Raw genomic sequence first — 72,089 nt, 5'->3', positions numbered from 1 at the left:
GGCTGACAGAGTTCAGAAACAGCATGTTGACTTGAAGTGGGAGAACATATGTATTTTTTCATGTTTTTTCAAAAATCATTCTGTTGATTACACTTTAATGGCATGAAAGAAATTCTGCTTTGGGGCTAAGTCGAACATTTTAAAATTAAGAAGTGTAATTTTCGGGTAACTAAAAATGATTTGGACAAAGTGCTGCTTGAGAATTCACCAGTTTGGGGTGGTTACTACCACTTGTTTTTAACCTTATAATTTTTGTTTTCATTCTGTATATTTGAAGTTAGGACAGCTGATCGGGATGTTATCCAACCTGCTGAGTCATGCAAAGTGCCTTAAATGACCAAAAGGCCAAAGGCAGCCCTGGACCAATTTACAAAGTTGACAAATTTGTTTTGCTCCTCCTCATGTCCCCGTTGATCTAGCTATTTCGAAGCAGCCCAAGGACTACAGCCCTCACATCACTGCTTCTGTGGTTCCCCCAAGACCCATGCCATTGTGCCACAAATAGCTTTTGTGTTTTTTTGTTTTGTTTTTTTGTTTTTGTTTTTGAAACAGAGTATTGCTCTGCTGCCCAGGCTAGAGTGCAATGGTGAGATCTGACTCACTGCAACCTCTGCCTCCCGGTTCAAGCAATTCTCCCTACCTTACCCTCCAGAGTAGCTGGGATTACAGGTGCCCACCACCATGCCTGGCTAATTTTTATATCTTTTGTGAAGATGGGGTTTCACCATGTTAATCAGGCTGGTCTTGAACTCCTGACCTCAGGTGATCCACCAGTCTTGGCTTCCCAAAGGGCTGGGATTACAGGCATGAGCCACCATGCCCACCTCAGGTGATCTGCCCTCCTTGACCTCCCAAAGTGCAGGGATTACAGGTATGCGCCACCGCTCCAGGTCACTGTTGTGCTTTTGTCCACAGAAAAGAATGTGCCTTCTTCCTGTTTCATTTAGGTTTTTGTCACGGAACTTGTCTAAAAATACTACTGAGACTTCTAGTCAAGATGGCTTTGTAAGCTCATACATTATTATTCCTCTTTTACTTCAAACACTAAGATATCTGTAAATAAGAATAAAAAGAATTAGCAGTGCTCAGAAACCTGAAAGCATCTCTGTGGCTCTGAAGAGGAATGGGCACACAGAGGAGTAAGCTGAGAATACAGGTACAGGATGAATGGATCTGAGTCCAGAATCAGTGAAATGGGAGACTTCCCTGGCCCACCTCACAGGATGTGTGGCAGGAGTGTGACTCCCGTCACCAGGTGTACTCAGTCCCCTTACAGGAGTGGGAACATGCAGATGGGCAGGTGCAGGAGCCAGGGTGAGTGCTTTTTGGGCTCTGGCACCACAGTAGCATCTAGGAGTGGATGCCTGTGAACCCTAGTGGTCTGCATTTATTTTAAGTGTTAACCAGCTCAGTGCAGTGCTCTCTTGGTACCCAGATCCTTGATCAGCGTCCAGGAGGAATTAGGTTGCACGCAGACTTGAAAGATGGTGAATGCAAGGGTTTTATTGAGTGGCAGAGGCGGCTGTCAGTAACATGGATAGGGAGCTGGAAAGGGGATGAAGTTAGAAATATAATCTTCCCCTGCAGTTTGGCTGCCCAGTAGCAGATCTCCTCTCTGACTGCCCCATCCTAATTCCTCTCCATGTTCAGACACTCCTCTTCTGTCTGCCTGACTATCCTGCCGTTCTTTTGCTCATTCTGTTCATCCCTCATGGAGCCTGGGGTTTGGGGTTTATATGGGCACAGTATAGGGGGTGTGGCAGGCCAAAAAGCAACTTTTGGGCATGAAAACAGGGAGTCCTGTTCCCATTTAGGGTTGTGGGTTTCCAGGCTTGACGATGGGCCTTTGCCTGGGAACCGCCGTCTTCTACTCGGTATTTCCATGTCTCCAGTATGTACCATCAGGAAGATGTGAATTTGAGTCTTCCAAGTTTCTCCACATGAAGAAAATGTTTCAGCCATGTGTAGTGCAAGAATACAGCTGGCAGGAATCACATTTCTAAAGACTGGAAGCCCATCTATATGTTTATATTATTTATGACTACGTTAGTGTTTTTACTCTTTTTTTCGTTTTTTTTTTTTCTGTTTGTTTGTTTGTTTTTTCATACTAAGAAATCTTAGTTTATCCCAAAATTGCAAGAATTTTCCGTTAGGTTTAATCCATAAATTTTATAAGCTTAGCTTTTATGTGTAACTCTATGATCTTTTAGAAATTAATTGTGTTTAGTGTGAACTATGATTTGAAGTTAATCTTATTTCATGTGTTTTTAGCCAATTTATCAAGCATTTGTTGAAAAGGCTGTTCTTTCACCTTTAACCTCAGTGACTTTGTAAAAAATCAACTTAATTGTATATATACAGTTCTATGTCTGGACTTTCTATTCAGATGTAGATGCCTATTTGTCTATCTTTACACAAATACCACTTTTTCTTGATAATGTGGCTTTATTAGGAAACTTAAAATAGGTAGTATAAGTTCTCAAAACACATTTTTTAATATAAAATGATTAGGCTCTTCTAGATCTTTGCATTTCCATATATATTTTAAAACAAATTTGTTCATTTTTACAAAAAAAAAAAGTTTCTGGGATTTTAATTGGACTTTTTAATCTATAGATCAATGTGAGGAAAACTGACAACTTGACAATATTGGGCCATGCAGTGTATGTATCCACTTACATAGGCTTTCTTTAGTTTTGGCAGTAGCTTGTATTTTTGCAGTGTAGAAGTTTTTGATGCTGTTGCAAACTGTATCATTTATTTAAATTTCTTTTTCCAATTGTTTCTTGCTATCATGAAAATAAAATTGAATTGTGTATATTGACTTTGCATCCTGCAGTCTTGCTAAATTCACTTATTAGTTCTAGCAATTTAGTTCTAGTATTATAGATTACTTACAATTTTCTATGGAGACTCATATATCAACTACAAGTAAAGACAACCTTTTATTCTTTTTTTTTTTCCTCTTTTCATCTTGTACAGACTGTGTCATCCAATCTGATGTTAAACAAAAGTGTAAGCTTGAATATGCTGCCTCTTTTCTGATTTTAGAGAGCAAACATTCAATACATCACCACTTAGTATGATGTTATCTGCAGGCTTTCCTTGATGTCGTATTAGTCAGCTTGGGCTGCGTTAACCAAACACTGCAGGCTGAGTGGCTTAAAAACAGTCATTTGTTTCTTCATAGTTCTGGAGGTTTGAAGTCCAAGATCAAGGTCCTGTCAGAATTGGTTTCTGGTAAAGTCTCTGCCTGGCTTGCAGATGGCCATCTTCTCTTTGTATCCTCACATGGCTTTTTCTCTGTGTATAGACAGAGGGAGGGAGAGTTTGCTAATGTCAGTTCTTATTCTTTTTTTTTTTTTTTTTTTTTTTTTTGAGATGGAGTTTCGCTCTTGTTACCCAGGCTGGAGTGCAATGGCGCAATCTCGGCTCACCGCAACCTCCGCCTCCTGGGTTCAGGTAATTCTCCTGCCTCAGCCTCCTGAGTAACTGGGATTACAGGCACGTGCCACCATGCCCAGCTAATTTTTTGTATTTTAGTAGAGACGGGGTTTCACCATGTTGACCAGGTTGGTCTCGATCTCTAATCCTTACAATCTCATTTAACATTAATTATCTCCTTAAAAACCTTGTTTCAAAAAATATATATAGTTATATTGGGAGGTAGGGTTTCAACATATGAACTGTGGCGGGTGGAAGGGACACAGCCCAGTCCACAGAAGATGCCCTTTAATACATTCAGAAAGTTCCCACCAATTTTTATTTAGCTGAGGTATTTTATCATGAAAGGGTTTTGAATGGTGTCAAATAATTTGTCTGCCTCTATTGTCATAAAATTATACTCAGATGGTAAATCACATTATTTTACTTATAAATATTGAAATAACTGTCTTTCTGGGATGAACCCCACTTGCTGATAATTTATTTATTCTTTTATATTTGAGCATTTCTTGCATTTATGTTGCTGAAGAATAATGACTTGTATTGTCATCAGATTTTGATATCATTATATAGGCTGATAAGATTAATAGGAAAACGTTCCTTTCTCCTAAATTTTTTGCGAGGCTTTTGCAAGATTGATGTTACCTATTCCTCAAAGTTTTGACAAGAGTTTATCTGTGAAAGCATCACACCTAGAGTTTTCTTTGTAAGAAGGTTTTGTTAGCAATTCCAACTATATATGTAGCTTTAGATATAGATACTAGATATATTCAGATTTTGTATTTTTTTCTTAAGTAAGCTATAATAAAGCTAGATACTATAAACAAAAAACTCAGAAAAATGCTCACAGGAATATTCAAATAAAATAGCTTAAAATAGTACTGCAGGGAAAAGACTATAAAGAAGCTGGTAAACCTATGTCAGTATCAGTCAGTAAGTTAGAATTAAAGAAGCTACTACTGAAGATAAAAATGTTTCATTTACTAGAAAAATGTAGCAATTTTTAAATGATATGAAGCTAATGTTAAAATGCCAAAATGTATAAAGCAAATATTAACAGATCTACAGGGAGAAATTGACACATTTGTTAAATTTTAAATTTTTGGCACATCTCTCTCAGAAGTTGGTACATTAAATAAACAAACAGGCGATAAACAAACTAGAAAGAATTCTAACAACTAAGTTAACAAGCTTAACCTAATATATATCTGCAGAATGTGATTCCAAAATATAATATTAGAAAATAAACTTTATCAAGCTTTTATAAATTCTTCAAAGCCCTGTTTTTATATTCAGATTCTAAAATAATGAAATATAGTTATATTGTACATTACCCATTATATGAAAGTTATCAACACTCACTATTTTATGTTTCATAATTCTTAAGAAGCAATAAAAACACTATTAAGAACTGTATATAAGTTTAATGGCATATTTATAAGCACAAATTGAGCATTAATATAAGCAAAAGAGTACTCAGACATTAAGACTTCATAGTTTATCTAGATTGTGATGAAATTGTTATCATCAAAATATATTTCTTTAAAAAGGAAATGAAATTCTAATGTACCTTTACAGCAGCATGTAAAAGTAAGGCAGGAGCAAAGTATATGCTATGGCAGTAGAATTATTCAAATTTAGTTAAGAAAATAACAATTTTTATTCTGTAGGAATACTGACTGTGTTTGCAGTCAGTATTCCTACAGAAAACGATTTATACAGCACCATGAAAGTGCATTCTAGCAATAAACAATATGCTCTCTTTGTTTCTAAGCATTTTCCAGAGATGTTAGGAAGATATTGCTTTATATTGATAAAATATTTTCTCTGCTACTGTATCAATAGAAAATGCTTCTGGTAATGTCTTAAATGATGCACAGGACAGCATATTTATTGCTTGTAAAAGTATGTCTGTGGGATTAACTTTACAACCTTAATGGAGCAATAATTTAGAAACTGCTGACACCTGAAAAATAATTCATGGTTTAAGCCAGATTAACTCTACAATTGATACTGAGAACTGCTGGCAAATTCCCCAAGCCATTACTGTTTAGACATCTCAAATGGTTGCTGCCAATATTTATTATAAAGGAGATGCAAAAATATATAGTGCAATGTTAGCTTCCTTTTTCCTTTTTTTTCTTTTTCTTTTTTTTTTTTTTTTTTTTTTTTTTTTTTTTTTGAGATGGAGTCTCACTCTTTCGCCCAAGCTGGAGTGCAATCGCGTGATCTTGGCTTACTGTAACTTCTGATGCTCGGGTTCAAGCGATTCTGCCTCAGCCTCCCGAGTATCAGGGATCACAGTTGCCTGCCACCACGCCCAGCTAATTTTTTTTTTTTTTTTGTATTTTTAGTAGAGATGGGGTTTCACTATTTTAGTCAGGCTGATCTTCAACTCCTGACCCAGGGCAATCCACCCACTTTGGCTTCCCAAAGTGCTGGGATTACAGGCATGAGCCACTGTGCCCAGCTAGCTTTATTTTTCAATATTCATTCTTCGAGCAAATGTTTTGAATATGGGATTTATATATTTAACTTAGCAAAGTATATTAGCTTATATCTTGAGCTTTAAGTAAGATTTAATTAATAAAAAAAGCTTAGACACACCTTTGTGATTTTCTAAATGTTACTCATTTAATATTAGTTCTTTCTATGTAACAGTATAAGACACTGTTTGACTCGGCAGAGTTTAGATCTATATATTTGCTTCTTCACGTTCTCAACTTCTCTCTAACTTTCTAGTCTTGTAGTTGGGAAATTATTTAATTTTGAAACGAGAAGCCAGAGTTACTCTGCTTTAGTATCTGGTGGGCATGAAGGATAAAGGCCCTCTTCCACTTATTTCCCATAAGTTTAGACTGTGTCACATGACCAGCCTAATAGAAAGCGGGGCAGGGAAATGGATTTCTTAAAGCTGTGTAGACAGCCATCTCAAATAGTAATTAGCTTCTAATCATGAAAAGAAGAAAAAATGGATATTGGGTAGGCATCTGGCAATTTCTGTCTCAGTAATAATTAGCTAGAATTATTAATATTTGATTCATTATCTATATGTTCCACAAAGAAAAAGTGCTAAAAGAAAAAAAATCACCAACAATTCAACCTGGAAAAATAATTTAAAAAGCCAATTAAACTTGTCAACAAGAGTTAAGATTTTAAGTTTAAAATATTCATACCGTCAATGTCAACGGGCTCCTTTTCATAGGGAACAATTTGCAAGGGCAGTTTTAGAAATTTTTATGTACATGATGTAATCAGTTACTCAAAGGAACTCCATTAAATAGTTTATGATTTTCTATGAATTTTTCTGAGAATAGAAGTTTTTGTAATATAAAATTTGAATTTATTTATTTAAACTAGATCTGGGTTCTTTGTTAAGAGGCAGGGCTTTATGAGTTCTCAAATTTTGAATTTTGTTCATTTTATTTATTACTGAGCTTTTAGTGGTTTTCATTTGTTTATTTCTGCTTTCCAACTTGCTTTTAAAGAAATTAAACTTCATGGGTAATAAACACTCTTTATTATTTTAAATTCATGTTTGTCTTCATATGTTTTTGTCTAGATATATAAACAAACATGAATTTAGGGTAATTCTAATGGTGAACTATTGTGTTGTTGAACCCCGGCTCTCCAAAGCCTTTCACATAGTTAAAACTCACTTTTCCAGCCTTCTTTGTCCCTAATCTCTGTCAGTCAGAAGTGGTCATATGGGAGTTGGATCAGTAGCATGATGAAACAGGTATAGCAGAGAAAACATTCTGGAAAGGGTGCTTAGCGACATACTCAGGCTTTTTAATAGGTGCTAGCAACAGTGTCTTATTCTCAGATTCAGCAAGTCAGGAACAACGGATTTACACAGTTGTGGTGGCAGTGGGGTCTTTGTTACATGTCTTAGTTGTTATTATTGGCTTCAGATTTCACAGCCAAGTCTGAAAGTCTAGAGCTTTCAGATACTTGGTGAGCTCCCCTACTTTTCCAAAGTTGGATGCTTTTGAGTGAAACAGGCATAAGCAGAACTTATTTCGGACAAACTGACACATATGATCACCTTATACTGAAAGCAGTTGGAGATAAAATGGATCATAGAAGAAAAATCAAAACTGAGAGATATTTTCTGGAATCACTGTTGTAATTATGATATTTAAAGTACCTTAATTTTTTTAAAAAAGAAAAACCCAATAACTAAACAGACTAAAAACAATGGCTGACAGAATCAAAGAAATGAACAAGTTGCAACACAAAGAAAGAAGAAAATTTTTTTAAAAAAGAGCAATATGTAAACACAATAAAGCACAGCCGTAAAAGGAACAAATTAATGATTAAATAAAGCCACTGGAACTGATTCCCTTTTTGAAAACAATTTCATTGTGATTATTGGAGAAATACATAGAAATGTCAAGGAAATTGATTCAATTTTCTGAAAAACATTAGTTAATTTATTAATGTTGTTGTTGTTCACTCTAGCTTTACTGACTCTTTCATAGCCTGAAGTTGGAAAACAAAAGAAGAAATTAAGACACAAGATATATTAAGAAAGTGTCTCTACAAATAACACATCTTGAGTATAGTTAACACCATCACACAAATGTTCCTGATTATCACAAAAGAATAACTGTAGAAATAAATTAATTCCTCTTCTAAATAAACAGATTTTCATGGAAAAGAATGGTTATAAATAATTCTTTTAAAAAGGAAATTGAGGGTGTGGTGTGGTGGCTCATGCCTTTAATCCCAATAGTTTGGGAAGCTGAGGCTGCATGATTGCTTGAAGTAAAAATTTGAGAGGAAGTTGGGCAACATAGAAAGATGCCATATCTATATTTAAAAAATTGTTTTTTAAATTGGGCAGGCAAGGTGGCATGCACCTGCTGTTCTAGCTACTCAGGAGGCTGAGGCAGGAGGATTGCTTGAGCCCAGATATTCAAGGTTAAAAGAAGGCATGATCTTGGCAGTCCACTCTAGCCTGGGGGACAGAGATCATAACCAGGGATTCAGTTCACATAGACGCTTTACCTGTTTCATTTTGTTGTTTTCCAAGAGAGCAATAATTCTGGTTACTGTTCCTCTGGACATTTATTCAATCCTTCAGTCTAGAAGACAAGATTCAATTTAGTAGTTTGATCTACCGCTAACTAAAATATTAATTTCCTTTAAAATATTAAACAACTTGGAAACTATTGGTCTTGTGTGTTGCAAGAGGAAGACCCAAGGGAACTGAGGAATGAAGTGAAGACAAAAGCTACAAGATAACATATCTTTAAGGTTTGTCACTTCACCCTCCCATATGACACAAAGAGTCAAGTGGGGAAAATAGCAACTGCTATTTCTTACAGCTTTAAAAGAGCTGACAAACATTTCTCACTGCCATTCTCCTTTCAGATAATAATTGTTTCACCTTTGTGATCCACATTGAGTATCTGGGGAATTAGATGTCCAAAAGAAAACATCTATATGACAGGGCGAAATTCTGGTGCGTGGCCAAGGTACAACAAGTAATTCAGATTTTTTGAACAGAGTCCTTCAAATTAAGCACTGCTCTGAAATTCCAATTTATTTTCAACCTTAAACTAAGGTGTAGGGGAAAGGAATTCATAACCTAACAAGTGAGGTAAGAGCCGTATTACCAGGAAGAGAATTTTAAATACTAGGCATACAAAGTCTAGGTTGTTGTTTTTTTTTTAATCTCCAGGTAATTTGAGATTGACACTAATCTAGGGGAATATCCAAAGTCCAGTCACTGCTAAAGTTCAAGGTCATTTGCAATAAAGCAAGAGTGAGACATCTAGCATATTCTTCTCTTACCTGTTGACTGTGGCAGAACCCTTGTTTCCTAAATGTCCTATATAATCACTATCTGACTTGGAACTAGATGATCTCTAAGGAACATGGTGTGCATTTAGAACACTTTCATAGTAACTGTCAACTTTGTGCCCTGCCAGGTCATAGAATAATTCATTCTAACCCTTGCATTGAACAAATGGTTGAATTGTGTTCAATTTTTTTCTGCCCACATCAAAGGGTATAATTAGTGAAGTGACATTGTCCTTGACTACAACTCTTGCTTATTTTGTCATAAATTTCCCCTCGTTCATTATTCCGAGCCATGCTGGCTTCTGATCTTCTTTAAGTCACTGTTCTCTAGTGACTTAAACTCCACCTTAGGGACTTTATAAATGTTTCTTGAGCATAGAATATTCTTTCCATCTCTTGCCTACCATCCCTAACCCCAAACCCCATTGTTCTAGACAATATTCAACCAACTTTCAGTTTTTATTATAAAATTAACCTAGTCTCTTTATTATATGTTCATATAACATCCTGTATTCCCCCTTAATACCACTAGTAATAATTATACTCAATATTTTGTATGTGACTTATTGTTTATAGCCTGAATTATTAACAACATTTAGCATCTAAGAATATAGAAAATTGTTTGTCACCATTATCTGTGCCTAAACAGTGCCGTGTTGATAGTAGGTATGCAACAAAAACTCGTTTAAAGTATAAATAATGTGAGAAATATTTTCCCCTAACATATAAGTAAAAACCTATAGAAGGACTTCTGTGTGTACCCCAAAGAACCCTGATGACAATGGTTGTCAGTATGTTAGCTGTATTAGTTTGTTTTTACATTGCTGTAAAGGTATTACTTGAGACAGAGTAATTTATAAAGAAAAGAGGTGTAGTTGATTCACAGTTTCACTTGGCTGGGGAGGCCTCAGGAAACTCACAATTGTGGTGGATCGCAAAAGGAAAGCCGCACCTTCTTCATAAGGTGGCAAGAGACAGAAGTGAGAACACAGGGAAAAACTGCCTCTTTTAAAACCATCAGATCTCATGAGAATTCACTCACTATCATAAGAACAGCATGGAGGAAACTGTCCCCATGATCCAATCACCGCCCTTACTCCACACGTGGCAATTTCATGTTCCTCCCTCAACATGAGGGGATTACAATTCCAGATGAGATTTAGGTGGGGACACAAAGTCAGCTATATCATTAACATACTCAAGAAAAAATTTTAAAAATTAACAATTTGCAGTTCAGTAATGTTCAGTCTCTCTCCGTTTCCTGCTATCAAGGACAACATTGAACGACAAGATGATTAACTAATATCTTATATTTAAAATTAGCTAAAGCCTCTGCTATCATTTGAATGTTTTTGTTTCCCCAAAGTTTATATAATAACATCCTAACTGCCAAGTTTAGATAACACAACACAGCGTTTGTGTTATCTAGTTATAGCAGCCTAAACGGACTAAGAGAGACTGAAGCACCAAACTAAGAATAAGGAGGCTTGAGTTCTAGCGCTGCCACCCAGGAGTCTTGTGACTTAGAACAAATTGTGTTGCTTCTGACCTTATTATAAAATGACTCTCAAGTTATTATTTTCATCTATTAACTAGGGAAATTGTACCTCACAAACCACATATTCTGGAGGTTAATCATTATGAAGGTTACTAATGATAGACATAATACAAATGAGAAGCATTGTTCTGACTGCTTTGATGTCAAACTAATATTTACTTGGAGAGAAAACATATGCACTAATGACTTCTTTGTATTTTGAAAAGTACAGAGTCATATATGTTGCATGCAGTGTAAAGATGTTGCTGATTAAACTGTACTTGTACTTCTTACATGTATACTTCGTATAAATTCATATAGTTATTTTCACCCTGCAAAATAGCTAAGAATATTAATGTGGTATCTTAAAGAGAAGCCAGACTCTAGATGAATACCTGTTTCTACAACATGTGTGTATAACTAATTAGCACTATAAATTTTACGTACATTTAAAGTTTTCAAGCATAATAAATAAATATACAAATATGATTGAGATATACTGATTTAATCAAATCAATTAAAGATAAAGCAAGCTTGTGCTGATTGAGATAAGACTTTCTGTCAAAGGTCTTACTAGTGCCATTTTGCAAATTTTTTAAGTTTGTTACAGCTACAAAGAGTATTTGTTTGTTTCCTAAAGTGAAACATACTACCAACAGGAAAAGCATGACAAATAAATTGTACTGGTTTATTAGCTTCAATAAAAATCAATTTGAATATCAAGGGTAAAGAAAGCAATGTATTTTATTGAGTCAAAATGAAATAATTCAAAATTAACGTTAATTTTAAATTTTATTTGTGATTCATAATTTTTACACTAATAACTTTCATTCTCATTAAAGAAATATAAGAAAAATACAGAAGTTTATTTTTAAAAGTGTGCACATATTATCTTTTTTAAAAATAAAAGGTAGCATTTCCCTTTTTATGAATATATTGTGTGTTTTCACCATTTTTTATTGGGGATGTGATGCTTATTACACAATAATTACATTTTATTTAGAAGGAATTTTAAACTTCTGCTTGATTTATCTAAGCAGATAGTTTTTCCTTTTGATGTTTGAACTTCTGGCTTATTTATGCATACTGATGAAATTACTTCTTAAAACCTTAAGCTGAAGTTACCCCTTCGGTTGTGATTGGTGTTATTTGTGCTTTCTTTCACTGCTTTTATCCTTGGAAAGGCCTCTTGTACTCCAAGATGACAAGATAATGGTCAATATTTTAGAACAAAACTTGTGTGTCTTCAAATTTTACATTTCAGTGTTAATGCCTTTACAGTTTACAACTGCATGTGGAATGAGTTATGGACCTAATATGATTCTTAAAAAACATTTATTATAATTCCTGGCTTCCATTACCATCTAATGCCTTTTTCTCCACTGATGTGATGGCCACCTTCATTCTATGCTCAAGGAAAATGTATTTGTGAATGTGTGTGTGTGTGTGTGTGTGTCAGACATTGATTTTTATTGTAGTCCATTGATTTTGGTTAATTTTTAGTCTTTATTATACTCTAAGTTATTGTAACTTTATAAATACATTTTAATATTTAGTAGCATAAGTGCCCCTCAACACATCTAAAATATTTATACTTCTACATTAACTTTAGTATGTCTTTATCCAACCACCACAAACTTTTATGCAGCTTATGGTTAGAAATATATTAAATATGGATTATTTCAAGAAGATTTGAAATCTTTATAACGATCAAAATTTCCATCCAAGTACTATTTTCCTAACAAGTGTTCATTACATCTCTGAAAAAAGTATGTTCTTTTATCTTTATAGTGCCCATAATGTTTGTTATTGTTACACATTTTGCATAGATTTTTTTTATTTTTGTTGCAGTGAACATTTGGATTTTCACTTTTAAAATCTATAGCTGTTCATGCTATTATTTAATATACTTAGGAATATTTGTCTACATTTGTTTAGTGCCTGGCTGTCTTATTCCATTCATTCTGCCATAACAAAATACCTGAGACCGGGTAATTTATAAATATATTGTCCACAGTTATGCAGGTTTGTTCCCAACACAATAGGTTTGTGCCTACTCTCTGTTTCCAAAATAGCACCTTGAATACTTGTCCTCTGGAGGGGATAAATGCTGCATCCTTACATGGCAGAAGAGAATGAAGGGCAAATGGGGTCCTAGCTAGTTCATTCCAGCCCTTGAATAAGGTTGCTAATCTCATCCATGCAAGTGGAGTCCTTGTGGGTTAGTCCCTTTTTAAATGTGCTACCTTTTAATAGTGTTGCATTGAAAGTACTAAGTTTCTGTGAATTTTGGAAGGGACACAGGTTATTTGTTTTAAGGGGGTTGAATTTCTGTGAATTTTGGAAGGGACACAAACATTCAAACAATAGCACTGTTCATCATGTTGATAATTTATAGTAAATAAAATATTTCTATTTATTCTTTTAAATTTCTTGGTAAAATTGATTTACTTGTATTCCTTCCAAATTTACTTTCCTCTTCTCATTTTATAAAGCACAAATCTAAGATTTCACTCAGTCTTTAAATTCTCATATGAGGTATTTTGTCAAGAAATGTCTCTAGCAATTATAACACAAAAAGTCATTTAGTGTTATACATTTGATTAATATTTTATTGTTATATCAGCTGGAGCTAGCTTGTATCTTATACTGTTTATTACTATAACAATAAGCTAGTGTGTGTAATGATAATAGAAATTATATTTATGACTACTAGATGCATTTCTAGCAATTGTAAAGAATGTAGTTTTTCCAACTTAATGTCTTACTCAGTGAAGAAACTTGATTATAGTTTTCAGTCTAAACTCTCAGACCCTGAGTTCATAAAACTTGTCTTCTAATCAGCAGAGTTCAAGAAAGTAAATTATACATTACAGAGATCAGACGTAGAATTCTAGCTGTGAGACCAGTATTCTTTAATGCTCCTTCCCAACTTCTATTTCTTACTGTCCATACTACATGAAATTTCATGCCTATTAATTTCATGGTTAGTATATACAGTCTGATATGGTTTGGCTGTGTCCCCACCCAAATCTTCACTTGAATTGTATCTCCCAGAACTCCCACATGCTGTGGGAGAAACCCAGAGAGAGGTAAATGAATCATGGGGCCAGCCTTTCCCATGCTATTCCTGTGATAGTGAATAAGTCTCATGAGATCTGATGGGTTCATCAGGAGTTTCCATTTTTGCTTCTTTCTCATTTTTCTCTTGCTGCCACCATGTAAGAAGTGCTTTTCACCTCCCACCATGATTCTGATTCCTCCCCATCCATATAAAACTGTAAATCCAATTAAGCCTCTTTTTCTCCCCAGTCTCAGGTAGGTCTTTATCAGCAGCATGAAAATGAATTAATACAGTAAATTGGTACCAGTAGAGTGGGGCATTGCTGAAAAGATACCTGAAAATGTGGAAGTGACTTTGGAACCTGGTAACAGGCAGAGATTGGAACAGTTTGGAGAGTTCACAAGAAGACAGGAAAATGTGAGAAAGTTTGGAACCTCCTAGAGACTTGGTGAAAGACTTTGACAAAAATGCTGATAGTGATATGAACAATAAGGTCCGGGTTGAGGTGGTCTCAGAAAGAGATGAGAAACTTGTTGGGAACTGAAGCAAAGGTAACTCTTCTTATGTTTTAGCAAAGAGACTGGTGGCGTTTTGTCCCTGCCCCAGAGATTTGCGAAACTTTGAACTTGAGTGAGATGATTTGAGTATCTGGCAGAAGAAATTTCTCAGCAGCAAAGCATTCAAAATGTGACTTGGGTGCTGTTAACAGTATTCCATTTTAAAAGAAAACAGAGCATAGAAGTTCAGAAAATTTTCAGCCTGATGATACAGTAAAGAAAAACACATTTTTTGAAGAGAAAATCAAGCCAGCTGCAGAAATTTCATAAGTAGCAAGGAGCCTAATGTTAATCCCCAAGACCATAGGGAAAATGTCTCCAGGCCATGTCAGAGAACTTCACGGCAGAACCTCCGATCACAGGGCCAGAGGCCCAGGAGGAAAAATTGTTTTTATGTCCTGGGTCCAGGGTCCTGGTACTGTGTGCAGGCTAGGGACTTGGTCCCCTGTGTCCCAGCAACTCCAGCCATGGCTGAAAGGGGCCAACATAGAGCTTGGGGTGTAGCTTCATAGGGTGGAAGCCCCAAGTTTTGGCAGCTTCCATGTGGTGCTGGGCCTACAGGTACACAGAAGTTAAGAATTGAGGTTTGGCAACGTCCACCTAGATTTCAGAGGATGTATGGAAATACCTAGATGCCCAGGCAAAAAGTTACTGCAGGGGTGGAGCTCTCATGGAGAACCTTTGCTAGGGCAATGTGGAAGGGAAATATGGGGTGGGAAACCCCACACAGAGTCCCTACTGGGGTACTGCCTAGTGGAGCTGTGACAAGAGAGCCACCATCCCCTCCAGACCCCAGAATGGTAGATCCACTGGCAGCTTGCATCATGTGCCTGGTAAGCCACAGAACCTCAACACCAGCCCATGAAAGCAGCCAGGAAGGAGGCTGTACCCTGCAAGCCACAGGGGGAGGGCTGCCTAAGACCATGGGAACCAACCTTTTGCATCAGTGTGACTTGGATGTGAGACATGGAGTCAAAGATCATTTTGGACCTTTAAAATTTGACTGCCCCACTAAATTTCAGACGTGCCTGGGTCCTGTAACTCCTTTGTTTGGGCCAATTTCTCTCATTTGGAATGACTGTATTTGTCCAATACCTGTAATCCCATTGTATCTAGGAAATAACTAGTTTGCTTTTGATTTTACAAGTTTATAGGCAGAAGAGACTTGCTATATCTCAGAAGAAACAACTCTGGACTTTTGGGTTAGTGCTGAAATGAGTTAAGTCTTTGGGGGACTTTTGGGAAGGCATGATTGATTTTCAAATGTGAGGACATGAGACTTGGAGGGGCCAGGAGCAGAATGATATAATTGGGCTCTATGTCCCCACCAAAATCTCAACTTGAATTGTCTCTCTCAGAATTTCCACATGTTGAGGAAGGAACCCAGGTAAGGTAATTGAATCATGGAGGCCAATCTTTCCCATGCTATTCTCATGATAATGAATAAGTCTCACAATATCTAATGGGTTAATCAGGGGTTTGTGCTTTTGCTTCCTCCTCATTTTTCTCTTGCCAGTTCCATGTAAGATGTGCTTTTCACCTCCCACCATGATTCAGAGGCCTCTCCAGTCACGTGGAACTGTTTAAGCCCATGTAAACCTGTTTTTCTTCCCAGTATTGGGTAGGTCTTTATCAGCAGCATGAAATAGACTAATATACAGTCTGTAGTTAAATGTTTCCTCATTGTGGGAAAACTAACATCATATTTCTTGGGCCTTTTTCTTTCTTCCTTATGTCGTAGAGTTCACTGCAATTTTGAAAAAGAATTGAAAGACTCTTTATTTGTCATTTAGGTGCTCATATCACTCTGCTTAGCCTTGGGTCCAACAAATAAACTAGCAGAAACCTGTAAGAGGATGTATCAAAATGTTCAGTGAGTTGGAAATTAAATTTTTGGGGTTTCAGTTCTTTTTTAGAGGCTTTCAAGATATAAAATTATGCAGATAGAAAATGTAATTAAAATATCTAAAAATAAGTTGTAATTGAATTACAAGGAACAATTTGTCAGACCTTTAACTTATTCAAATCACTATTCTATTATAAAATATTAAATGATCATCAAAATAATATCCTAATTTTGTGTAGAAGTTAAATCTCTTTATAATATATCTCAATTCTACCCAAGAAACATGTTTTTATTAATTATGAGGCATTGGCCACTTAAATACATAGTAAGAACAGAAGGCACTAGGTCTATCAAACCTATTACTGTATTACAAAATTCTTTCTTGGAATTCTTATAACTTTATCATTATGTTTAAAAATACCATGGATCTGCAATAGAAGACATGTACTAGTACTGTATGAAGAAATGGATGCTGAAGATTCATTATCTAATGTTTAGTATCACATTGTTGAAAGTCAGACTCAAACAAATCACAGTTCTCAGTCAGTAGCAATAATTACCAGTAATTTCAAAGATATGAGCAATCAAGTTTCATGAATAAATTAAGGAGGGATGAGGAGCATTTTGTGTGGCTCTCCATGACTTTTGGATCAGCATTGGCATTTCCTCTCTGCCAGAGTAATATAAGAGGTTTCCTATGAGGCTTACAGGACACCTCAGACAGTAGGGAAAGTTTGATTTATTAAACACCTCCATTTTATAGTCACAGATAGTTCTATGGCTTATATCTGGGATCTACAACCCCCAGTTCTGGTCCATGGCCTGTTAGGAACTGGGCCTCACAACAGGAGGTAAGTGACGGGTGATAATTACCACCTGAGCTCCACCTACTGCCAGATCAGAAACAGCATTAGATCCTCATAAGAGCATGGACCCTACTGTGAACTGTGCATGTAAGGGATCTAGGTTGTGTACTCCCTATGAGAATCTAATGATAAATGTAATGCCCTTGATCATCCTGAAAACATCCCCCACATTCTGGTGGGTGGAAAACTGTCTTTCACAAAACCAGCCCCTAGTGCCAAAAAGGGTGGGACTGCTGATTTGTATGACATTTTCTAGGAAGCTGTGACTCAAAAATTCTTGCAATATGCAATTCTTTACTACAAGAAAACCAGAAACATCTTGCTAAAAGCATTCCACAGAAGAGCACTATCCTTCTAGCAAGTATCATTTTTTCTACTACTTTGAGGTTCAGCTACTAAGATATTTACAAGAAGATTATGCCGACTCATCTGCCTTTTTTCATTCCTTAGTAGTGATCACAACTCAATTTTCAAATTAATTTTCACCCTGCTAATAACTTTGTGTTTACTTTATAAAAATTTCTATTAAAAACAATCATAATTTTTTACACTGATATCTGGATTTAAAGCATTTAGAAATGTTCTCTTAACGCCCCCCCCCCACTTTTTTGATGACAGAGTAACTAGAGAGAAGCCTTAAGACTTACATGAATGCAGGTGTGTGTACGTTAAGCATAATAATTGAATAGTTCCGCCGTCAGCAATCCTTATGTTTAATGGTATAATAAATAATTGAAAAATTTTAGTAAATAAAATAGTTATGTTCATTGAAAGCTACTTATTTATGTGAGGAAGCTTTGGCAGTGAGAAAGGTAACAAATATGTAGGGATCTACAGTTTTCAGATTGTTCTCTAAATATGTATAATTTTAGTGTTTACTTCTTATTTTTATTGTTGTGGATGGGATGTGAGTCAATAGGCAGATAGAGGTATTCAACACACATTACTCTTTACTAACCATATAACTTTATTCTAAATAACAGAATCCTTAATTAAGGAATAAATTCTGTATGTATAAAGTAATTATATCTGCAATGTCTTCAGATAGCAGAGCCCAAACATTGTATGCATAAGAGACTCAAGTTTCCTGGGCAGTATGCACAATTTCATTATAAATTTTAAATGTCATATTATTTTATTTATTAAAAGTCACAGGTCTTCATCCATGAACCTTAGTTGATAAAAATATTTTAATGACTTTCAAACTTTTGGCTTACCTGAAAAAAAACATCATTTATCTAAGTCTTCCACCTCAGTTCTTGCCTTTCATTTGACACTGGTATGTACATTCAGGTTCAGATTTGGATGATTAAACTTAATATAAAGGTTTCTCAATCACCGTTATAATAAGTCATTGGCAAACAGTTCCATTGCGGAAAGCAATTGTGTATTTATTTATTTACTTATTTATTGCCTTTTAGGTTTTTGGGGTACATGTGAAGAACATGCAAGATTGTTGCATAGGTACACACATGGCAGTGTGATTTGCTGCCTTCTTCCCCATCACCTTTATCTGGCATTTCTCCCCATGCTATCTCTCCCCAACTCCCCACCCCCTGCTGTCCCTCCCCTATTTCTCCCCGACAGACCCCAGTGTGTGATGCTCCCCACTCTGTGTCCATGTGTTCTCATTGTTCAACACCCACCTATGAGTGAGGACACATGGTGTTTGATCTTCTGTTCTTGTGTCAGTTTGCTGAGAATGATGGTTTCCAGGTTCATCCATGTCCCTACAAAGGACACGAACTCATCGTTTTTTATGGCTGCATAGTATTCCAAGGTGTATATGTGCCACATTTTCCCTGTATTTATTGAACCTGTATTCCTTAAGCAAATATCCTTCAAACAGGTTCAATGCTCTACCTGAGCTATCAATTTCTCTTTATTTTTGAAAGCTATAATTAACATATGTCATCAGGTAAAATGATTTTTTTTTTTAAATCTCAGGACTTCAGAATGTAAACATCTGAAATAAAATCATAGGGTCAGTATCAATTCCTGAATATTTCTTATTAATTCTGGTCCTACTGCAGGGAATTTCTACATTATTTTGTGTGTGTTTGTTTTTATGGCATTGTATTAGATTAATATAAGGCTTTTCTTTTCCATCCAAGAATTTGAAGCCATGTAGACACATCTAAAATAGTCTGTTAATGGAATATGAAACTGAATCAGAGTCCAATGTCATAAGAAGTATGACTGCAATTATTTGTGTGAAAGGAAATTATTTATTTCAGAAAGTAATACCATCCCAACATATAGAAAATTATTTAGTTAACAAAGGCGGCTTCAAGTAACAATAATGCAAGTGATTAAAAAAGCCAAAAGGGCAACAGATAAATAAGGCACAGGTAGTGAATCCTCTTTTAGGTTAATGTCAAAATGATTTCGTGGCCACCTCCAAAAAACACCTATTGTAAAGAAAGCTCAAGACCTATTACAGAGTAGCACATTTTCACTTCTGTGAGTCCAACCAAAGCCTTGAGGAAATTGATGCATTCAGTACATTTTTCTGAGAAATGTTAAATTACTTAGTTCTGAAGTGCCATTCTTGAGTTGCAAAGCTATTTCCTAGAAGCTTCTCTCAATGTGTCACAGATTGCTTTAAAAAAGAAGCCGATGACAATAGGAAAAAAAGCAATAACAATATCAATGATAGTTTTAGCAATTCTAGACTAAGAAATTCACGACTGGGTGAGCAGCAGCTGCCTGTGCACATATAAATGCCAGTCAGCAACATATGAGAGTGCATATGTGTATGAGAAAAAAGAGAATCTTCCTTCCTGCTCCATGAGTGTTTGTGAAAGTGGAAATAAGCAGAAAAGTTAAAGTAGAATTTCAGTCTACACAGATCTGTTGTTGACTCTGAGTTCTACTACTGTACAAGCTGTTTAGACATGATAATGTCACTTAATCTTGCAAAACCTCAATTGTCTTATTTTTAGATGCATTTAGTATAGAAGAATATCAAATTAAATCATATAAAAGAATCTCTAGGTACATAGAAAAATTCTATCAACCACAGTGGTGCAGATTATTGTGATGACATTTTTCTCTGCAGTCTTATTCATTAGTAAATGTAAAATGAACAAATATTATTATCCCAGACATACACTGTGAAACTACTACTAAACTACATTATCATTTACTTATTCATTCATTGAAAAAATATGAAATTGAGCATCTACTATGTGCTAAACACTAATTTAGGTACTTGGAGTACACAAGTAAATAAAACAAACATAGATTTCTTTCTCTTGGAACTAACCTTCCACCAGATAATATTAAATCAAAACCATAAATTAATAAATAATGTAGCATATTGGAAGGTGAGAGACAATATGGAAAAATATTAAAAGATCAGGATGACGAGGACAGGAAATAGGGAATGGTGCATATTTTAAATAAGATGTACATCTATGTGAAAAGGTGAATTATGAGCACAGACTTGAAAGAAGTGTGGGCCTGAGTTACACCTATCAGAAATACATGTGTATATATTATATAAAGACCCTATGCAAAACCCTAAGTGCAGCTACAGCCAAACTAGCAAAGCAAAGAGAAGTATGAGCTGAGAATAGGATAACAGGAAGGTAAGAAGCCCGCTACCACCTTGTCTGCCACTGCAAAGCCCTTGGATTTTACTCTCAGTAAATCAAACAAAACTTTGAGGGTTTTGTGCAGAGGAGTGAGATGGTTATGTTTGCTTTTAAATGATAATTCTGAATGCTGTGCCGTGAACAAACTAAGGAGTAAGAGGAGAGAGGCTTCAGTTAGGAGGGTGCTGAAGTACTCTGGGAGAGCAGCATTGATGGCCCAACAAGGGTGATAGCAAGGAGAGACAGGGTCAGATTTGAGATATGCTTTGAATGTAAATTAAACAGGGTTGCCTACCAGACAGTATGTGTGTTGTGAGAGAAATCAAAGAGTCTTCAATGACTCTAAATACTTTGACTTGACCAACTGTAAAAACTTGACATAAGTTAGACTCTGGATAAATGCAGTGAGAACAGGCTGATTTCTGGATTCTTATTTTAAGAAGAGGGAAAGTGTGAGAGAAGAATAGGTACAATCTGAGAGTTCAGAAATACTGTGCTTGAGACATTTAACACATATCCAAGTGAAAATATCAAGTAGACAGTTGAATAAACAAGTCTGTGGTTCAGAAGGGACGTCTGACTTGGTTATACACGTTTGAGAGTTATCAGCATATAACTGGTATTTAAAGCCATAAATCTGGAGAAAGAAAACCTACCATATGAGTAAATTAGATAGAGAGACAAAAAGATCAATGTCTAAACCCTCTAACATTAAAGCAAGGAATAAAACAGAAAAAGAGATTTTGAAGAGTGCCCATTGAGGTAGGAGATAAAACAAGACATGCAATTAATTATGATGAATCCTTCTAAGAGGAAGTAGACAGTGAGGACAGAGAATTGGAAATAACAAAATAAAGGTCATTCATGACCTTGAGACAAGACCATCAATTACAGTTGTAGGAGGCAACAACCTGATTAAAATTGGTTTAAGAGAAAACGGGAACAGTGAGTGAAAACAACTACATATTTCAGGTTCTAACAAAAAAGGAAACTAGAAATTATGAAAGAGGGAAAAGCTGTGATAAGAAGCCAAAAAGAGGACTGAGGAGAGATTACTCAGAGAGAAAAGAGATTATTTTTCACGGATACGTAACATTATAAGTGGGGAAGTTTGCTGAGAAATGAGGCAAAGTACATGGTGGGGTAAAAGAATCATATCATTCTAGACCCATTGTCCTCCAATACAAATATTTCATTTTTGGAAGGAGGAATCTGATTTCAGTGTGAATCTTATAGATTGATAGAGTATGCTGTGGTGCATGCGGTTGTTGTGGGTTAACTTGCGTCCTCCAAAAGGATGTGTTCAAATCCTTAACCCTGCCTTGTATTTGTGAACCTGAATGTATTTAAAAATAGAGTCTTTGCAGAAGTAATCAAGTTAAGGTAAGGTCACACCCAATACTGGATTAGGGTGTGCTGTAAAGTCAATGACTGGTGTCCTTATAAAAAGATCATGTGAAGACACAGAGTCAGACAGAGGAAAGAAGGACCTGTGGTGACTGAGGCAGGGTTGAGCGTTATGCAGCCCACAAGCAAATAATTACCAGCAACTTCCAGAAGCTGGAAGAGGTAAGAAAACGTTGTCCCCTAACATGACCTACTGACAGTTGATTTTGGACTTCTGGCCTGCAAACTGTAAGAGAGTAAAGTTCTCTTGTTTTAAGCCACCCAGGTGGTGGGACATTGTTAAAGAAGTCCTTGGAAAGTAATGTAATGCACTGTTTCAAAACTGTCATAAAGATATTATTTGTTTTAATACCATCTCTTTCACAGTTTCTAACACTACATGATCTAGGAAGGTAGAGGATACATTCCATCAAGAGGAATATTGATGGAGCAGTAGCATTTTAAAATAAATGAGATTATTGGTCATGTATATGTTAGTACAGTTGAATTTCAGATTATTTCTCATTAGTAGGATCTGGTAGAGGAAACACCAAAGGTAACCTGAAAAGACAATAAGAAGTAACTCAGATCGCTTAGAAAATGAGTAAAATGTATAACAAACCTGCTCAGTGCCAGTTTCAAAATTAGGCTGATCCTTTAGCTAACTTTAGTTGCTCTATCATCTCATTAAATATGCATTTTATGCCAGCTGTGCACTGATATCCTCATGACTTCAACTAGTTCTGGACAATAGAAGGTCTGAAATGCGTGGCTGGTTGCACCAATTGTGCTCTGGGATTTTCGCCACACTCTACCCTGGGGAGAGGTAGGGAATAGGGGCTAAAATCTATCTCATACTTTGCTCACATATCTATACTCCCTGGCACAGCATTACTTAGGCCTCAAGGATGCAAAGTCTTTCCTCTAATATTCTGTTAAATCAAGTTTAGCCTAAAGCTGCCTCCTTATATATTTTAAGTTCAGCCTAAAGGTTTTTCTGTACATCATGAATTATAACAAGTGGCAGTGATAATAGACCATAGCCCACAGTTGTGCCAGTCACTGAGTTTTGGCCAACCAGATGTTCAAATAAAGCAAAGACTGAGCTGTAACCAATCCAGCCGTTTCTCTACCTCACTTCTGTTTTCTGTACACCACTTTCTTCTTTCTGTCCATAAATCTTCTTCCACCACATGGCTGCGCTGGAGTCTCTCTCAACCTCCTCTGGCTCAGGAGACTGCCTAATTTGCGAATTGTTCATTGCTCGACTAAACTGCTTTAAATTTAATTTGGCTGAAGTTTTTTTTTTTTAATAGGTCATGTAAGTTTCATCTGGGTTAACATGAATTGCTGTGTATAGTTTTGTGATAATGAATCACAGTAGCTACATTATGTAAAAAACATTTATTCTACCCATAGTGTCTCAGAGATATTTTTGGTGCCAGAATTACCACCATGAAGAAGAAAGAGTGCTTGCCCTCCAGAAGTTCACAGTAGGAAAAAAAATGAATCAAAAGGCATTTTCCAAATGGTGTGATAGTTGCTAACAGAGATAATAATAAGGTTCTACAGCACTTCCTGGATTCCATAAAGCCACTAAGAGAAGCAATATAGGTTCCTAGAGAAGTTGCACTTCAAACTAAAAACTCAAAATTCAGTAAGAATGGGGATAAATGGAATGATGGGAGTTTCAGTGAGAGAAAAAGATCATATACAAAGTCCAGGAAGCCAAATAGCGTGTCCTTGTTAATGAGACTTCAAAATTTTCAGTTTAGCTGGACCTAGAGTGGGAGAGAGAGGAATAGCAGATGAAGCTCTTGCTATAAGCAGGTGCCAAATCATGAAAGTCCTTTAATGCCATGTCAGAGATAACAAACAGAGTTGATGGCATGTGTAAAGCAAATGAAATGATCACTTACATATTGGAAAGATTACTGAATATGAATTGGGAGAAATAAATTGAAAGGGAAAAACTACAATCTGCTGAAGAGGTGAACATAAAAATCCAGGAGAGAATATGTAGCCTGAATCATGATTTTGAATAGGTGAGAAAGGAAAGAAGAGGACATATTCGAGAAAGAATAATAAATAGATGTATTGGTTGCATGTGGGAGGACAGAATAAAGAAATCAAGTGAGACCCTCAAGGCTTTGAGAGGTCAGCTATGTTAAGATAGAGAATAATGGAGGACTAGGGGGTGAAGGATAGGAAGACGATAGGTTTGGTTTGGCATAAGTTAGGTTTGAGGTGATTATAAGATGTTTTTACTGAAGATGTTTAATGATAAATTGAATATACATGCTCTGGAGCCAGGTTCCACATGAATATATGTGAGTCATGAGTTGTATATACATGTCATCTGAAGAAAAGCAGCTGAAGTAGGCTCAGCTTTATAGAGCGAATGCATAGAAAATTAATAGAGGGAATGCATAGCAAAGGGTCAGAACAAGACTTAAAACAGAACCTTGAAGAACCACTGAGTTTTATGGCACAGATGGAAAAGAGGAGACCCTAACACATATGCAGTAGTAGGTCAAAATGTATGTTTTTCTATGGAAGGCGATGGAGAGAAGTGTTCCGCTTGGAAAGGAGTCACCAGTTTCAAATGAAGCCAAGGATTATCATAGATCAAGACTAAAAATAATCTTTAGCTACAAAAAAAAAAAAGCATGGCTGATTGTAGGTAACTTGTCTAAAAGTGATAGACTCTTGACCTCCTGTATGTTTTAATCTTAATTAAAGTATATTAATTCCGAATATAAGCTCACAAGTAGCATTTACAAGTACTAAAAACATGAGTTGATTGATCAACTAATCTTTTATTATCCTAATCAGTTAAGATCTTTGACATGAACTTTGTACATTGGCAATGAACCCAGAAACTTGTAAACAAATGGAAAAAGTTATTTTTGTGACACTGGAAATTTTATCTTACTTAACAGTCATTTTCTAAATATAATGAAATGCCATCCTTAGACTATGTTCAGGATCCTGAAATTCAAATAATCCATGTTTACTTATTTTGTAGATATACCAGAAAACCGATTCAGTCTTGGTGTTCTGAATACGTAATAATTCTACAACCTGGAGAATTACTTGGCAACACTATGGGATTAAGATTTGTCTAGGGAAAAAGTGATTCCCATTTATGCTCCTATTACGTCTGCAGTAGGTCTTCCATGCATATTTAGCAATGAAAAATGATAAAATGAATGAACACATAGAAGAAAGGAAAGAGTACATGTAATGGAAAGCAGACTGGAAAAGATTAATCATATTAACTTCAATCTACCCAAAGAGAAATATTAGGGTGTTATTCATGAGTAAATAAATACTTACATGGAACAACAACAACAAAAATGTATAGTAGACAGTTACCCTCTGTAGACAGCTTACCTTGTGTGCCCTTCCTCTGTTTTCGACCTCCTCCACTAGCAATGTTTCCACTAGTAAATATTTCTCATTGTCATAATTCTGTTTTTAGAAAGATGTGCTCTCCAAATTGTATCCATAAATTAAATATTATTCTCATTCTTCTCCCACGGATCCAAAAGACTCTGCCCTTTGTTCTTGACAACCATCTAGTTGTTCAGTTGAACTACTCTCAAGGGTGGCGTATTGGAGATATCCCAACCCTCTTTAGGCTATGCATGTACTTCTTTGGCGTTTAATAAAACATTCATAGCAGTTTCAATTTTTCCCTACTTTAGTAGTATGGATATGCACTGTGTTGTTAAACTACTGTGAAAACAGGCATCCTAATTTCTTAAATTCTAATTATAAGCAAGTTATTTGTAATTTAATTTACCACAGTGTTTCACTGGTTAGAAATACAGTTGAAAAGTAAAGCAGTGTCAATTAGGTTTTAAAATATTACATTCTCAATGTTGTCATATTTCTATTCAAAGCAACTGGTTGTATAACTGTAAAAAACTAAGATACAGATATAGACATATTTCCCCCCCAAAAAAATATTGAAAACTTCATAAACTCATCAATGATATAGGCCTTTCCTCAAGTGAAAGTTGCTAAATAATTATGGAACATCTGCAGTATATTCAGATTAGATAATAAGTATTCTGGTAATTCCATTCAAATTTATGCTTTGATTCAGTGCTTTTAGGTAAAAAGCCAATTTCCCTCACCATCTCCTCTCTTCTTTCTGAATCTTCTCTTTTCATTGAGCTCTGTGTGTGTGTGTGTGTGTGTGTGTGTGTGTGTGTGTATTAAATTCTATCAGAAGACATAAAAATGCTCAGGGGTGATGTTCTTTCCTGTCAAATAGCCATTCAAAGCTTTTGCTTTATGGTCAATTTTCTAGAACTTTTATTTTTAAAAGTAACATTCTGAAGATCTCCTCCTGAAATAGTATTCAAAAACTAGTCTTCCCATATTTAATAAACTCTGAACTCTTCACTTAGTTGCATTTTTCTTTTTAAATTACATAGCACAGAATTTTAACATAAACGTAGCATTTAAACTAATTTTTTTTAGAAAAGGCTAGCACCTGCTCTCTTCAAACATACAAAGAACTGATAGCACTTTTCCTCAAACTATTCCTAAGAGAAGAGCATACTTTCAAACTCATTTTAGTAGGCCAGCATTATCCTGATTTCAAAATTTTGTTGTGACAGGGGAATAACCAAAAAGAAAATTACATGCCAATATTTCTTATGAACATACATGCAAAAATCTTCAAGAAGACACTAGCAAATCAAATTCACCAGCATAATTAAAAGATCATTTATTATGATCAAATAGGAGACATGCTAGGAAGGCAAAGATGTTTCAACAAATGGAAATCAATAAATGTGATATACCTCATTAACAGAAAGACAAAAGCATATGATCATCTCAGTAGATGCAGAAAAAAACATTTGACAAAATTTAATATCCTTTTATGATTAAAAACTCTCAATGAATTAAGTATAAAAGAAAGTTACAGCAACAAAATAAAACCCATATATTATTACCCAACAGCTAACATTACAGTGCATAGGGAAAAGCTGAGAACTTTTTAATCTAAGATAAAGAACAAGACAAGAATGCCCACTTTCACCTCTCATTCAACATAGCACTGGAAGTCCTAGCTAGAGCAATTAGAAAAGAGAAAGAAACAACGGCATCTAAACTGGGAAAGAAAAAGACAAATTGTCCCAGTTTGAAGATGTCACGATGTTATTTAAGGAAAACCTTAAGGTCTCCACCAAAATACTGTTCAAAATAATAAATTCCATAAAGTTGCAGGATACAAAATCAACATGCAAAATTTAGTAGCATTTGTATACACTAAGAGTGAGCTACCAAAAAAGAAATCAAGAAAACTATTTCAGTTTAAATAGCTCCAAAAAAGATACATAGGAATAAACAGAGCTTAAAGGCCTCTACAAGGAAACTTTAAAACATTAGTGAAATAAATTTAAGAGAACACAAATAAATCAAAAGATGGCTTGTGTTTACACACTGAAAAAGTTGATATTGTCAAAATAAACATGCTACCCAAAACTATCTACAGATTTAATGCAGTCCCTATCAAAATATTGATGGCATTTTCACAAAAGAAGAAAATCAATCCTAAAATACATATGGAACTAAAGATATCAAGTATCTAAAGCAGCCTTGACCAAAAGGAACAGAGCTTAAGGTATTACCCCTGCCTAACTTCAAACTACACTACAAATCTACAGCAACCAAAATAGCTTGATACTGGAAAAAAACATATACACAGGTCAATGGAACAGAAAAGAGAGCCCAAAAATAAATCCACGTAATTCTAGCCAACTGATTTTAAATAGAGGTACCAATAACAAACACTGGAGAAACAACATCCTCTTCAAAAAATTGAGCTGGGAAAATTAGATATCCATATGCAAAAAAAATAAGAATGAACCCTTATTTTTCACCATAAAATTCAAATCAAGGTAAATTAAAGACAACTGTAAATCATAAAGGTATAAAACTACGGGAAGAAAACATCAGATAACACCATGACATTGGACTAAGCAATGATTTTTTTTTAATAACACCTCAAAAGCACAGGCAACAAAGTAAGACTAGGCAAATGGGATTACATAAAAATAAAAAGCTTTCTTACAGCAAAGGAGGTTATTAAGAGAACGAAGAGACAACCTACAGAATGAGAGAAAACATTTGTAAACTATACCTCTGACAAATAGTCAATATCCAGAATATATATGCAACTTAAACAACTCTACTGCAAAAACCCAGATAATTCAATTAAAAAATTAGCAAAAGATCTTAATATACATTTCTCAAAAGAAGACATACAAGAGGCTAACAGATATATTTTAAAAATGCTCAACATCTCTAATTATATGGAAAATGAAAATTAAAATCACAGTGAGATATCACTTCACATCTGTTAAGAATGACTATTAGCAAAATGACGAACAAAATTAAGTATTGCAAGGGATGTCAAGAAAAGAAAACATTTAAACATTGGTGGGATTATAAATTAGTACAGTCAATATAAAAATTGACATAAAAGGTTTTCAAAATGATTAAAAATAGACCTATCATATGATTCAGCAATGTGATTTCTGACTATATATCTAAAGAAATTAAAATTAGTATGTTGAAGAGATATCTGGATTTCCATATACATTTAGCATTATTCACAATAACCATGGTATGAAAGCAACATAAATGTTCACCAATGGATGAGTAGATATTAAAAAATGGTACACACATATGCAATAGAATACTATACAGCCTGACATGGTGTCCCCACCCAAATGTCATCTTGAATTGTAGTTCCCATAATCCCCATGTGTTATGGAGGGACCCAATAGGAGGTAATTGAATCATGGTGGTGGTTACCCCCATTCTGCTGTTCTCATAACGAATGAGTTCTCACCAGGTCCAATGGTTTTATAAGGTTTTTTTTTCCTGTTTGTGTAGCATCTCCTTCCTGCCAACAAGTAAAGAATGATGCGTTTGCTTCCCCTTTCCATCATGATTATAAGTTTTCTGAGGCCTCCCTAGTCATGCTAATCGATGAGTAAATCAAACACCCTTTTTGTTATATAAATTATGCAGTCTCAAGTATTTCTTTATAGCAGTGTGAGAGCAACTAATACAGTAAATTGGTACTGGTAGAGTGGGGAGCTACTATAAGATACCTGAAAATGTGAAAGTGACTTTGAAACTGGGTAGCAGGAAGAGATTGGAACAGTTTGAGGGCTCAGAAGAAGACAGGACAATGTGGGAAAGTTTGGAACTTCTTAGAGAATTGTTGAATGGCTTGGACCAGAATGTTGATAGTGATATGGACAATGAAGTCTAGGTTGGGGTGGCCTCAGATGGAGATAAGGAACTTGTTGGGAATTGTAATAAAGGTGATTCTTGCTATGTGTTAGTGAATACACTGGTAGTATTTTACCCATGCTTTAGATCTGTGGAACTTTGAACTTGAGAGAAATGATTTAGGGTATCTGGCAGAAGAAATGTCTAAGTGGCAAATCATTCAAGGGGAAGCAAAGTATAAAATTTTGAAAAGCTTTCATCCTGACAATGAGACAAAAAAGAAAAACTCCTTTTATGGGAAGAAATTCAAGCCTGCGGCATAAATTTGTGTAAGTAATGAGGAGCCAAATATTAATCACCAAGACATTTGAGAAAATGGCTCTAGGGTGTTTCAGAGACCTTTACTGAAGCCCCTCTCATCACATACCTGGAGGCTTAGGAAGAAAAAGTGGTTTCCTGTGTCCACCCCAAGGCTCCTCTGCTTTGTGCAGCCTTGGCACATGGTGCCCTACATCCCAACTGCTTCAGCTCCTGCTGTGGGTAAAAAGGACCAAGGTACAGCTTGGGCACCATTACTTCAGAGGGTGATAAGCCCAGCCTTGGCAGCTTACATATGTATTGAGCCTGTGGGTGCACAGAGGTCAAGAACTGCATTTCAGAGGATGTATGGAAACACTTGGATGTCCAGGCAGAAGTTTGCTGCAGGGGCAGAGACTTTATGGAGAACCTATGCTAGGGCAGAGAAAAACGGAAATGTGGGGTTGGAACCCCCACATGGAGTCCCTACTGAGGTGTTGACTAGTGGAGCTGTGAAAGGAGAGTCACATTTCTTCAGACTCCAGAATGGTAGATCCGTTGACAGCTTGCACTGTGTGCCTGGAAAGAACACAGACACTCAACATCAGTCTGTGAAAACAGCTAGGAGAAGGTCTGTATCCAGAAAAGCCACAGGGGTTGAGCTGCCCCAGGCCATGGGAGCCCATGTCTTGTGATAGCATGACTTGGATGTGAGACATGGAGTCAAAGGAGATCATTTTGAAACTTTAAAGTTTGGTGACTGCCCTGTTGGATTTTGGACTAGTGTGGAGACTTAGCCCCTTTGTTTTGGCCAATTTCTTCCATTTGAAACAGTGTATTTGACCAATGCCTGCACCTCCATTGTATCTGGGAAGTAACTCACTTGTTTTTGATTTTGCAGGCTCATATGCAGAAAGACTCACCTTGTCTTAAATGAGTCCTTAGACTTGGAATTTTGAGTTAATGCTGGAATGAGTTTAGACTTTGGGTGACTGTTAAAAAGGCATGATTGTGTTTTGAAATGTGAGGACATGAGATTTTGGAGTGATTGGGTGGAATTATATAGTTTGGCTGTGTCCCTATGCGAATCTCATCTTGAGTTGGGGTTCTCATAATCACCATGTGTTGTGGGAGTGTCCAGGTGGGAGGTAATTGAATCATGGGCATGGTTGCCCCATGCTTCTGTTCTCATGATAGTAAGTTCTCATGTGATCTGATGGTTTTATAAGTGGCTTTCCCCCCTTTGCTTGGCACTCATTATCCTTCCTTCCATCATGTAAAGAAAGATGTGTTTGCTTCCCCTTCCACCATAATTGTAAGTTCCTGAGGCCTCCCCAGCCATGCCAAACTCTTAGTCAATTAAACCTCTTTCCTTTATACATTACTCAGCCTCAGGTATTTCTTCATGGCAGCATAAAAATGGACTAATACACAGCCTTTAAAAATAGAAAATCTATCATTTGTAATAACATGAATGAATCTGGATGACATGTTAAATGAAATAAGCCATATACAGAAAGGCAAATGCTGTATTGTTTCACTCACATGTGGAATCTTAAAACAAAAAAACAAAAGCTTGATATAATAGAAGCAGAATAAAACAGTCATTACCAGAAATTAGGGATGGGAGGTGGGAGGAGAGAGGGGAGAAAAGGGAGAGCTTGGTTAACAGGTACAAAGTTACAACTAGATAGGAGAAATAAGTTCTGATGTTCTATTGCACAGTAGGGTGACTATGGGTAACAATAAGGTATTGTATATTACAAAATAACTAAAAACCAGCTTTTTAGGCTTTCAAAGGTGTTGTATATTATGAAATACCTACAAGAGTGGTTTTTGTGGTTTCATCACCAACAAATAGTAAATGCACAAGGTGATGAATACACTAGATACCTTGATAATATTACTATACAACATATATACATATCAAAACTTCAAATTATATCCTGCAAATATGTACAATTACAATGTGTCAATGAAAATATAAATAAATAAATTGATTTTTACCTTAAAATATATAAAACAAATATATTGTTGAGAGTTATGTTCAAATATAAATATGGTATACTACATTCCAAATTTGGCCTCACAATTTCATTGTAAACTTTTAAGATTCCCATATTACTTCAGATTTTATGCCTTCAACTGACACCACCCTTTAAGTTATAAGTAGAGGTATCCTAGGGCAGTGGCATACCTACTGTATTACATTTTTGTGCACAGGCAAGATACTTGCATTTAACCTTCGAAAGTTGGGCACAAAGAGAAGATATTTCAGTTCACACAGCAGTCCAATAAAAGATATTTTAAAGTTTGTAAGTTCTCTCATGCCTAAATCAAATTAGATAAGTACTAGACTACTACAACCCTGACTAAGGCTAGCTTTACCTTCTAGATTGTTGAGGGCATAAAACAGATTATATGAAATATTGAACTAATTTTGCCTATTACTGTTGGAACTATAGCATCATAATTTGTATTAACAGCTAGCACATATTTTGGAGTACATGTCAATAATCTGACCTGAAATAGCCTAGCAGTTTTTAGCATCTACAGCAAATTATTCCTTACAATTCCCAAAGACCTAAAATTAGAAATAATTCAGATTCTTTCTATTTTAAAACAAGAAAATGGAAAAAATCTCCCTTAAAGATTGAGTGAACTCTTCACTTAAAATTTTATAAACCATGTGTATGTCATGTGCTTTTAAGTAATATTTTAAGTGGCAGAAACAAAACAAACACCAAATTCCTAAAACTACCATCAAAAACTTGAAATAATTTGTGGATTATACCATTTTAAAAATCAATTTAACATTTAATTGAAAGATTTTAAGAAAAACATCTTAAAAGCTGCCCCTTGACCTTAGAATAAAGCCCAAAGCTTACTAACTGTCCTACATAGCCTTGTTTAAACCGATCCTTAATAAACTTCTAAATTCCATTCTTCTTACCATTTACCTCTTTGCTCTCATTTGCCTTTATGCCTTTTCTTTCTCCTCCTTGAATCTGGAACACTATTTCTCCAGGGATCAGATATCCTCAATGTTTGAAATCTCTCTTTAGATGCAACTCCAGGAAGTATGCCACATCTTCCCCTTTTCCTTTATCTCCACACACATACATTCACATTAGTATTAGGATCCTCTCTTATTTATGTATTATAGCACATGGGACTTCTTCAATCAAAATCCCACTCATGTTGCATTCTAAGTTTCTGTTTAAATTATTATCTGGGAGGATAGGTGCCACAACGACCATATTTAACAACAAATTTATCTCAAGTGCTTAGCCCAATCACTAATGATCAATATTATTTATCCAAAAGTGAATGAATGATTGAATAAAAAAATTAGCATAAAACTTAATGAAATGAATGTATTTATTTAAATAGAATTATTAAAACAAAAAGCCTTGATGAAAATAAAGAACACACAAAAAGAAAATACACCATACATTTGTCCGGAAAATACACCATACATTTGTCCTGAAAACTTGAATTAAAATTATTTTCCTCCTGTTTCTGAGAAAACATTATAGAAAAATAAATTTCTGCTTGAAATAAACTACTTTAAAGGTGCATGCATTTGGCCATTCTGAAATTATAGCTTTCCCATTTGTCCTACAGTTAGTTCCTTTTAAGGCAGGATAATGTGCATTTTAGTCACTTTGCACATCAATGTTATGCCTTATTATTCTACATTTATGAAATAACCCTTCTGTATTTTACTAAAATGTTCAGGTCTTCAAGCTAAATGGAAAAATAAATTTACATTTTTAAAAATGAGGTTCAAGATAGACTTGACCCTTAAGAATGTCATGAGTTCTTTTCTATTCCTTGCTACCTCTAAAAGTTCTTTTGATTTTAAAACAGTGATCTTTCTACCACTTTTACAACTTAAACAGTAACTTTCTTTAGCCTGCTAACCTTAGAGTATATTTAAAAAACACACACACACACACTTTAGAAAATAAAACTCTACTGCAACACAATAGATGTATTTCTATAAATTGCATTTGGAAACACACTCGCTGTTCATCATTGTAAGATTACACAAAACCTCTCAAAATAATACAATTCATTATAATAATAATATTAAGAGCAATTTATTGCTAATCATTTTACATATGAGATTTATTTTAATCCCTACTAGATATGGGATACAGTTTAGGGACTCTAAGTATGTGCTTAAGCAGCAAAGGAAACAATTAACAAAGTAGAGATACTCTCTGAACTGAGAAAATATTTGCAAACCATACATCTAATGTTGAGGAACTGATGTCCAAAAATTGGAAAAAGCTAAATTTAATAGCCAGAAAACAAATAACCTGATCTTAAAATGAGCAGAGAATCTAGATAGACATTTCTCAAGAGAAGAGATGGAAATGGATAGCAGATCTATTCGGAAATGCTCAGGACAAATTAAATTAAAATCACAATGAAATATCACTTTAAATCTGTTAGAATGGCTATTATCAAAAAGAATAAAGGTAACAAATGTTAGTAATTTTTAATTAGGACAACCACTTTGGAAAATAATATGGAGGTTCCCCCAAAAAACTAAAAATAGAATTACTGTATGATACAGCAATTCTACTTCTAGGTATATACCTAAAATAATTGAAATCAGTTTGCCAAAGTGATATTTGTACTCCCATGTTCATTTCATCATTATTCATAATAGCTAAGATATGAAAGCAACCTAAGTGTCCACCAGTGGATCAGTGGCCAATATATATGTGTGCGTGTGTGTGCGTGTGTGTGTGTGTGGGTGTGTGTGTACACATAGTGGAATACTATTCAGCTTTAAAAAATGAAGGAAATTCTTCCATTTGTGACAACATGGATGAATCCAGAGGACATTACACAAAGTTAAATAAGCCTGACACAGAAAGACAAATACTGCATGATCTCAATTATATGAGGAATCTGAAAATGTTGAATTTGTAGAAGCAGGGAGTAGAATGGTGGTTAGCAAAGGCTGGGGGCTTTATGTGGGGGTAACTCGGGAAAGGTGAGATGTTGCTCAAAAGGTACAACATTTCAAATAGAAAAAATTAGTTTTTAGTGATCTATTGTACAGCATGGTTACCATAATTAATAGTAATGTGTTGTATATTTCAAAATCTATTGCACAACATGGTAACCAGAGTTAATAATAATGAGTTGTGTTGTATGTTTTACCGTTACTAAGAGAAATTTTAAATATTCTTACTACACACACACACACACACACACACACACACAAATTAGTAGGTGAGATGATGGCTCTGTTAATCAGCTTAATTTAATCATTCCACAATGTATGCATACATCAAAGCATTACAATGTACCTCACATTTGTAAAACAATCTGTCACTTAAAAATTAATTAATCTTAAAAGAATAAGCAGAAATACATGAATCAGCATCTGTTTATTTAAACACGTGTGAAAATCACTATAAAGAATATAGCAAAATTTACCCACCAAAAAACTAATAAAGAATACATAAATAAACAAGTGTTTAAGGTACCAGAAACACCTATATAACCTATACTCAAAAGAAAATGAATACATAATTTAATATGTGATATTTTCAAAGAAGAATAAACGGATTAATCATAGGAAATTTAAAAATTTTACTTTTTTTCAATTGATTCATAGTTTAGAAATGCTTTTACTTTAAATGATGTATGTAGGAATTCAATAATTAGTTCTTGGAACTGGCATGAATAAATTCTATTTTTTCTTCAGTTTTCCTGTGAGATCATAAATATCATACTTTCTAATATACTAATGAAGACATGAAGCTTTAAGGATATTTTGTAAGAAATTCCAGGTCATACAGCATCTAAGATTTAGGATAAAGATTGGAATTCAGGTAGTTCAACCTCAAAGTCATTTAAAACAATGATAGCCACGCTTTTTAAACTAGAGATTTTCTTCCATCCCTGTTCTTATATTGAAGAAGTGGAAAATGGTCCTGTAGTGAAGAAATCACACATAATGTATCAAAAATATGGCCAGATCATCACTACTCAGGGATGGAATCAAGCCACTTCACCTTTCCTATGGCATAGCCAAATTAAAATTATTGAGTGTTTTCTGATGGCCTCTCAGTTTTTCAACACAGTGGCTAAATACTTATAATGTTAATAATAGAACACAGAAACACAATCTGCTGCACCATGCCCAGGAAACTAACCCCTTTCCTATGTTAAACAACCCAGGACTCTATCCTGCTATAAGTCAGGCTTACAGTAAACCAGACTGCTATCTTTAGGGACCAACCAGGAAGCTAAGCAATAGCTTCTGTACTAATCATCCCTACATAACCAGGTCTTAATAACTGACACCTTCTGTAATTTTTCCCCCCAATTCCACCTTAGGACAAACCAGAAAAAGCCAAATATGTACTCTTTATCAATTATGTAGGATGTCCTCCTGCTAGTTAGATTCCTCCAACTTCCCCAGGTCAACAGCCGCCAATTAAGGCACATCCAAAGCCTTCCCTTTTTTTTTCTACCATAAAACTTTCCACTTCTTTAGCTGCCATAGAGTCGCTGCCAAAACACAAGTGATGGTGGTCAATTCCGCTGCTATAGTAGGCACAGAAAGGTAATGTTTGGTTTTCTCATTTGGTTGGTGTTCATTTAGATCCACAGTGCTCAATGGTGTGGGGGTACACAAAAACAAAACAACGATCCCTGGATGAGAAATTCTTATCATCAGCTGGAAAAGAAGACATACATATCGAAGTGATTTAGAGGAAAATAAGAATCCACATTTAGGTAAAATGAGACTATACATCTTGAAAGAATTTAGGGATGTTATAATGTTTAAACAAAGTTTTAACATTACATAGACCTGGATATTAATCCCAGCTATATGCCAAATAACCTCTATAATTTGGAGGAATTTTCTCAGATTCTAAACTTCAGTTTTCTCCTTCATCAAACAAAAATATAAATACTTATGTGAAAGGTAACATTGATATATTAAAGTTGTTTTTTTATTGTTGTTATTGTTGTTTACACAATTTAAAGAGGATCTATATTGAGGTAGTATAGAAATTATTTCCTGAATAAAGTGGGGTATGAATGGAATCACTTTATAAACTAGTGAAGAGGAAAAATGGGTACTCCAGCTGGAGAACATTGCAAGCCTATAGTAATCAAAACAGCATGGTACTGATATCAAAACAGAGATATAAACCAATGGAACAGAACAGAGGCCTCAGATGTAATGCCACACATCTATAACCATTTGATCTTGGACAAACCTGACAAAAACAAGCAATGGAAAAAGGATTCCCTGTCTAACAAATGGTGTTGGGAAAACTGCCTAGCCATGTACAGATAGCTGAAACCATAATCCTTCCTCACACCTTATACAAATATTAATGCCAGATGGATTAAAGATTTAAACATAAGTCCTAATACCATAAAAACCCTCAAAGGAAACCTAGGCATAATCATTCAGGACATAGGCTTAGGCAAGGAGTTCAAGACTAAAACACCAACAGCATTGGCAACAAAAGCCAAAATAGACAAATGGAATCTAATTAAACTTAAGAGCTTTTGTACAGCAAAAGAAGCAATCATTAGAGTGAACTGGCAACCAGCAGAATGAGAAAAATTTTTTACAATCTACTCATCTGTCAAAGGGCTAAGATCCAGAATCTACAGAGAACTAAAACAGATTTACAAGAAAAAAATGAACAACCCCATCAAAAAGTGGGCAAAGGATATGGACACTTTTCAAAAGAAGACATTTATGCAGCCAACAAATATATAAAACAATGCTCATCATCACTGGTCATTAGAGAAATTTAAATCAAAACCACATTGAGATTCCATTTCACACCAGTGAGAATGGCAATCATAAAAAAAAATCTGAAGACAGATACTGGAGAGGATGTGGAGAAATAGGAATGCTATTATACTGTTAGTGGGAGTGTAAGTTACTTCAATCATTGTGGAAGACAGTGTGGTGATTCCTCAAGGATCTAGAAATAGAAATACCATTTGACCCAGCAATCCCATTACTTGGTATATACTCAAAGGATTATAAATCATTCTATTATGAAGATACATACACACATATGTTCATTGTGGCACTGTTCGCCATAGCAAAGACTTGGAACCCACCCAAATGCCCATGAATGATAGACTGGGTAAAGAAAATGTGGCACATGTACACCATGGAATACTATGCATTCATGAAAAACAATGAGTTCATGCCTTTGTAGGGACTTGGATGAATCTCAAAACCATCATTCTCAGCAAACTGACACAAGAACAAAAAAGCAAACACCACATGTTCTCACTCATAGGTGGGTGTTGAACAATGAGACCATATGGACACAGCGAGGGGAGCATTACACACTGGGGTCTGTTGGGGGGGATAGGGGAGGGATAAAGCAGGGTTAGGGAGGTTGGGGAGGGATAACATGGGGAGAAATGCCAGATATAGGTGATGGGGGATGGAGGCAGCAAACCACATTGCCATGTGTGTACCTACTCAACAATCCTGCATGATCTGCACATGTACTCTAGAACTTAAAGAGCAACAAAATATATATTAAAGAAAAAAAGAATAAACACACACACACCCAAAATAATGAGTTCATGTTCTTTGTAGGGGCATGGATGAAGCTGGAAATCATCATTCTCAGCAAACTGATACAAGAACAGAAAACCATGTTTGTGCATGTTCTCACTCATAAGTGGGTGTTGAACAGTGAGAACACATGAACACAAAAGGAGAACATCACACACTGGGGTCTGCTGGGGAGTGGGGGAACTAGGGAAGGGAGAGCAGCAGGTGGGGAGATTGGGGTGGGATAACATTAGGGGAAACATCTAATGTAGCTGACAGGGGGATGGAGGCAGCAAACCACCATGGCATGTGTGTACATATGTAACAATTCTGCATGATCTGCACATGTACCCCAGAACTTAAAGTATGATTTTAAAAAAGGAAAAAAAAATAACCCATATAGGGGTCACCCATATAAGGGAAAGACTGCGATTTGGGATTTCTGATAAATCTTTTGTTCTTCATAGAAGACAGATGCTGACATCACCACCCTTCTCCCTTATGCTATCATTCTCTTTTGTGTGAAAGTTGCCAGAATCAAAATGGAGTCACTCATGTTTAAAAAGAGAAGAGCCCTGAAAAATAGAGCCAGAGAAGGCCGTGAAGAGATGGTTCTTACCCTTGTATGCCTAATAACAAAAAGACTCTGGAAAAATCATATTATTGCACAGAAGCCATCAGAAACTTCCATAAAAAACACTGCAAGAACAGCTGCCTCAGAACTGCCTTTCCAACCTTGGACTGGCATTACCCTTGTTATTGATCTTTGTAGACAAATATAATTACTTCATAAAAGAAAGTGTTAACAATAAACATGGTGCTATTTACTAACATGTTTTCTCCCCCAAAATAAGGAAACCAATTTGTTGGATGTATAAAAAATAAAGCATTATTAAGTTTGGATGGCTTAAATAGTCAATATACAGAACCTCTTGGACACAGACTAAGCAATTGAGATAAAAAACAATTGAAAATTATTATTCTTAAGCTTGAAAGTGACCAAATAGAGTTTTAGGAGAAAAGTATTAGTAAATACATTCAAAAGTATATATTAGATACAAGGAGACCACTTGATTAGCTGTAAAGCAACACTGAAAATAAATAAATGCAGCCTGAATGCAGCCTTTTGTTCACATAATGTGCTTCTCAACTCCAAGTTTTCAAGCCTGGGAATCTTGGGTTGAAATCAGAGAAAGATGCCTATTCAAATTCTGTGTGAGATCTTTCATGAACATTCAAGCCAATCATGGCGTGGTGTCTGTTAATGCTAGTCACCAATATTTTTTGTTTACTTCTTTTCAGTTACATAGTTGGCATATAATAGTTTACACTTTCACTCCTTTCTGAAGTTGAGAGTAGGCATAGAATTTGCTTTGGCCGATAAAATGTGTGTCACTACCAGGTGAAATTTGTCCGTCGCTCACGGACCAGCAGATTTCTAGTGGAGGAGCCCCACGGGTCACCAGCGTGACTCTTGTAGCCGGTGCAGCTGTTTTGCCAGCGCCTTGGTGCGGCAGCTCTTCATGCAGAGTAAACAGGACTGGTTCCCTTACTGACTGGTGTTTGGAGCTCCGGGAAGGCAGAGCCACTTGTTGCGGACTCAAGAAGGAAGCCAGACCAGAGATTCCCAGGCAGAAGAGCACCATCAGTCTTATCGCTGCTGTTTTGGCTGGCGCAGTGGGTTGCTTGAATCCCAGCACTGGGAATCAATAAATTGGACGTTGATTCAGAAACCTAATTCGAAAGGTGGTAATTGTAAAGACGACAGATGGATAAATTTATAATAAAGGGAAAAAAACCAGCCTAAGAAGGCCAAGCATACCCAAAATCAGAACCCCTCTCCCTCTACAGGGGATTGCAGTTCCTCATCAGCAACAGAACAAGCCCTGATGGAAAAGGACTGTGTTCATTATCTGAAGTAGGCTTTAGAAGGTGGATGATAAGAAACTTCTGGGAATTAAAAGAACTTGTTCTAACCCAATGTAAAGAAACTAAGAACTTTGAAAAAAAGGTTTGACGAAATGCTGAAAAGAATAGACAATATAGAGAGGAATATAAATGAACTAACAGAGCTGAAAAATACAACACGAGAACTTAGTGAAATATGCACAAGTTTAAATAGCAGAATGGATCAAGCAGAAGAAAGGATATCAGAGGTCGAAGACCAACTTAATGAAATAAAACGACAAGACAAGAATAGAGAAAAAAAGATGAAAAGGAATGAGCAAAGTCTCCAAGAAATATGGGACTATGTGAAAAGACCCAATCTACGTTTCATTGGTGTACCTGAATGTGATGGAGAGAATGAATCAAAGCTGGAAAATACTTTTCAGGATATTATCCAGGAAAATTTTTCCAATCTAGCAAAAGCAGGACACTATTCAACCCCAGGTAATACAGAGAACACCACAAAGATATTCCTCAAGAAGAGCAACCCCAAGGCACAAAATTGTTAGATTCACCAGGATCGAAACAAAGGAGAAAATACTAAGGGCAGCCAGAGAGAAAGGCCAGGTTACCCATAAAGGGAAGCCTATTAGACTTACAGCAGATCTTTCAGCGGAAACCCTACAAGCCAGAAGAGAGTGGGGGCCAATATTCAACATACTTAAAGAACAGAACTTACAGCCTAGAATCTCATATCCTGCCAAACTACACTTCACAGTTGAAGGAAAAATAAAATCTCTTATGAACAAGAGATTTTATTACTACCAGGCCTGCTTTACAAGAACTTCTGAAAGAAGCATTATACATAGAAAGGAACAACCAGTATGAGCTTTTCCAAAAATATACCAAAAAGTAAAGAGCATCAACATAAAGAAGAATTTACATCAACGAACGGATAAAATAGCCAGTTAACACCAAATGGCAGTAACCCTAAATTTAAATCGACTAAATCCCCTAATCAAAAGATACAGCCAAAACCTAATGGTGTATCCAAAGATACACAAAGACTCAAAACAAAGGGTTGGAGAAAATTTACCAACCAAATGGAGAGCAAAAATAAATAAATAAACAAAAAGCAGTTGCAATTCTCACATTTGATAAAATAGATTTCAAAGCAACAAAGATATAGTGGTAAAAGGATCAATGTAACAATAAGAGATCTTAATACCCAGATACATAAGACCCATAATGAGATTTAGACTCAACGAGACAGAAAATTAATAAGAATATCCAGGACTTCAACTCAGATCCGGAACAAGTAAACTCAGTAAATATTTATAGAGTTCTCCATTTTAAATACACAAAGTATTGATCAGCCATTATTAATACCCATTTTTAGAATGAAGCAATATTCCTGTTCTCTCTCCCTTTTTCTTCCTCTTTCTTCCTCTCCTTTTCTCCTTTTCTTACTTTTCAACATTCTAGTTTCTCACCTCTACTCAATACATTCCTCTGAACACCTGATTCCTTGTGATTCTCCTGTCCCACTGAAACCTCCAAATAATAATAATAATAATTTTGTATAATACATTTCATCGCCAGGTCCCATTCCCTGAGCATTTAGGTCAGTCAGTGTTTTCTGACCTAGGTGTTTTAATCAACCTAGATTGTTAAAAATACTTCCACCACCTAACATGACCTGTTAACATTATATTTACAGAAGAGATGGAAACATGAAACATGATTCTTCCTTAAGAATTAGAACAGAAAAAAAAATTAAACAGCACTTTGAAAAGAAAAAAGAATTAGAAGAGAAATGTTTTTGAAAAACCAACTCTAACAAACAGATACATGATCCCATATACGAAACTTTGCTTTTCTAAAATATTGCCAGGATTACACTGAAACAGAACCTGGCAAGAGATTAAAAGACAGTGGAAAAAAAAGAGAGATACAAGATGAAGAAGAACTCATTATCTACCATAAATGGTCATGTTGAAAGAACAAGAAATGAACCCAAGTAGTTTTAATCTACTAATATTTTAAGATAGTTTGTCACTGTAACAGAACCTTGAATACCCTGACTATAATAAATAGTCTCTTCATTCTCTTATTTACAGAGATGTGACAGACTAAAGAGGAAGTAGCATTGTGAAACATAGAAGCAGAGACAGGAGCAATGTTGTCAAAATCCAGGAATGCTGTCAGCCCTCGGAAACTAGCAAAGGCAAGGAACAGAATCTCTTCCAGAGCTTCTATAGACAGCATGGCCCTGGCCTATACTTTGAGTTTGGACTTTTGGCCTCCAGAACTGTAAAATAACATTTCTGCTGTTTCAAGCCACTGTGTGTGGGAATTCACACAGTAGTTCTGGGAAACTAATAAATCTGAGTTATAGAGAGGCACCCTAAATGGATTGTCATGTGGTGTAGCCTTTTAAAATGGATAATCCAATCCTTATGGGATCTCTTTCCACATACTCCATCTCAGTTTCTATCCCAAGTAGTTTATCCCAACAGAGTCCTCTTGTTACCTGGCCCTTTCTCTCTAGAAATTATTCTTCTTTGGCGAATGTCAAGATTGCTAAACCCTGTTACATACAGCATTCTCTTGAGTCTTGCCTCACTCATTTGAGAGGATCTGTCATATTCCACTTTGCTCTTTCATCTTGCCTTGCTATAAAAAATTCCTAACTTTAGATTTCTTTCAGGGTTGGAGGCGCCCCAAACTCTGAAAGGCTCTTTAACCAAGTATTATTATGGTGCACCAGGGTAGGTCTAAAAAGTATATATCTTATCAGGGAACATACTATTTTCATTTTTAGCAAGTACCACCAATCTCTCCAGGTAGTTTTGTTGAGTTCCCTCTCACTTAGAGGGAAGACGAAAACAATGCTACCATGCTTACCATAAAGCTAACATTTCTCTGCCACCAAACCCTAGACATCTGCTTATAAAGCCTATGTGTGGTAGGGATGGGAGGTAGGGAAGAGGAGAGTTAGAGGTCATGGTTTGGCCTATTACTAGTAAATCATGCCAAAATCTGTCTACCAGCTCTTTAAAAAAAGTATTTCTTAGTTTCCTCAACTGTGAAGACTCTGCTGAATTCCCAGGAAAACTGGAAATGTTCTTTTTGTATGTTGATAGGCGAGATGATAGAAAAGCAGAAATGCTAATACATGTGTCTACTTTGAAGCACTTTGCATGAAGTACAATTCACATGATTTCATGCATAAATAAATCCTTCTTTCCCTTCTGACGGTCAGGCAATGCACGATTTGCATGGTCTCTTATGTAGACCATCTTCTCTTAAGTCCCATAATATGCAGCATTGTTCCACACAAACAGTTGCCACTTAACAAATAAACATCTTTTTTTCCCTAAGTGACTTAAGTTCCCCACCAGCAGTTGAGAATTTGGAACTGGAGCTGTAATAGGTGATTAGTAATTAATATGACTTTCTATTATGATGTCACAAGTATTAGCTCTTTATTCAGTGTACATTGAATTTTCTGATAGTGCCTTTTACATCACTCATGAGTACTTACTAAGGCTAATAGAAGTATTTATTTTTATTTTAAGGCAAAGTAAAGAATTTGCTTCATTTTGAATTATTATCCTTAGTACCAAGGATATATAGTTTTATTTTTATTATTTTTGATGTTTAATGATGTCTTTCATTTGATTGAATTCATGCATTCATCAATTCATGCATTCATCAATACATGCATACATATTATTAACTGTAGGGAGAGACTTCAGAGAATAAGATGTAAGGCAGTTATAAGGAAGTAGAGGATATGGCATAAGGATGAAAGAAGCCTATTAAAACAGGGGTGTCTGGAGTGGTATAAAGAAGATATTCTGAGAGTGTTGAGAAAAGAAAAATTAATTTTCACAAGGGGAATTGAGAATAGATTTTAACTAAAATGAAATGTTCAATTTCTTAAGAGGCACCTTACAAAGACCCCAAAAAAAGAATAAAGACTTTGCTGTACTTCTAGATGTTAGAGCTCAGTTATAAACCAAAACGTACATGGCTTCATCAAGGAAAGATAAGCGCGTATATTGTCCCTTTACAAAATTCTGATTGCAAGCAAGCTGATCATCTCCATATGCCTGCAATTATCCATAATAATTTCACATTTCACTTGATTAGTTCTTCCGTTTCTCTCCACACAAACACATAATGATATGGACTTCCCTTACCTTGCACATTGTTCTAATTATTGTTTCATTTTATTTAGTAATGTAATGAAATGAGCATTCAATCAAGGGATTATCTCTAATACTTTGAAGAGTATATTATTAATTATACAGTAGCAAGACTGCCGTTTCAGGGCCAGGCAGAAGGTTGCCTAATTACCTGGTGATTTCAGGACAATTTATACTGTCAATCTGAGTAAGATAAATTAATAAATATTAAGGCTGGAGATCCACTTTTTTCTCTTTTTCAATTTTATCTTCCTCACTGATATACTTGCCTTCCAGATGTGAATTAATTTACTTGGTGATTCTATACATTTTATCCCCTATTCATGGTTTTTTTTCTATGTGTGTGAAATTTTCATTCCAACCTCCGTGACCCCCAGTCAATCCCAAAAAAGGCAGCGATATTTTCAGAGTGTCATTCCCGAAAGACCAATCTGGAATATCGGTTAATTGTTTCAACCATTTCAAAAACACTGAATTTTGGAGTGGAATTTCGGGATTTTTCAAAAGCACTCTGAACTCCCCATTTCTTACTTAAATATTCTACTTGTTAAAACTAATATTCAGAAGGAAAAGGGCATTCATAAATTCTGGAAAAATAGATGTCTGAATGTAAAACTTACTGGAAATTTTGCTGATCTTGGACCTCACAAACCAGCTTCAAACATTAGAACCATGTTTCTAATTTGAAGCCCTATAAATTATCTTGCCATAAACAATCAAAGCAAGAAGTCCTACACATCATGCAATCATTTTTCTACTTTATGGAATAAAGTGTCTGCCAAGAGCAGCTGATGTAGCTGTATAACAGATATCTAGCTCAGACTAGAGGGTTAAATTAGCTGACAATCCAAAGAAGAGTTAAACATCAAAGTTTATTCCTCTGTATCTAATTAAATTGAAAATCAAGAAATGTTTTATCAGTTTATTTCTTGAAAGAACTGTATCACAATTAACTGGATGACCAAAGAAATGCAAAGTTCCAAAAGTCAGATCCATTTGTAGCTTTAAAAAAAAAAAAAAAACAGTTGGGGCTGGGCACAGTAGCACATGGCTGTAATCCCAGCACATTGAGAGGCTGATGCTGGTGGATCACTTTAGGTCAGGAGTTCAAGACCAGCCTGGTCAAGATGGTAAAACCCTGTCTCTACTAAACATACAAAAATTAGCCAAGCTTGGTGGCAAATGCCTGGAATCTCAGCTATTCGCGAGGCTGAGACCAGATAATCGCTTGAACCCAGGAGCAGGAGATTGCAGTGAGCCACAATCATGCCATTGCACTCCAGCCTGGGCAACAGAGCAAAACTCTGTGTCAAAAAATAAATTAATTAAATTAAAAAGAAGAAAAAGAAAAACAAGCTTAAAAATGATTCTCAACTGTGAAGATACAGAATGATCACCTAGAGAGACTAGGACTCCACACCAGATGGATAAAATCAGGCTCTCCAGAGATAGGGCTCAGATATGAGAATTTTGATAAATTTAAAATGCTCTGTTAGATAGTTTCAATGTGTAGCCAGTTTGAGAACCACTGGGCTAAAGAATAATAAAAAGGGTGCTTTATAAAAAGCATGTGAGGCTTAAGACCTAGCTTTCTGTTTCAGTAGGGTAAGACTTTGTGCCTTTTTGCCTTACGTGTATCTTTTTATTTATTCATTCACTTGCCACAGATATATGTGAGTACCTAAAGCATCAACCTCACTCTCCTAATGATAATGAAGTTATTCTTTTTCCACTCTCATTTCACTCTTTCCTGTCTTGTTCAATACATAAAATTCTGGTTCCAAGTTTTCCGAGTTCTTCGGTGACAGACAGATCACAAGAAAAAGGCAATCCTGTTGATGGTGATGAGAACTACAGAAAGGCAGCCACAGAGAGAAGACAAGTGAAGAAAGGGAAAGAGTGACAGGGAGGGGTAATAAACCATTAACTTTGATAACATAGTTGAAACTATAATAATATTAGAATAATGACAAACCTTGTCAGTGAAGTTTCTTTAATTCATAGAATAAAAATCATTCAGCTAAGAAACCATTTCAGATTACACAGTAGCAACACAGGCAAAAATAAAATAATTCTTATGGCTGACTGGACCATTTGAAAAGTTAATATATTGTATAGCATAAAAGTTTTTATTTTTTAAGTTTTCTTTCTACATGTAATTATTATGCTAGATTATGGGTTCTGTGGCCCAATAATAATAACAGAACAGAGTAAAAAACGGCATATCTACTGTATTATAAAGCTAATTAAGAATAAAATGATGAATATCTTTTTAAATTAGCACCAGTTTTCTCCATAAGCCAAAGATTATTTAACTTTCTTAAAATATGTGTAACTTGGCCGGGCGCGGTGGGTCAAGCCTGTAATCCCAGCACTTTGGGAGGCCGAGGCAGGTGGATCACAAGGTCAAGAGATCAAGACCATCCTGGTCAACATGGCAAAACCCCGTCTCTACTAAAAACACAAAAAATTAGCTGGGCATGGTGGCGCATGCCTATAATCGCAGCTACTCAGGAGTCTGAGGCAGGAGAATTGCCTGAAACAAGGAGGCGGAGGTTGCGGTGAGTCAAGATCGCACCATTGCACTCCAGCCTAGGTAACAAGACTGAAACTCCGTCTCGGAAAAAAAAAAAAAAAAAAAAAATGGGTAACTTTTATAGGTACTGTCTTTGCATGGAAATATATTTATATCTTTCACAAAGGTCAATGTTAACTACTCCTATTCAAATTTAACTTTTGCAAAAGCATAATTTAAATTCAGCCAAACTTGTATAGAGAATATAAGTTGACTACCTTACTGTCCTCTCTCTTCCTTCTTAGAAACATAAAATAAATTGTATTCAAGATGGCAACTTGTCCCGCTAAAAGACTGAATCCACAGCTTCCCTCCTAAGTAGTCATGCCCATAGAGATTCATGGGAAAGTTGTTGAAGAATATCTTGGGGAAGGCTCCTGAAGATAGCAATCCATGATAGTGGCTGTTGTGACACCTTGTCTCATTTCCATTCTCCACACTTACAGAAAGGCTTGACCTCATCAGCCATCTTGGCTATGGCTATGTTCAAGATGAAGCCACTCTAGAATAAAGATCAGGCAAATAATGACACATTGTTTAAACCACTTTTATTTATATTTTCTCATTTACAATTCGTATATAATGCAAAATTTTTAAAGAAATGCAAGTATGCTGAAGGCAAGGCTTATTCCTAAAGTTTAGAAAATACTGAATCTCTGTCTTTAAGCAACTTAGAAACAATGTATTAGGCAATTTGGAAGGAAAATAATATATAAGCATAACAGCATAATGGGTTAAAAACAGCACACTCATTGTAAGAATGCTTTTTTTTTTTTTAGATGGAGTCTTACTATGTCACACAGGCTGGAATGCAGTGGTGCAATCTCGGCTTGGCTCACTGCAACCTCTGCCTCCTGGGTTCAAGTGATTCTCCTGCCTCAGCCTTCCAAGTAGCTGGGACTACAGATGCATGCCACCACACCCAACTATTTTTTTTATTTTTAGTAGAGATGGAGTTTCACCATGATGGCCAGGCTTGTCTCAAACTCCTAATCTCAGGTGATCTGCCTGCCTCAGCTTCCCAAAGTTCTGGGATTACAGACATGAGCCACAGCCAAGAATGCTTTCTAGCTGACACTCAAAGGGCAATGTATGCTTTTGCACCTTTCCATGGGCCCATTTCCTTAAACTTTTATTATTTTATTTTTACTATAAATTTTTGTTAGGAAATTTTTATTTCCTAAATTTTATTATTTCAAATATATAGAATTATAAAGAAATTACATACATTCATCATATAGATTTAATAATTAATAGTACATTGGAGTAAATGCTTCACTTTTTGTTCTTCTGTAGCACATAAAGTCAGTTAAAATTTTTGACTTTTCCCTCATAGTGCTTCAATATACATCTATAAGAATGTACCTTCTCATATAACGACAATAATATCACTACATCTAGCAATTTAAATAATGATCTCATATCACTGTTTATCACTGTATGTAAATAGACTTCCTTGATTGCTACCAACATTTCTTATTTATAATAAGAAGCACGCTTAATGTTGATGGAGAATAAGCTGAGTCTCATGAGAGGAAAAAGTTGGGACATAAAAGAACACGAAGAAAAATCTAAGCAAAGGGAGAAAGGGAACAGAGTAAACCAGAGTGTTTAGGGAATAGAAAGGAAAGATACATAAAAGAATGTTTTTATGACATTGTTTGTTTGTCTGCCTTATAAATGAGATGATTGTTTCTTTGATAAATAACAGAACTAACTATTCAGCATTTCCTCATTTCATCACAGACTACGATAATATTTCAGAGCATCAATAAATGCCGACTTAATTGAGGTGGTTTGCAAAGTAAAATTGGACTTAAGTAAATTTTTTAAAAATTGAATTGGACTTTAAAAATCATGAGTTAAATGAGTATAAATATTATAAAAGAATTAATTTACAAACGTTTGTAGGAAAAATGCCATTCTAATGTCATAAACAATAAAGCTCATTTTATCACCTTTCCTAAATATATTTAAAGAAACAATTCTTTTTTGTTTAACTGTATTCATAATTGAGAAACCAGGGTATCCAAACTACCAAAAATTAACTTTTATTTTTCTCACTACATAATATGTCATGACTTCATGTAATAATTTTTTTATCAGAAATTGTGTAACCTTAGCAATTAGGAAACACTTAATTTCATTAAAATAACTAGTGACTGTGCTTAACTAGACTTTGTGGATCTCCACCAATTTCTCTAACCTGAGTCATGAGGAGCAAAATACTATGTCACTGAGGAGCATTTTTCTGAGGCATAATTAGTTTGCATTTAAGAATACATGGTATATCTAAATTTAGAAAGATAAAAATTAAAATATATATTTAATCTTATGATCAGTTTTGCTCTCATAACTATATGGACAGAAGAAATATAGTTTCCTACTTTCCCCGCTCAGTCTCCCATCTCCAAGAAAGGCTACAGGAAGTTTCTTCTTGGTAGTTGATGTATCCTACAGAGTCCAACTTCAGAGATTGTGCTGATGCTAACTATCCTTAATCTTTTAATACATGGCACACATACACTATTGATTTTTAAGTATTAAGACTAAAATAATTTGCAAGATACATTTTCCCTATGGCATATACCACAGTAGCAAAAATAAATAAAAAATGAAAAAGTGAAAAGATAATTAGGTTAAAACTCAAACATATGCTTGGCACGTAGAGATATACAATGGCAGCAATTGATTCCTAGAAATCAAGGCTAAAGCATTCTACACTGTTGATCTAATCTCCTCCTTTTTTGGCTATTTCTGATTATAGTTACACAAGTCTTATTAGCCATAAAATAGCCATGTGAAAGCTCATACTGTCAGGCATTCTCTATGCAATTAAGTTATTCTTTTTCATTGCATCTATACTGCTGAGTGTGTTCTAGAAGATCATGTTAAGTAAACTGTACTGATAGAATTTATTCATTGATTAACCCAGGCATTAAGTCATGAAAAAATATTTTAGCTTGTAACATATGCCAGACACCATGTATTACACTGTGGACACAAAAAAAATAGCCCATACACTTTGCCCCGTATAGTGCTAAGTATGAGTGGTAATCATTCACATATATCATTGATAATGATGGTGAAAATGTCAAATATAGTATCTCCAGGAACACAAATTCTGTCACTCAAGTGTGAGTATTGAAAGGCATGGGTCTGGGATCAGCAAGACACAGCAAAGCACAGGAAAAGTATATACAGCATAATTAAAATGAAATTTATGAACCAATTTTTCAGAAAAAATAATGGAATATATGTATATAAATAAGAACCTTTTTTTACAGTTTGGATAGTTCCAAACCCTTGAATGTTTTACATATATATTTTTGGTTTGTATGGACAGGATGAATAGGAGAACTCTAATCCTCAACATTGGAAGAGAAATTGGGAAATAATTATGCATAGCAAACTCTACAAAGCCCTCATCCTGAAAGATGAAACCAGTATGTAAATCAGAATTAAGTGGAAAATCAGGGCAAATGTCATCATTGTGTAAGTATTTATTTAATGCCCATTGTGTTCCAAATGTTGAGTACATGCTGAAGATCTAATTAGAAGACAAAAATCCACATGATTGAAAAACTCAGTTTGGTATGGTCTGTTTGGAAGGATCAAGGTAAGTTCAAATCAATAAGAGGGAAGAGACAGGAACCAAAATAACGTATGTACGTGCAGCAAGTCAGAACAATGGGACAAGGTCCGATGTCCAAGAAGATCTTCAGAACACTCAAGATTCCGGGACTGCCCGGAATAACGGCAGTCCTACCCAGGTAGGTGGTCCTTGCACAAAATCACTGACAGACGGTTGCCTTCTCTCTGCTTGAACACTTCCAGGGCAGAGACTTAGCCAGTATATTCTATATGCTTATAATACGTAAAAATGCTATTGCTTTTTTGTATTTTACCTTATGAAAAGCTTTCATTGAATTCTTCTGTTGTTTCCAGTTTTTCTATTGACTTTCTTATATTTTCCAGGTACAATACTGCATCACTGACATATAATAAGAAGTTAGATTGTTTTCTTCCAATGCTTATACCAATTATGTCTTTCTCTTAATTAACTACATTGTTAATTAAGAACTGTCAGAAAGTACTTTAAAATAGTGGAAATTTGGGCATTGTTGACTGTAATGGTAATGACCTTGTAATCCACGTTTAAGCATAACTGTGGCTTTGGCTGTATATGTATACATTAATACATATTTCTGAAACAGTTTTTGCCAGAAATGAATATTTATTTTTATCAACTGCCTTTTAAGTAGCTATAAAAACTTTTAATGTTATTTTACTTTTGATCAATTTTGTTTATTTTTTTAAAAAATAGATTTCTAATTTTACAAACCCTATATTTTGTTAATGGATACAATCTTACATGATTATTTTTTCTCTTAATGTGTTGCATATTTCCATTTGTTAATATTTTTAATAATTTTTACATTAAGCTTCAAAAATAAGGCTAGTGCATGGTAGTTTTTATTTACAAGTTACTTTGGAAGTTCATACAATCTAATACTTTCTTTGTAAAAATAATCTGTAATCCAACCCCCTTTCTCAACTCTGAAACAGTTAAAGTAGCAAGGGAGTGTGGAATTTGTAAAAGATTTGAAAGAATCGACATGTGGTCAGAGAACTTGGCGCATTTTATGCTCTTATTTTCTTCCAGAATATTTGGTCATTGCTTTTCCAGCATTTCTGGAGTCCATAGAAAATTTACATTTCATATCAAATATTTTATATTGTCCAATATTTTATAAAGTTTATCTATGTATTATCTCACTATCTTTTTTGTATGTAATTTGATGTCATTTTCCCCCTTCATTTTTTCTTGATAGATTTATTTTATTTTATTTTTTTTCGTTTTCAAAGAACCAATACTAGGCTTATTGATTTTTTTTTTAATTTATTACCATTCGTTTTTATCCACACTATACTTTTTCTTTTTTCTTTTTTCTTTTTTTTTTTTTTCTTTCTTTTTATTGAGGTCGAGTTTTGCTCTTGTTACCCAGGCTGGAGTGCAATGGCGCGATCTCGGCTCACCGCAACCTCTGCCTCCTGGGTTCAGGCAATTCTCCTGCCTCAGCCTCCTGAGTAGCTGGGATTACAGGCATGCACCACCATGCCCAGCTAATTTTTTGTATCTTTAGTAGAGACGGGATTTCGCCATGTTGACCAGGATGGTCTCGATCTCTTGACCTCGTGATCCACCCACTTCGGCCTCCCAAAGTGCTGGGATTACAGGCCTAAGCCACCGCGCCCGGCCCCCACTATACTTTTCCTTTAGGTTCCTTTTGGTTTGTTTGGTTGGTCGTTTTGATTTTTTCTTTTTTATTTAGTTCCAGGGTACATGTGCAAGATGTGCAGGCTCTTTACATAGGTATACATGTGCCATGGTGGTTTGCTGCACCTATAAACCCGGCATCTAGGTATTAAGCCCAACATGCATTAGCTCCTTTCCCTAATGCTCTCTCACCCACCCCACCCACTGTAGGAGCCAGCAAGTGTTGCTACTCTCCCTGTGTCCATGTGTTCTCATTGATCAGCTGCCACTTATACATGAGAACATGTGGTTCTTAGTTTTCTGTTCCTGCATTAGTTTGCTGATGACAATGGCTTCCAGCTTCAACCATATCCTTGCAAAGAACATGATCTTGTTCCTTATTTTATGGCTGCATAGTATTTCATGGTGCATATGTGCCACATTTTCTTTATCCAGACTATCATTGATGGGTATTTCAGTTGATTCCATATCATTGCCGTTGTGAACAGCACTGTGATGAAATACACATGCATGTATTATTTTAATGAAATGATTTATAATCCTTTGGGTATACATCCAATAATGGGTTGCTGGGTCAAATGGTATTTCTGGTTCTAAATCTTTGAGGAACTGCCACACTGTATTCCACAATGGTTGAACTAATTTACATTTCTACCAACAGTGTAAAAGCATTTCTATTTCTCCATAACTTCACCAGCATCTATTGTTCCCTGACTTTTTAATAATCACTATTCTGATTGGCATGAGATGGTATCTCATTGTGGTTTTGATTTTCATTCCTCTAATGATCAATGATGTTGAGCTATTTTTTGACCACATGTGTGTCTTTTTTTGAAAACTTTCTGCTCATATCCTTTGCCCACTTTTTTAATGAAGTTGTTCTTTTCTTGTAAATTTGCTTTGGTTGCTTGCAGATTCTGGATATTGCACCTTGCCAGATGGATACCTTGCAAAAATTTTCTCCCAGTCTGTAGGCTGTCTGTTCATTTTGATGATAGTTTAATTGCTGTGCATAAGTTCTTTAGTTTAATTAGATCCCATTTGTCAATGTTTGCTTTTGTTGACAGTGCTTTTGGTGATTTCATCATAAAATCTTTGCCCATGCCTAGGTCCTGAATAATATTGCCTAGATTTACTTATGTGGCTTTTATAGTTTTGGGTTTAAATTTATGTCTTTAGTACACCTTGAATTAATTTTTGTTTAACATGTAAGGAAAGGATCCAGTTTCAATTTTCTGCATTTGGTTAGCCAGTTTCCCCAGCACCATTTATTGAATAGGAAATGTTTCCCCATCGCTTGTCTCTGTCAGGTTTGTTGAAGATCAGATGGTTTTAGATGTGTGATTCTATTTCTGAGTTCTCTATTCTATTCTATTCTATTCTATTTGTCTGTGTGCCTGTTTTTGTATCTGTATCATGCTGTTTTGGTTACTGTGGCCTTGGAGTATAGTTTGAAGTCTGGTAGCATGATGCCTCCAGCTTTTTCCTTTTGCTTAGGACTATCTTGGCTATGGAAGCTCTTTTTTAGTTCCATATAAATTTTAAAATAGTTTGTCTTAATTCTGTGAAGGATGTCAATGGTAGTTTAATGGGAATAGCATTGAATCTATACATTGCTTTTGGCAATATGGTCATGTGGGCAGTATGGCCATTTTGATTTTCCCTATCCATGAGCATGGAATGTGTTCCATCTGCATGTGTCGTCTCTGATTTTTTTAAGAAGTGGTTTATAGTGCTCCTTGAAGAATTCTTTCACTCCCCTTGTTAGCTGTATTCCTAGGTGTTTTATTCTCTTTGTGGTAATTGTGAATGAGAGTTCATTCATGATTTGGGTTTCTGCTTGTCTGCTATTGGTGTATAGGAATGCTTGTCATTTCTGCATATTGATTTTGTGTCCTGAGACTTTGATAACGTTGCTTATCAGCTTAAGAAATTTTTGGTCTGAGATGATAGGGTTTTCTAGATATAGGATCATGTTATCTGCAAATAAAGACGATTTGACTTCCCCTCTTCTTATTTGAATAACCTTTATTTCTTTCTCTTGCCTAATTGTCCTAGTCAGAAGTTCTAACACTAGGTTGAATAAGAGTGATGAGAGAGGGCATCCTTGTCTTGTGCCAGTTTTCAAGGGGAATGCCTTCAGCTTTTGCCCAGTCAGTATGATATTGACTGTGGGTTTGTCATAAATGGCTCTTACATTGAGATATGCTCCTTCAATACATAGTTTATTGAGAGTTTTTAAACATGAAGGAATGATGAATACTTTTGAAGGTGTTTTCTACATCTATTGAGATTATCATATGGTTTTTGTTTTTAGTTCTATTTATGTGACAGATTATGTTTATTAATTTGCATATGTTGAGCCAGCCTTGCATCCCGGGGATGAAGCTGACTTGATCATGATGGATAAGCTTTTCGATGTGCTGCTAAATTCGGTTTTCCAGTAGTTTATTGAGGATTTTTGCATTGTTGTTCATCAGGGATATTGGCCTGAAATTTTCTTTTTTTGTTATATCTCTGCCAGGTTTTGGTATTAGAATGATGGTGGCCTCATAAAATGAATTAGGGAGAAGCTTCTCCTTTACAGTTGTTTGGAATAGTTTCAGAAGAAATGGTACCAGCTTCTCTTTGTACCTCTGGTAGAATTCAGCTATGAATCCATCTGGACCTGGAATTTTTTTTGGTTGATAGGCTATTAATTATTGCTTCAATTTCAGACTTGTTATTGGTCCATTCAGGGATTCAAGTTCTTTCTGGTTCAGTCTTGGGAGGGTGTATGTGTCCAGGAATTTATCTATGTCTTCTAGATTTGCAAGTTTGTTTGCATAAAGGTGTTAATAATACTCTCTGATATTCTCTGATGGTATTTTCTGTCTCAATGATCTGTCTAATACAGACAGTGGAATACTAAAGCCTCCCACTATTATTGTATGAGTGTCTAAGTCTCTTTGTAGATCTCTAAGAACTTGTTTTATAAATTTGCATGCTGCTGTATTGGGTGCATATATATTTAGGATAGTTAGCTCTTCTTATTGAACTGAACCATTTAACCATTTAACATTATGCAATGTCCTTCTCCATCTTTTTTGACCGTTGTTCATTTAAAGTCTATTTTGTCAGAAACTAAGATTGCAACACTTGCTTTTTTTCTGTTTTCCGTTTCCTTGGTTAATTTTCCTCCATCCCTTTTGAGTCTATGTGTGTCTTTGAATGTGACATATGTCTCCTGAATACAGCACACCAATGTTTCTTGTCTTTGTATCCAGCGTGCCATTCTGTGTCTTCTAATAGGGGCATTTAGCCCATTTACATTGAGGGTTAATATTGTGAGTGAATGTGATTCTGTCATCATGACGCTGGCTGGGAAATTCTGCAGACTTGTTAATGTATTTGCTTCATAATGTTATTGCTCTGGGTACTTCAATGTGTTTCTATAGTGGCTGGTAACAGTTTTTCCTATCCATGTTTTGTGCTTTCTTCAGGTGTTCTTACAAGACAGGCCTGGTGGTGACAAAATTCCTCAGCATTTGCTTGTCTGAAAAAGATCTTATTTATTCTTTGATTATGAACCTAAGTTTGGCCAGATATGAAATTCCAAGTTGGAACTTCTTTTCTTTAAAAATGTTGACTATTGGTCCCCAATCTATTCTAGATTGCAAGGTTTCCACTGAGAGGCTTGCTATTAGTCTGATGTGCTTCCTTTGGTAGGTGATCTGGCCTTTCTCTCTTGCTGCCCTTAACATTTTTTCCCTCATTTCAACCTCAGAGAACAAGATGATTATGTATCTTGGGGTAGATCTTTTCATGAAATATCTTATTGGGATTCTCTGGATTTCCTGAATTTGAATATTGGCCTGTCTTGCTAGGTTGAAGAAGTAATTTTGGATGACATCCAACTTGGTTCTATTATCTCTTTCAGGTTCTCCAATCAGTCATAGGTTCGATCTTTTTACATAGTTTCATAATTCTCAGAGGTTTTGTTTCTTTTCATTCTTTTTTCTCTAATCTTGTCAGTCTGCTTTATTTCAGCCAGATTGTCCTCAAGCTCTGATATTCTCTCTTCTGCTTGGTCAATTCAGCTATTGATGTTTGTGTTTGCATAACAAAGTTCTTATGCTCTGTTTTTCAGCTCCTTTAGGTCATTTATGTTCCTCTCTACTGGATATTCTAGTTAACAGTGTTTGTAATCTTTTATCCTGGTTCCTAGTTTCTCTGCATTGAGTAAGAACATAATCCTTTAACTCAACTAAATTCATTTTTACCTACTTTCTAAAACCTACTTCTATCAGTTCATGCATGTCAGCTTCAGCCCTATACTGTGACCTTGCTGGAGACTTGTTGCAATCATTTGGAGAAGACCCATTCTGGCTTTTGAGATTTTCAGCATTTTTGCTTTGGTTTTTCCTCATCTTTGGGGATTTATCTACCTTTGAGGCTGATGACTTTGCATGGGGTTTGTGTGGAGTCTTTTTTGTTGATGCTGCTGTTGATGTTGTTGTTGCTTTCTGTTTATTTTTCTTCCACCAGTCAGGCCCCTCTTCTGCAGGTCTGCTGCAGTTGGCTGGGGGCCAACTTCAGCCCCTGTTTTCTTGGGTATCAGCAGTAGAGGTTGCAGAACAGCAAAGATTGCTGTCTGATCCTTCCTCTGGAAGCTTCATCCCAGAGGGGCACCAACCTGATTCCAGATGGAGCTCTCCTGTATGAGACGTCGGCTGACCCATGATGGGAGGTCTCACCCAGACACATGGCACGGGGTCCAGGACCTTCTTGAGGAGGCATCTGTCCCTTAGGAGAGCTGGTGTGCTGTTCTGGGGAAAATACTCCTTGTTGGGATCAGCTGAAATTTTCAGAGCTGACAGGAAGGAAAAATTAAGTCTGCTGAACCTGGGACCACAGTGCTCTGTCCCAGTGGGGTGAGAGTTCTGTCTGTAAGCCCCTGACTGGAACTGGCGGGCTTCCTGCCGGGATGCCCTGCCCAGTGAGGTGGGATCTAGAAAAGCAGCCTGGCCACAACCTCACAATGGGGAATTCTACCCAGCCCAAATCATCCAGTCTTCTTAGCACTGTCAGAGGAAAACAACCTACTAAAGCCATGGAAATGGTAGTTGCCCACCAAACTCGGTTGCCCCAGGCAGACTCCAGATTGCTGTTCTGGCAACGGGGATTTCAAGCCAATGATTCTTAGTTTGCTGGGCTCCGTGGTAGTGGAACCCCCTGAGCGAGACCACTTGGCTCCCTGGCTTCAGCCCCCTTTCCACAGGAGTAGATGGATCTCCTGTTTCACTGGAGTTTCAGGCACTGCTGGAGTATGTGGAAACTCCTGCATCTCAGTGCCTGCCTGAAGAACCACCCAGTTTTGTACTTAAGACCCAGAGCCCTGGTGGCATAGGCCACAGACTGCAAAAATCCGTGGGAAAAGCATAGTACCCCTGGTAGGTTGCACAGTCCCTCACTGCTTCCCTTGGCTGGAAAAGAGAAGTCGCCCTGTTCCAAACACTGCCTGGGTGAAGCAATGCCTCACCCTGCTTCTGTTCACTCTCTGTGGGTCGCAACCACTGCCCAGCCAGTCTCAAGGAGATGAACTGGGTACATCATTTGGAAATGCAGAAATCACCCACCTTCTACATTGGTCTCGCTGGGAGCTGCTTCTATTTGGCCATCTTGGCCCCTTGGTTGATTATTTTTTAACTGTTTTGGATAAGTAGATAATTCAATTAGCTAAATTATTTTTCATTCAGTAATGTAAATTTTTAAGCTATAAATATCCCTATGAGTGTTGCTTTAGTTAACTTCCAAAGGTTTAGCTTTGTATGGTCTACTCATTATTGCTTATCAGATATATGGCAATTTAGGATTGATTGCATTCTTTGACATCAAAGCATCATTAGGGGCAGTTTGTGTTTTTAGTACTCAGATTTCCGAGTCTCTAGTTTATCATATTTCAAGTAATTTTTAGTTTCAGCCTTTGAAGTTTCTATTCTGCTGAAGTTTTTAAAATTCCTATTCACTCTAACAAAGAAAATGCACATTTTTCAGGATATGATTTAATATATGTCTATTGGATTTATTCATTAATTATGTTACCTATATCCTCTATAGTCTTCTATGTCCCCTTCAACTTTTGTTTCTGTCAGTTTCTCCTTAAAAAGTTTCTATTAATCATCGATGCAACATTACATGATGTATGAATTATCATGAAAATAAAAGCCTTAGCACTTAGCACACTTTCTTTTAGCCCCTGCATCTTCTTTTATTTTTATTTTCTTAGCTAGTGCTAGCCAGCCTCAGTTTCTTCAATTATTCTTTATACAAATATTTCCAGTCCCATTATCCTGAATATTTTCTTCTAATATCCTCTTATCTGGCAATGTCTTCCTGAAATGCGATGTTAAAAATGAAGCATCGCAATCATAGTGGCTCACTTCTGTAACCCCAGCACTTTGGGAGGCCAAAGCAAGAGGATAGCCTGAGCCGCGGAGTTTGAGACCAACCTGGGCAATATGGTGAAACCCTGTCTCTACAAAAATTACAAAAATTAGCTAGTAGTCCTAGCAACTTGGAAGACTGAGGTGGGAGCATCTCTTGAACTCAAGAGGTAGAGGCTGCAGTGAGCCATGAGTAGGCCACTTTACTCCAGACTGGGGGACAGATCAAGGCCTTGGATTAAAAATATATATATAATCCTATCTGTTATTTGACCAACATGGATTACCATGGAATGGAAATACTGCCTCTCTCAGTTTAGTCACCATGCTTATACTAATTCTGGATAAGACGGTTCTTAAGCAGCCAAATTCCCAGGTCACATTGAACACAAATTCATTAACTGTCAATACATTATATTGCTGATCCTATTGATATTAATGTCTACCTTTCTTTACATGTACTAGGTACTCTAAAAATAGTTGTTGAATCCAAGAACTTAGAAGCAAATATACAATGTACAGATTATAAAATTTATATAATTAAGGTCTTCTATAAAGAGCAATATTTATTAATTTTGTGTTGTAGATAAAAGTTTCATTCTAATCTACTTCAATTAAGTCAATAAATGTCATTCTTGATAGTTATGGGCTCCTAATTGCAGTCACTTACTATAATTATGCAACACTTGCTTTGAGAAAAGACAAGCAATTTTGAACTGTGTGGCAAATGACACCTAATGTGATGTTAGCAATTTATAACTGGGTAACTCTTTAACAGTCCAAGAGCTATAATAAATACTTCAAGTGATGCTTTACCAGTACGGAAATAATTGTCTAATTAGTAATGCACCACTACAGAATGACAAGAGCTTTATTAAAAAGAAGTATATACCCAACACTTTGGAGGATAAATTCTGGAGTTTACAGGAAAGGAAGTCACATTCTTAATGCATATCTTTTACTGAAAACTACATCAAAATGATTTTGAAAAATATTTTTTAAAGTTTTTAATAGGAAGTACTAAAAAAATTATTTCTAAATATTGATCAAAATATATAGATTTCATTTTTAATATAATTGAAAGATTATAAAAATATACATATAGCTAGTAGCAGTGGCTCATGCCTGTATTCCCAGCACTTTGGGAGGCCGATGTGGTGGATTACCTGAGGTCAGGTGTTCAAGACCAGCCTGGCCAACATGGTAAACCTCATCTCTACTAAAGTACAAAAATTAGCAGGGTGTGGTAGCAAGCACCTGTAATCCCAACTACCCATGAGGCTGAGGCAGGGAGGATGCTTGAACCTTGGAGGTGAAGGTTGCAGTGAGCCAAGATCAGGCCGCTGCACTCCAACCTGGGCGACAGAGCAAGACTTCGTCTCAAGAACATACATAAATATACATGCACAGGTAATTTCATTTTACTACTTTTTGAAGCACATATTGTTAAGGAGAAAGTGATTATCACAATGCATTTTTTGAATTATAAAAATATAATCTCAATCTTAGATGTTATTACTGATAGGAGGAATCCAATGATAGAAAGTACAACAATTTATTTTGTAGATGCTACTATGATTTATTAACATCAAGAATTCATCATGTTCTGAGATTTTAATATTTGCTACTTTAACTAGCTTTCTTCTCAGAAAATGAAGCAGATCAGGATTACGTTTTCATCGCTATTCTATCCCATCTATGCAGAAGAACACTTGACACTTAGAAGAGCTTAAAAATTATTGTAGCATGCATACATGGATGCATAATCCTATCAGCTGACTGCTTTCATCCCTGAGAACATAGATAAATCGTTGTCCAGAGAGACTTCAGGGAATCATTTTGGTTAGGATGGTTGGCAAAGTTCTCTCTGAAAAGGTAATCTTTGAGTAGATAAGAATGATGACAAAGTCCTACATCCATGGAGATAGAGATCAAGAGAATTCCAAGAAGAGAGAAAATTGGGTATAAAATTCCTAACTTTGGAGTTCATTCAGTGTGCATTATTTTTCCAATACAGAGGCAAAGACAAGTACAAAATTGATTGCACGGCATGGTTCTCAACTTAAAAGAATTTACAACTTCTTCAGGAGATGAAGTCATATGTGGAAAAACGCAGATTTGAAAAAAAATTCACAGATATATGTGATATATTATGAAGTCTCTTTTATAAGTATCTTTATCATCTTAGTAAAGTTATTGTTTAATAGTAATAAAGGTTTCCAAAGTTTTCAGTTTTCTAAAAATATCTTACAAATGGGTTTCTGATTGTATCCAATGTATTTATAAATATTTTGAGTTAATAGTATGATTGTATTATTATTACTCTATTAGCTTTCTGAGTAATAATGACTGATTTTCAAATAGCAAGCCATTCTGGAATTTCTGAAATATGGCCTGCTTAGTTCTTGATGTAAATTCTGTCACTGAACTTTGTTGGTTTGTATTTGTTCAGGCTTTTTGCTTCTGAATTTATGAATGATATTGGCTCCTACTTTCCTTTTATTATCATGGCTGATATGGTCTGTCTCTGTGTCCCCATCCAAATCTCATCTTGAATTGTAATACCCACATATTGGGAGAGGGACCTTATCAGAGGTGATTGAATCATGGGGGCAGTTTCCCTGGGCTCTTCTCATGATAATAAGTGAATTTTCATGACATCTGATGGTTTTGTGAGGGACTTTTAATGCCCTTTACTCTGCAATTTTCTCATTATTCTCCTTCCTGCTGCCATGTGAAGAAGAATGTGCTTGCTTCCCATTCTGCCGTGATTGTAAATTTCATGAGGTCTCCTCAACCATGCTGAACAGTGAGTCAATTAAACCTCTTTCCTTTATAAATTACCCAGTCTCAAGTATGTCTTTATCAGCAGTGTGAGAATAAACTAATGCAATGACTGTGCCAAGTTTTGGTATAAAGGTAATCTGACTTAATTTAAAAAGTTGAGAAATATGTTTTGTCGTTTTACTCTTACAGTTTATGTAAGAGAGATGTTATTCAGTCCTTAAATATGTGATACAATTCATCAGTGAAGCAATCTGAGCCAGAGTAATAGATGATTAATACTGAGTATATATCAAAAGTCTTAATGCTTTATTTTTTTCTTATGTGCGTTTTAATAGGTTTATTTTTGTAGACCTTGTACATGTCATTTAAATTATCAAAATGATTGACCTGGATTTTTCATAATAAGTGCTATTTATTTCTCTAAAATTAGATGCATCTTTGTTTACATATTTTCCCATTTATTATATTGATTAATTATTAGTTACTCTTCCTTAGTTAGTCTTGCTAGGTGTTTTCAAGTGTTTGTCAGTTGCATCGGTCTTTGCAAACTATTACCTTCTGACTCAGTTCCACCTGTACTTATAAATTCATTTTCTGCTCTAAAAATATCTGTTTGTTCCCATATAGCTTTCTATCTTTTGCTATTGTATAGCATAATTTGCTGTGATTTCCCTAACGTCCTTTAGTATAGTTTTGGATCATTTATGTTCTGGCTTTCTCCTTTTTAATGTACACACATATGGTTCTACATTTCCTTTTAGTGAAATAGAGATGTATCCCTCAATTTTTGATATATCATATTTACACATTCCCATTTTTCTATTTGCTTTAAATCTAAAAGTTATAAGAAATGTGTTTTATTTATGAGATTTCCATCTTTTCTTTTGTTAATGACTTCCGTCTTAACTCCATGGATCTGAAACATACTCTCCGATTTTATTCACTTGAAACTGTTGTTCCTTGCTTTACGCATCAGCATATGTTCAATTTCAGTAAATTATCTTTGAGCAATTTGAAGAGATCTTTAGTCTTCGTTTGATGGGTGCAATGTTGTTTATATGATAATTAGACCATGTTTGTTGATTTTGTTTTTGTTAAACTCTCGTATATGTTTTTAATTTTCAGTCTACTTGTTCTGTTACTGAGAAAATCACTTGAAAATCTCCAAATATAATTGTGTATTTATCTTTTTTCCTTTTCAGTTGTTGTCAATTTTGTTAGCTATAGTTGTTGTTTTGTTAATGGGTCCTTATCATTTAGAATTGCCTTATATTCCTGTCATAGCAAAGCTTTTTCACGAAATGTCACTCTTTAGCTAACGAAATGTTCCATCTTATCTGCAGTTTAAACATTTTTATTAAATTTATTTTCTTTTGTATTTGCATGTCACATATTTTTCAATTATTAAATTTTATTTTTCTAAGTGTGTTTCTTCTAAGTAGCATATAGTTGCTGTTTCTTAACCAAGCTTATTGGTTTTGCCATTTAATTATGGTATTTAGCATAATACACTATTAGCATTTAATTTGTCTCATTTAATCTATGCCTCTGTTTTCCATTACTTACATCTTTGGATTGATTATTGTTTTCATTCCACATTTTTACATCAATTAATTTTTTCCTATACAATCTTGCAGCATTTTGAATAACAATTCTTCTACAGATTGCAATGTAGATTCTTGACCTATTCAAGTTTATACATAACATTTATTGGACAATGCAGGACGTAAAATATTAACTTCATAATATTCTCAAGCTGCATTTAAGGTTTCCTTTCTGTCTTTGTTTTGTTGCCATTTTACTATTATTTACCAAGGTTTCATATTCTTTTGTAATTTCTTGCAGATGTCAATGGCTATTAAATTTAAGTGGATTTTTAAGTATGCCTATATGAGGTATAATTTATTTATAATGTAGTCCATCCATTTAAGTTGTGCAGTTGCAATAGTTATCACTTCAGTACCATATTGGTTAGGATTATAGAGAAATACATTCATGCTTTTTTCTCACACTTAGAGGGAAAACACTCCTTTTTAAAAAAAAAAAAAAATCACAGTTTATGATATTACCTGAAGGTTTTTTCTATATATGCCATTCATTAGGTTAATGAAGTTCTCTAATGCTCCTAATTTGCTGATTTATTTTATCATGAATGTGTTGAATTTTTTAAATGCACCAAAGCACTTTTGCTTTTTCTTCATCTATTGAAATCGTCAGAGTTTCTTTCACTTTTATCTTTTAATATGTTTTTTATGTTGAATAATTTGGTATATTTATCCTAGCCATTGTGAATATTAATGATGCAACCACCAGTCCCTCTGCAACTGGAAACCTGAAGCATAAATAGATGCAGGAGGCACAATGCTTGCACCATTGCAGCAGTCTAGGCATGAGTGAGGAGGGTGACTCCGTCATCATCTGGCTGCCATTCACTTCTCATGACCTTGGGAAGAGTACTTTTATGTTGCTCTGGGTCCCATTATATAGTTTCAAAGACTGTTTTTGTTTTGGCTGAAAATTAACTTGGTAATGCTCAAACTGCAAATTTGCCACATCTGAAGTGTGCAGCAGTGTGGATCACAGTTTAGAATATTTTTTGTCTATCCTGTATATAAACAGTTCATAAGTCAGGGAGATACATTGGCAGAGATTATACACTAAACTGGGCATATTCTCTCTCTGACATCTTTCTGGGGTTCCCATTGCACTGACTGAGGCCCTAAGTCTGAGCCGCCTTCTTTTTGATCCCTTAGCCTAGAAGATGGCAGAGTTTAGCCAAGAAATGCAAAACTCACACCACATTGGATACTTCTAGCAAAGTTCGCCTGCTTTAGTTCATTTTAGTTTTTATATTTTAAAGTAAATAGTTATATATTTGGATGACTTATTTATTAGAAATCTAATCTTTCATACCAAAGTGAAATTGAGTTTGAACAGGTTTTGAAGGGCTTCGTAAGGTTTATTGAAATTTTGACTTGATGTATTTCATTAATTTTGGAAAGTTCTATACTCTTATCTCTGCAAATATTTATTCACTGCATTTTCTTTTTCTTTTCTTTTTTTTTTTTTTTTTTTTTTTGAGATGGATTCTCACTCTGTCACCCAGACTGGAGTACAGTGGTGCAATCTCAGCTCACTGCAACCTCCCCTTCCTGGGTTCAAGTGATTCTCTTGCCTCAGCCTCCCGGGACTACAGGTTTGCACCACCACGCCGGGCTAATTTTTGTATTTTTAGTAGAAACGAGGTTTCACCATGTTGGTCAGGCTGGTCTCAAACTCCTAAACTCATGATCTGCCCCCCTCACACTCCAAAAGATCTGGAATTACAGGCATGAGCCACCGTGCCTGGCCTACTCACTCCATTTTCTTAATTTCCTGTTCTGTGACTCAAAATAGACTTTGTATTTGACCTTTTAACTGTATCCTATGTGTTGAATGACGATATATCTTGGTTTTACTAACCAAAGTTTATAAATAATATATTTATTAAACCAATTTGGTAACCAGATTTTACTCTCCAAACTTCCATTTTAGAAATTTATTGTGGTTATGCACCATATAATGACATTTGTGTCAACCACAGATTACATATATGCTAGTAGTTTCATCAGATTATAATACGGTATTATAATACTTAATTGAGGAACATTCCATACAGCTTTGTAGCCTAGGACCTGTGGTCTACACCACATAGCCTAGGTGTGTAGTAGGCTTTCCCATCTAGGTTTGTGTAAGTACACTCTATGATGTTCTTACAGTGAAATAATCACCTAAAGATGAATTTCTTAGATCATGTTCTTGTCATTAAATAACATGAATGTGTATTGTCACTGGATCAGTAAACTTAGTTTAATCTTCTGTGTAATTTTTTTTTTCGTCTTTTCAAATATCAGTCTCAATGTTTACTAGAGACCTATCTCCCCATTCACCAACTTTCTTTACCTGTAACTAATTTATTTTTAAACACACTAACTGAGTTCTTAAGTTGGATTGTAGCACTTTTTTTCATTTATATTCCACAGGATTTTTATATACTTCTTAAAAAATTTATGTTTCTATCTTATATTCTGTAATCATTTACATTATTTTCTCTGAATTTCTCACTTTTCGTTACCTATTATTCCTCTTGCTTTTCTAGCATTGCCTCCCTAAATGTCTTACTTTTAATTGAACACTAGATATTATTCAAAAATTATAAGAATAATTTAATATACTGACATTTTCTTCATGAAAGAGTATCTGTATCTGCCTTTGATAAGTAGCTGTGCCATGGACACCAGCAATCTCAGAACACCTTCACCCAATCAATTTCAGATTTTTTTTTTCAAACCTGAGTTTATCCCTGTAAGAGCCCATCTGTTTATAGTTTATCCTTACTTCAAAGGTTTATCTTTCTAGGAATCTCCATCCAAAGACTGGGCCATTTGCCAAGGACACACTTCTTTGGAAATCCCTCAATCCCAAACTTGAGTCCATGAAATATTTTGAGTTCATAAAGAAAATTGAAATAAATTTTCTAGATGTCTCAGGACTGAAAAAAATTAACTGGAAACAATTTAAGAAGCTTTATCTTAATTAATTCAGGAAGCGTCCTAAATTTTCTACAATATGGTACATGGTTTCAAATTATTGAACGTCTCTATGTAAAGTAATTTAAATACACTGACTTTTGGTAATAAATTGAAGATGAGAGACACACAGCTGGCTTCATGAAGTTTTTAAGGTAAAGTTTCCTAATCTGTGTAGTTGATTAAAAAGACTATCATGGTTCATTATATCTAATTGTAGGAAAATAAGACTAGAATTTCCTTATGTTATATCTTCCACATGACTGACAGGAACATATGCTAATAAATATGCCATTACTCCTTACAATTTAAATAAAAGAAAAGAAAACAAGGAATCTTACTTATTCTGGTATCTTATTAAAAAAAAAAAAAAAAAACCTTAAGGAAAAAATGCTGTTCTAAGAAAGTTGAGTGTGTGAGTTAAAGATTTTTGCAGACTTGATGCTTTTAATATGAACGACAGAATCTTTTTTCGCATCATTTATAAATGGACCAAGTAATCTATATGATAATTATTTTATTTTCATGTGTTCCATAAGCAACCTTATCAATCAGATTCTAAAGTCGGCCCATTGTTTCCCAGTAAAATGTTCAAACATCCCATGAATGACATTATACAAACATCAATCACAGAAATCTAGTTCTGATGTCCCAAAATATTGTGCCAATGTGTAGAAAGGAAGAAGCAAAACTGATTATGACAGACAAATGAGGATGACTTCTCAACTCCTCTAAGGAATTTCGTTATTTACAAAACTGGACAATTACTGAATGATCAACCACACAAGGCTTTTGTTCCATTGGAGGAAACTTTATAATAATTCTGCTGATCTGATGCTAAGCACTGTTACACCAAAAGCAGGATGAGTTTTGATGAGAGTTTTGTGGCTGTATTTGAATTAGAAGAGTTATTGAAACCTATATTCTGTATTACTAACATTATCAAGTTAGATTGAAGAAAGTTACCACTTTGTCTATTTTTCACATCATAACTTAGAAATAGCATCAATTCTTTCAAAACCCCAACAAGAAAATATTTTTAGAAATCAATTGCTGAATTGTATGTCATAAAATGTTATTTAAAACTGAAATTATCAGAGAATGAAAGAGAAGAATAAGAGATTGAGAACCAAACCAATATACTGCACTGAGAATAAATATATCATTTATTTGATATAGTGTTATCTCATTTATTTTTATAATCACCGTGTAAAGTAAACATGAGTGTACCATTTTATATATGAATAACCAGAGGCTTATAACAGTAAAAGGAAATAACAGAAGTCATACTCGTGGAAAACTCAAGATTTTAACTCAGGTCTGAATGACTCAAAGCTGTGAAGGTTTCTATTCCAAACAGCTCTGCTTCACTGAATGATATGTTTCAGTATTGATATAAATAATCCATGTAGAACATATTTTCAAATTATTTGCATTCAGTAGAATATGAATATACTGAATATTCCAAACTTATACTGATAATTCAATAGGCAATTTAGGATTTGACAGAACCTCAGGTTCATCTCTCAAGCAGAAATAATTAAGGTGCCTACATACACATAGGAAAATTCTGACAAAGCTTTCTAATTGTATGGCTTCTATTTAACAGGATTCTTTTTTACTTAGAAATAAATATCACTGCAAACCTTATTTTGAATAATATTAAAAATGCTTCATAGTTATGGGTACAAAGACTTGAGGCTATAACCCACAAAGAAATATCATTGAAACTATGCAATTAATTGACTAGAAAATATTGAATGTCTCCTGTTATTCCCACTTTGATCTCATCATACTGAGAACCAGTGAGTATAAGATGCTTTCTAGACTAATGGTCGTGAATGTGGCCATGAAATTCACTTATATCACTATCATTTGGTAACTGAAACTTGCCACAAATCTTCAGATTCTGTACATTTTGCTCAACACTAATTCAGATTACATTTGTTAAAATTATTAGATTTTCTGGCCGGTCATTATATACATAAGAAAGAAAGAAAAAGATTGTAAAATGTTTTTCTTAGCTTAAATAACCTGTTGATAAAATTGCTGCTTTTTCTATTGGTCAACACATGGTGTTTTAGTGGGGCTAAAAAGCCAATCCCATGTTCTGTTTTCAACAAATGAGTGGTGGCCAGAATCTCTATTGACTGAACAAGGGGTGTCATGGCTTTGGTTGATTCATATGAGCTGCTGCCCAGTAGATGTCATCATTAGGGATGACATCATCAGAACATGCTGGCTCTATATCCCTGGTGTATTTTGAGTGGAGAATTTCTAGTTATTCTTTTGAAGGTATCTATACAGCTTATATATTTGTATATTTACTCAACTAATATTGAGAGTTTATTATATATAAATTTTGAGTCATGAAGACAAAATAAATCCAACAGTCAAGGCAAATTCCAAATAAAATTTAAAAGCTAACTTACCTTATTTTTTTTTCCAGATCATCCCATGGCTTATCATGAAGTACACTGATATATCTTTACCTACTTTCTTTTTGTCTTTTCTTTTTGTTTCAGCGGGAGGACAAAGTTTTGCTGTTGTTGCCGAGGCTGGAGTGCCATGGCACAATCTCGGATCACTGCAACCTCCGCCTGCCAGGTTCAAGCGATTCTCCTGTGTCAGCCTCCCGAGTAGCTACAATTACAGGCATGCACCACCATGCATGGCTAATTTTTTATTTTGTTTTAGTAGAGACGGGGCTTCTCCATGTTGTTCAGGTTGGCCTTGAACTCCCAACCTTGGGTTATCCCCCTGCCTCAGCCTCCCAAAGTTCTGTGATTACAGGCATGAGCCACCATGCCCAATCATCTTTCTCTACTTTCAGCGCACTTTACTCAGATGTAAATCACCACTTTTTATGAAGGTAAGGAAGAGTAGTTACAGAATTACGTAAACTCTACACAAGGTAGCCATTATGCTGTTTGTGCTTCTAGCCAATACTGCAGACATCTGAAAACACTACGTGAGGAGTTTCATCGTAAATCCTGTCATGTCTGCAATTAAATCTCATATGCTCTTAAGAATCGCTATGCTAAACAAAATGATGCCATTAAAAAAAAATTTGCCCAACCAAAATTTGTTCATGAACAACACGTGAAAACTTCAACAGTAACACATTTAAGAAATGATAGCAACCAAAAAAGTCGCAAAATTTTACATGTTACATGGTCAAGAAATACATAAATCCTGCAATTAATATTGGCATTTATTTGAAAAGAAAGGTTGCTAATATGAGGTGGTAGAAGTATTACCTGAAAGTTACATGCCACATGTAGACAGGTGTGGTTCATCACACATGCTGTGATGAACTAAGGAGTGTGCTGCGTGTGTGAAGTTTATGTATACTACCAGGCTCAGTTCACCTGGGGACAGTTTTCCGTATTCACTTAGAGTTTCTCAGGGATGAAATTGCCTCTAAATAAAAGCAAAATTAACGTTACACTCAAATTGTTCCCTAGCATATCAAACACATTGGAATAAATTTGCATATTCTAAACAAGCATCATAGAATAACTGACCATATTAGAACTGGGTGACTGAGCCACACTCTGATTAGAACCAAGAAGTAGAGAAATATACTGATAAATTCACACATAGGGTCCTCATACTGCCAGCAACTTACTTTAAAATCTTTCTGAATAGGCAAAATGACAAGTATGTGTAAATTTTTTTCATCTACACCTTACTGGTAATTACTAATCTGAGGAATTTCAGTCAGAGAGAGCTTTGCTTTTTTTTTAATACTCAAGTCTTAAAACCATATTCAGAGATGCTATTGTTTCAATTTCCCTTATCTCTGATCCATCTTCCAACAGAACCTATGTTCTGATAATGGTATCAAAGATTAACTGGTATAATTAAATTAAAATATGTGAAACAGCAATAAATATTATACAGATACTTTCTTATTTGTATAAAGAAGGTATAGCATTCAAAGTTCAGTGGTCTGATAGACCTTCTGTTCAGAGAAGTTATAGGCAGATTGTATGACCTCATTCATACATCAAATTTTGTTAAAATATCATTGCATGTATCTTGATGATGGTTTAAGAAAGATACAATCAAAAATCCTAAAAGTTTAGTAAACTGAGGCTTTATAAAAGTATGCATGTGCTGTAGTTAACTGTATATTTATTGTATATAGTAGAATGAATTTAAGATTTGCATTTATTACTAGTTGAAAGTAAGTTTAGGAGTTAAGACCTAAGAGTCCACACATCTATAATTATAAGAGATCTATCAATATTTAGCAAAAAATCACATAATAGTAGCAAATGACCAAATTGACTTGGTTGAGTTTATAGTCATTCTTAAAATCAACTTGTTTCCTATCTATAGTTCTTTTATTCTCCATCTTACTGTTTTCCCTGAATTCCTTAATAAACTGGATAAAAATGTAGACTCCATGAATATGAACATGCATATATATGTATATATATGGACATCTTTATTCATGGTTTTATTTGCAAAACATTGGCATGGCCTTTCCAATTCCTTTTGTATCCACAATACTATTTTATCACTTTAGCACTTTAACTGTGCTTTAGGATAGAGAACATCTCCATTTTACACATCAGGAGACTCTGGAAACACTGGAATGTCCAATGACTTGATTAATGTTACTTAATTAGTCTGAGGTAGAATAAGAACCATGGATGGCTAATAGTCCCTTGCCCCATCTACTTAGGATCTGGTCACAAACAACATTCATGTTTTTGATGCAGCCTTAGAATTTGGGTTCATTCATTCTGTAAACAAAAAAAAATAGTTTTAGATAGAAAATTAGCATTTGTGAAGTTTTCATTTTTGTTTGTTTAAATGTTATGTTTTTATTTGTATTTTGTGGAGAGCAAGGTCCATTATTATTACTCTAACAATCAAGAAAAATGAAGATCTGTCCTCAAATGGCCAATTCAGGTCAAAACTACAGTACATCACAAGATTTTTTTCTCAACCCCCTGAAGACTGTCTTAATGGAATCCCTCTTTCCATATTCTCACAACATGCTTAGTTATTTAGCTAAGGCATGGTGAAATGAACAAGTGAGTTTTCAGCCCTGATCCTCTCTCTCTCACACAGTCACACATTTATTCCTAGGAAATAATCCACCCCCTGGGAGTCTCCCACTGATTGTAAAGTGATTTTTCTCTTGCTGCATTTTCTGTAAGCCTAATACAATGCCTAAGTTTACGAGTTAGTATAGAAATACAAATGACACCTGTGGAACCACATTCCCTTCTCTGAAATGTGCAGAAATTAATTGCAGTTAGTAGATCCAAAATTATAGCTGCTCGGGGCAGATAAAATATGAGAGTGAGTAGAATGACATTTTTGCAACAGTGCCTTCAGGCTGAGTTGAAGACACTCTGGGGATAAAATTCTCGATCATTCATGCACATACGCAGTAAATTACCCTAGAAGTAAATTACAGCAAAGTGTTGTACAATGGTGAAATTATTGATTTAGTTTGGCTTTTATCCTGAGTTAGATGTGGAAGATCAATTGTTAATATTGTCTTGATCATTTCTAAAAGAGCCCAGAGGCATATGAGCAATGACATGGTGTATGGACAGAAACATAAATAAAGAAAAACAAATCCAAGAAAATCGTTCTCTACTTCAATTTGTTTTTCCTTTAGAATTTACCCTTTGTCCTAGTGGAACTGTTATGTGCTTCCATTTGCACAGCAAGGACACTGTATTTAAAAAAATCTCTTTCAAAAAACTAAATGTTTTTAATGAAAAAACTATAGCACTCTGAAGTTCATCTGTTTGTGGCAACAATTATTTCAATATAAACAACAAGACAGATTACTATTTTCCACATGTAACATATTGCATGAAGAAGTAACAATGAAAGGTTCCCTGCCCAAGTTCTTTTATCTGATTCTCTCATTTCTTATTGTTGGCCATTTGTGAAAATTTCAGCAATTGTACAATAAAGATTCATTTATTTTTGTTTTTATCTCTCTCACTTTCAATTCATTTTGAATTAAAAAGAAAATAGTGGTGTGTGAGGAAAAGCTATGTAAAGCAAGGAAAAGGTAAAAATCAAGAAATTAAATATAAATGCAGATGTCTGAGCCCATT

The sequence above is a fragment of the Callithrix jacchus genome, chromosome 3, assembly GCF_049354715.1.
Source record: "Callithrix jacchus isolate 240 chromosome 3, calJac240_pri, whole genome shotgun sequence".
NCBI classification, from domain to species: domain Eukaryota; kingdom Metazoa; phylum Chordata; class Mammalia; order Primates; family Cebidae; genus Callithrix; species Callithrix jacchus.
Note: the sequence above shows the minus strand (reverse complement) of the source record.